Below are 72,089 nucleotides of genomic sequence, written 5' to 3' on the forward strand. Positions count from 1 at the left end.
TCCCAATAATTTATATTCTCTTTTGCTTTTCTTATTATTGGTGATGAATCCACATAGACATCCCTGATGACTGTTGTGGAGTGTTTTGTCTATGTTTTCTTCTATTTTATGGTTTCAGGTCTTACATCCAAATCTTTTATCCAATTTGAGTTAATTTTCATGACCTGCAAGAGATAGTGGTCTGAGTATCATTCTTTCACAAGTGACTGTCCGGTTTTTGCAACATTACTTATTGAAGAGGTTTCCTGTCTCCAATGTATATGCTTGGCTTCTTTGTCAAAGATTAACTGTCCATGCAGGTGTGGATTTATTTCTGCACACTCAATTCTATTCCATTTGTCTGGGTGTCTGCTTTGTTCCTACACCATACTAATTTGATTTTTATAGCTTTGTAGTATAGTTTGGAGCCCAGGAACATGATAACACTATTGTTTCTCTCTCTTTTATTTATTTATTTTTTTTTGAGGGTCAGGATAGCTTTGACTATTCAGGGTCTTTTGTGGTTCCATGTGAATTTCAGTAATGCTTGTGGTGTGATAACAATACTTGGGGGGGCAATCCTAAACCTCTAAATCATATGCAATATTGTAAAACAATATTACTTCAATAAAAACTAAACAAAAATAAAAGGCATTTAAGAGGAACTAAAAATACAGGATTAAAAATTTTCCAAATCTGGTAATAGATATTAGATATACATACTTCACTTTTTATAACTAGAGGTAATATGGTACCACTTCAGATAAAATGTAAAACCTTACAATCCTAAAGTTTCTTCACCTTCTCTGTCCTTGTGCTATCTATAGTTGTCACATATGTTATAAACATTGTAAGTCTCACACTACCACGTAATTTTTCTTTGCTTTGAACAGTCCCAAGTATTTTATAGAAACTAAGAGGCAAAAGTAATATTTGATATTTATTTAGACATTTTCAATTTCCATTTTTCTGTATTCTGGAAGACTTGAATTTCTATTTGACATAATTTTCCTTTAGCAGTTACTTTAAAATCCTTGTTTACTGATTCCAACCTCTCTAGCTTTGTAATGGAATCTAATAATGCAATGAGAAAGGAGTTCAAGTCAGCTACCATGATTTCCTTTAAAAAAAAAAAATTGAACCAGCTCTGAATGGAATTTTCCACAAACATATAGGGATACCTTCAGATTGTTGTTTTTCCTTTCTTTGGGGGTAAAATATAGTTACTTCCATTAAAAAAAAGGGAAATTAAAATGAAACTATAAATAAAAAAACGCATGTTACTAATCTTTTGAAATAGTCTATTCAAAATTTAACAGATATTAAATTCATGACTAGAAAAATTTAATTCAGTTTCTCTGATTTCTCTTTGTGTAGACATATTCAGACAACTTCTATTCTTAACTGTTACTTTTATATTCTGAATCCCCAGAGTTTTTCATGAAAATACACTTGAAGTTCTACAACTACTTGGCATATCTCTAGTATCTAGTGGAACTTGATGTTTGCTGAATAGAGCAAAGAAAGAAAATATTCTTTTACATAAAGGAGATCTCATTTCTTACATTTCAATTAGGAAAACAAGAAGTACCTTTAATCATATATAATGAGTAGTGGCAATACCTTAGAAGATTATTCTTTAGAGATAGAATAACTTATTTCATTGTACCGCATAATTCTCTCCTAAGTAAAAAAAGCCAAAAAACAAAGCAAAACAAACAACGAAAACAGTGCTTCCCTGAAGTTAGAGACAGGCAACAACATATTAAAAATACTTTATTGTCATTACTAAATGCACTAAATATACATTCAAAGTGGTATATACTTTACATTTTATGAAATACAAACAGAATTCATCCAGGCAAAAAAAAAAATACATAAAGAATGGAAAGCTCACATTTAAAAATGAACAATTCTTAAATACTGCAGTAAATTTTCAATGTATCATAAGTAATCTTTGCAATACAAAATGGAACTAAACATTATACCCAGTTTGAAGAGATCAAACATCAGCTATTGTACAGGAGAAAATATTAGCATCCTGGAATAATTTTCATTCCTGGCCCATTTTCTGCCCACTGAAAAAAATTACACTGCTTTTCCTTCCCAAGAGGACATGTAAAAAAATTCTTTCCATTATTAGGTCCAATCTTCAACACTGTCCTCATGATGGAGCGTTTGCCATGGTGGCAGAGAGGAAAGGACAAATCTGCCCACTGTGGGGAAAAAAAAAAAAAGGCCGTAGAGTTAATATGGACATTAGAGAGATGTTGAGGCTGAGCCAGGGCTCACTGATTAGTGTCATATTGTCATCACTGTTGTGATTATTACTTGATATTGTAAAACAGACACTTTTTCAGTAGTTGTCCTTAAGAAAAACTCTATCCTGAAAAAAGCATCGCCAACATATTTGATTGTATCACACAGAAAATTGCCAGAATTCTGAATTTCTTTGTCTAAGGACATATTTATAAAGTTCTTTGCCTTATTGAGAATAAACAAAAACTACCATAATCTTGTTATGAAGTAATGACCAATATTCTAGCTACAGGTGTGGTTTGGGTAAAACTTCAGATCAAAGATTTGTTAGGATTTTATGACTTAACATCCTTATTCTCTTAGAAAAAGAAAAAATCCAATACAGAAATTCCTAGAATAATTTAGGCAGATTTCATTGTATTAGTTTTTATTAATTTTGCCCTTAAGAGAAGCATAAAATAGACTGATATTATTAATTTTAATATTTTTCTCCATTACATCTATAAATGCTTCTCGAAGAAGAAATCTGTAAGTTTAATAGGATGGAGTCACATCTTATACAGGGGTAAAGATCTAAAATCATTATCCATTTTCCCCTGGGGAATTCCTTAGGAAACCACTACAAAGAAGACAGATAGTGTCTCTCTCAATAAACCCAACCAGTAACGTTTCGTTCCAGCACTGAAGCAGACCAATTATTTCCTTTCTTCAACTATGTACCAGATGAAGCAGTTGGAAAAATATGCACCTGTAAACACTGAAATCACATTCAGTGTAGTGAGATACTTAAGCTCTGAGGAATGTGGAAGGTGAGATGATTAAGGGGACCCAAGATTCTCATCTCCTAACTCACATGCACTTTCCGAGGTAGACTCATAGATTGGAAAGATGTAGGGAATCATTTTAATCTAAATTGTTATTGTACAATCAGCTGTTCTCTTCATCAGCATAGCTAGTAGGAGGTGCTAAATCTACTATGTCTGAGGCATACACACGATTCTCTCATATACCTCTAGGCAATGCAGACACCAAAGATTCTGATAGAGCATTCAAGTTTGGAAGAGCAAATTCTCATCTTATTAGTCACGTGAGTAAGTCACTTTCTTTTTTAACTATAGGCAACATTTCTTCTCTCGGGTTACAAATATCATATATGCTAATAATTTAATAGTGATTTTTTTCCAATTTTTTCATGAACCTTTTTGAACTTGAAGTTATTCAACTTTCAGTCTTTAGAGTGAATATCAATATGGCTACTTAAAATGTAAAGGTAAAATCAGAAAAGGATTGCTATTTATTGCAGTATAGTAACCCAAGTACTCAATGACACTGCAGTAAGCTTGATCAATCTCACACGTACCTGAAAAAATCCACATTGTGCTTCTCTGGGTAGAGAACACGCATAAAAATGCCTGCCCTTGTTTTCACCATCCTTCCTCACAACTCGGAGAATGCAGAGGCGGCCGTGTTTACTGCAGTGAGGACTGCCAGCATTTAATGTACAAGTACCATCTGTCGTATTAATTTGAAGTATACTGTAATGACAGGTTACAAAATAGCTACAGCACAATAGTGCTAAAGGGATCACCCACACCACCTCACCCTCAAGTTAAAATTCCCCTTGTCCAAAGAAATTGTACTACAGAATGTCCGTGGACATCAGGTGATTATGCAAACTGTTCAGTCTTTCACACTCCTGGTTTTCCCAGGTAATTTGAATTTACTTCCAAACTTACCTACATACCTAAACTATATCATTGAAATGTCTGCAAAATAAAAACACAGCTAAATTATGCATCTAATACATCCCACATCTTTGTTTTCATTTGTGATATCTGTCTCTTATCCAATGTTCCACGTGACCCCTTTTATTTCCTCTAAAATATTCCCCAGTCCAATTGTCCTCCACCCCTCAAAGTAATGAGTCACAATCATCTCTAATTATTTTCTCATCAGTAGCAAACTCTCATCAATGGGTCTGACAAGGCCGAAGAGATCACTCCTTCTACAGTCCACTTCAAAGGCAATTTTCTATGCTTTTCTTTGATCAAGGCCACTATAATAGTTGCAATCACATTTCAGCCAGGAACAGGCTGTCTGCAGTGCAGAAATGTGTATTTTGTAAAGCTAATAGGGAGCTTGATTCCTCCCACGAGGAATGAAGGGAAGCTTGATTTTCTCCTACGATTAAGATCAAGCAAATCCTGTGAACAAAGGTCAAAGGCTGGGCTTCCACTGTAGCTGTATCAGTGGGATTTTCTCTTTGAAAAGAAGCTTCATTATTATTTTTAATTTTTTATATTTTGCATATTTTAATAATGCCTTTATATGAGTTATTCTCTTTAATAAACCAGATGAAGAGAAAAAGTGCTCGCATTAATTAAACCAGAAGTCCTCCCCCTTAACTTCCCTATTTTTAACTTTTTAATGGTACAAAAGTTCATCCTTTTTCATTTTTTCATTAATTTCTAAAGAACAAATATCATTCTTCAGTAATTTCTTAAAAATCAGGGTAGTTTCTCTTTCCCTTGCTTCCTAAACTACATTCTTCACATATTTATTGCCACAATGATACCCTCAAGGCATCCTATCTAATTGAAATGTTTAGAGATCTTTCTTCCCCAGTTCTACTGAGATATAATTGACAGAGAAATTTGATCTTTTATTTGTGATGAAGTTGGTTAAAGCTCATTCGTAAAACAGATGCTTAAATATATTTTTTTAAATGGACTCAAACATCTTTATGTTTGGGATAAATGCAAATACTTTCAGGGTCCTTTCTGAAGCTGTTCAAAGAGCAAAGTGCTTGTAAAATCAAAGTGACAGTTATTATTGTGAAGGAAATCAGCACAATTAAATATTTTGCCTGCAACTACTTTACTGGTCTCTTTTTGAAGGTGGAGGACAGTAATTATATTTTTAAATGATGGGTAGTATCAAAACAGAAAGAGGGAGGAAAAGAATATCAGGCTTTTCTTTTCTATAAATCTCCCTCCATTTCATGCCCTCCCCACCCCAAGAGGAAATATTATAAACTCAGAGGTTAAGGAAAGCTAAATATCTAGATGGTTATAGAGAAGATAAGGGACCAAAATGTATGCAACTGGGTCACAAAGAGTGTCTTTAAAAAAAAAAAAGTTAAACGAGAAAAGAAAACAAGTTATGAATAGTAACAGCTTAGCTAACAATTGGCTAACATTTTTTTTTAAAGATTTATTTTTTATTTACACAAGAGCCGGGGTACAGACCAGATGCGTGGGAGGGTGAGAGGATTCACCAGAGACAGAGTGGGGAACAGAACAGGCAGACTGAGGAAACACACTGCTGAAGGGAGCAGCATGCGAGACAGGAGAGGTCTGCTTGCCATGTGGGTTGCTCTGAGGCAGGCAGGGATCGAACCGGTGCTGCAAGAGGCTGTAGACAGCTTCACAGTGCTGTGCTCAATCTCCTGCACCACCAGGGAGGCCCTGGTTAATATTTTCTAATCTACTTGTTTCAACCTAGAAATCTCCAGGGTTCCACAGAGCCAGGGAGAGGTTTACATTCTCATATTGGTAAAGTTTTTCTGGGGAAGAGGCGAGGTGGAAGGTAAGATCAAGATGCAAAGAAAAGGCCACAGGATCTCCCAACCAGTCCCTTTTTCTCTCTGTTCGAAACCATTTCTTCCTGTTATAAAGTTAAAAAGAAAAAATAGCCCTATGATCTCATATACGGTCAGTTGTCTGGAAGCCTGACCATCCCCTGGGGGCGCCTTAGAAATGCAGGGATTATCTAGCCTCACTACGAATCCTTGGCAGAATTAGAATCCACTTGTTAACAAGATTCCAGATGTTTCACATGCACACTGTGTTGCAAAGCTCCCAATTAATGTAACCAAGATACTGATGCCACCTGTGACCATATTAGCTCTAAATATGCACAGCTAATCTTAATTTTATGCTAGGAAACATTATCTAGAATAATTAATTGTCTTGATTAATTGAGGACATCTTGGTTCCTATTTGTTTTAATCATTGGAAAACTTCCTAAAATGTTGCAGGGCATTTTCTTTGGTAAATTTAGCATACAGAATAGTTTAACTAAATTTGATAATTAGGACCATTATTTGACTATGAATACTGAATCATGAATTGTCTACTAATATAACAGGTTAAGGGCTGGCAAATCTCTTCAGGTAGCTCATAATTTAGATTTGTGGTCTCTGTGATACCATAGTCTTTCAGTTTCTGTACAGGCTACTCCCCTGTGCTGTTACAGCATGAAAAGCAGTCATAGAAAATAGGTAAACCAGTGGCAATGGACATGTTTGATCCAACTTTACATACATTAACAGGTGGCAGGCAGGATTTGGTCCTGTTGGCCTCAGTTGCTGAGGAAGAGGTTATTAGCTCCGAGAACAATGTTGGATACCTAACAGGTTCACGATAAATACTAGTAAATAAATAACATTGAACAGAGATCATAAAAACTAGTGTCAAGGAGGATGTTACCAAGTATGGGCTTGTCATTTTAAAATGGATATTGGTTTTCCTATGACTGTTTTATCATGGTTGAAATTATTTTACAGATAGGATGATTCATTATTATAAAAACATTGTCTAAAGTTTTGAAACTAATTAGTCTCATAAATATAGATTTTGCAGTTCAGCAGTATTTCAAGGATTAAAACAAGCAGAGGTTAAATGACACATTGTGGAGGATGCCAGGTAGTTCTGAAATCCTTGGGGACTGAAAACTCTAGAAGTTTGTGTAAGGTGTTGGTACTGGTGCTGATGGCCAGGGGTAGATCTTTGGCACCCAGCATGAGAAAATGTGACTTTCTTAGTTTCATTTCCCTCCTCAGCTCAGGGATGATTTCAATCTAAAACACATGTATTAGAAAATAAATCACTGTTTTGCTCTGTGTTTACAATGATTGCATCAAAGTCTTAAAACTGTTTCTTGCAGTGACTCTTAAGTGCTTAAAAATTGGTTCAGCCATCTAATTTATAATCCAGTAGCTGAATAAAATTCAAGTATAGATATCGAAAGACCGATCTGAAAACATGCCTCCTCACCCTAGCATGTATATGTGGTGATGAGATCAGTAATTAAGAGAACAAAAGGCAAATTAATTACCACATAATTATTAATGAAAAAAATAAATGGGCTATGAATTCTCTGAGTGGACCACCTGCTTTAATCATATTATGTTGTGAGCTTCTTCCTGGCATCTTGTCCACAAGATGAACACTATTGCTGCCAGACAAGGAGAAAAATGAAATAAATGACAGTAATTTGCAACTTATTCCTTGTAAAGTAGCTGGGTGCAGAAAGGCTGCTGGGTGAATTTATTTCATCACTTGACATTTATTCTGCTAGTTGATCTTGATTGATTGTGGAGACTTAGTCCTGGAGTTCTTGTATTCCACACATACACATACTGCAGCATTTCTAAGTAATGCTGTGAGCTGTGATTAATCATCTGACCCTATTACTAATGGCTTATAAAGAAATCATTTAAATTTAAGGTTACATTAATGTTTTCTTAAATCCCTAATTCATTAGTTAAATTGTCTGAGATTTTCTATCAAGCACTAAGGAAATAAAAATACGTCAAGCTATTTCATCTGGGTACAACGAATGTCACAATATTTTTTAAATGATCGCATCTCCTCTCCTCTTCAGCTACAGAACAGAAAAGGCTGTTCAGAAGTGATTTTCTCTACAAGCTAGCCTCCTCCCTCAGACACCCCTAACTAGCTCTTTCATGTACTCTCATCATGAGATCTTAATTAGGGTTAAAGCGAAAAGGCGGTGTGCTAATCGAAACAGTTAAAAAGGGTCCCACAGCTTAATTCAAATGTTGATCATCTGTGGGGATACGAACCAAAGTTGAATTTGTTATTATAAATGAGTGCAAATAAAAGAAAAATCAGTCAAGGATAACCCATCCAGATTAACTATAGTAAATTTAGAGTCTGGATAGAAAATTGAGATAAAAGCGTCTACTAATCAAAAACTCTCTTGGAATTCTGTTATGAAAGAGACTTTAAGAAATCTCTGCTTGGACCTCCCTGGTGGTGCAGGGGTTAAAGTGTCAGTGCTCTCAAGCTATCAGCAGCCACTGCAGCATGAGTTCCATCCCGGATCAGGGAGCTGACCACAAGGCGCAGCAGACCTCTCCTGTCTCGCCCGCTGCTTCCCTCAGCAGTGTATTTCAGTCAGTCTGCCTGTTCTGTTTCCCGCTCTGTCTCTGGTGAATCCTCTCACCTCCAGCACCTCTGGCCTGCACCCTAGTTCTTGTATGCATAAATAAAGATAAATCTTTAAAAAAAAAAAAAAAAGAATTCTCAGTTTGATCTAGGAGAAGTGTCCACCCTATGTTTCCACATCTCACTGCCAAGAGGAAGAATCTTTCCATCAGCAGCGACATCGCTGAACAGGGAAAGCTGGCCACCAGTCCTCTTCAGATACTTTAGATGCTACCAAAAAATGATATACTTGGAAGGAAGAAGACCCTTCCCCTTCATTTTAGTTAAAAACACTAGCTATACAGGCTTTCTAAAGCAAACAAGACAGCTTGGAGAACAAAATTGTGGAGAGATGTCTCTGTGATGGAGATAGTTAGGAAGTGCAGGTACAAGGACAAATCCACGTGGAGGAGTTGCTGACCATTCATGAACTGCAAGGATGAGCTGGTTTATTAAAATTTCTGTATCCTGAGTGGCAGCAACTGGGGTCTGCTAGGATGTGTATTCTCAGAAACCATACTGACCTGGGGCCTCCCTGGTGGCGCAAGGGATTAAGATGCAGCACTGTGAAGCTATCTGTAGCCACTGCAGCATGAGTTCGATCCCTGGCCAAGGAGCTACCCACATGGTGCAGCAGACCTCTCCTGTCTTGCCTGCTGCTCCCCTCAGCAGTGTATTTCATCAGTCTACCTGTTCTGTTCCCCACTCTGTCTCTGGTAAATCCTCTCACCCCCCACACCTCTGGCTTGCACCCCAGTTTCTTGTATGTATAAATAAATAAATCTTAAAAAAAAAAAAAAAGGAAACCATACTGGCCTGGTCGTACTGATTAACTGGAATCACAGTGTTTTCATTTCAGACATAAAAATTGCATGTGAATACCTTGTCCCTTTTTGGTAGAAACAAAGACCATGCAACATGGCTGCTTGAGACGCAGCCCCCTTTTCTTAGCAGAAATCTCACTAAAATATCTGAGATTCCCTTTCTTTAGAAGACACCTTAGAAACTTCCACAAACACTAGTTTCCCTTTTAGAAGAACTATTTCATTGGAAGGAAATACTTTTTAAAATGTTTACAGATTGATAACCAGTAAGATTCTACGGAGGAGGGGTATTAAACATTTTTCATTATAATTTTCCACATTTTCCAAATATTTTCTTTTGGAAACGTACAACCAGTAAACAAAAACAAAAACTTCTTATAGATGTAGGAATTTCTTTTTTTCATTTCCATTCATTTCCCAGCATTAAGCTAGAGCAAAGGGAGCAAATTACTATACTAGCGTTTCATTTTGATTTACATTACCAAAATAAATTTAACTTCCTGAGCGACGGATGGTTTTTCTGTGTTCTTAATACTTCATGCAAACACCTTAAGATCAAGGTTACAAGCGTCATACCTGTTAGAAAATCCAGGGTTGCAACTCTTGAGATCTGGTGATGAGTAATGGGTTGTTTTCAATTTTTTATGTGCTGGGCTAAATAATTTAGACTCAGAGCAGACCACAGGTGATATGATTAGTTTGTTAGATTGCAGAGTTACGTTGTTTGTTTTCTCCTTGGAGGGGCGTGGACTATCACTAAAACACATGGTAGTGGAAGGCGAGTAGGGAAATTCTCCACCTCCTGTCTGGTCCAAGCTTTCTGTTTTTTCCAAAGGATTGGCAGTATTGCTAAAATTGGTCAACACAAGTGTTGTCGTACCAAATGCAGTTTTCCTGTTGATTTTCACTTCTGCACTTGGTTTTCCAAAGTTATTACAAGGGTATTTCACTAAGTTGTTAACAGCAACCAAATTTTCTTTATTGTTGAGTAATGACTCTGAAAGGAGAGAGACATAATTCAGTATTCCTATTCATATACTATAGTGATTATTTGAAACATCTCTTTATTCAATTAAATCATTTATTCATTTATCATAGTGCACTAACACAGAGAACTAAGACAAAGTAAGCATGGGTAATTCAGACTTAACCATCTTTTGATTAGGAAATGAAGTGTTATATAAAGAGTAAATTCTAACAACTTAAAGGGGACTCATGGGGTTTACAAAGATTTATATTTGCTTTGTCTTATGTTAAGTAATTAAAGGTTATTCAGCTATTAATTTTGCTATAATTAGGAAAGTGTTAAAAAGTGGTAATTAAGAGGTGACATCCCACAAAGCTTTAGATGAGCAATTGCAGGCCGGTATCGAGAATATCGGGTATATTTCTTGCAGAAGCAGACAAAGTGAGAGGCTTATTTAGACTAAGTCAAGATGAACTACAAAGACTTAAGATTTATTAAATATGTTTCCACAAGTATAAAATAGTTAATGAAGTGTGTAAAACCATCACAGATTGTTGAAATCAATGTGAAAACCTAAGGCTTGTTTCCCGCTGGCTCTGTTGAAGGATTCTGTAGCAGGACTGGGGGGTAAAAAACAGAAGCCCCAGGTCCCCTGCTACCCCTCAAAGCTGTGCAAGGGTGACGCCGTTTTCCTGGCCCAGAGAACAAAACACAGTATGACGGCGAACAAAATGTGGGGGTTCATAAGTTAAAAATGAACTTTCTCTTCTCTAATTGAAGAAAGAAAGAACACTTGGAGAACACAATGGAAGCCACATCAATGAGACAGCTCTTAATCACAGGTTTCCTCTGAGGTTTTACATTCTCTGAAAGCATGAAATTGTGAGCTCTAAAGAGTTATTTTGAAGGATTTCAATGAAATCAGTACAATTGTCTGAGTAAAGATTTTAATAACAAGGGGTAGGAAGGATAAAGAAGAGGAAAAAAAATCAGCATTTTCTTATTCCACCTGCAAAGATATTCTTACAGAAATCCTCCCTTTCAATTTATGAAACACTTGGACTGAATAACAAACTCAAAAGTTGCTGAAATCTGCATAAAACAAAGCTTTATTGAATAATTCATTAGAAACAGTAGAGAACAGATGTGATCATCTCAGTTTTTTGAGATACAAAGGCACATACTCTTTTAGCAAGCATGTTTTTCCTCCCGGTTTAAAAAAAAAAATTCAACAGGATATTAGCCTGGTTTACAAGCAAAGTCTGGTGATGCCTTTAAGCCTCTCAGAAAGAAAGTATTTTACTTGGTTATGAAATATCAAGTTGGAACAAGATACATACCTCACTTCCTGTAATTAACCTTCTTTACAATAGAACTCAAAATCAAAAGTCATCTTACCAGTTGGCCTTGATGTCAGGCAAGCCTCACATGTCTCAGAAGAAGGTTGATTTATCAATGTACAAGTCATACAAGCCCATTGCTCTTCAAAATTCCGCGCCACAGAGTCCATAATTCCATACCCCCTACTGGATGGCCAACTGAGTGGTGTGCTTCTAGCCGGCAGCTTGCTAGAAAATAAGTTTTAAAGTTCATCATTAAGCTGTTACTATTGCCTCATTTGTATATATTCTGGATCCTTTAGAAGCTATTAGAGACCCATTAATATCCAAATGTTGCATGTTTATTACTGCTCAGTTCTAGTCCAGAATAAAATGTGTTCACTTGGGCCCTGCTGATTGCTGCTAAAAGCAGAAAGAACCAATAAGTGGTTTTATTTCAAATTAAAATGTTGCACTTTTTTAAACTAAGTAAAAATATTTGCCATAACCACTAGGAAGTGTTTCTCAAGTAATGCTTTAATTAAGTGATACTCTTCCCAAGGCAAAGCTAAAATATGTTTATTTAACCAAACTAGGGGGAAAAGTGAGTTATACAGAAAGTAGAGTATTAAAAGTAAACTGAGGAAAGTCTGACATTTATTTCATGTACCTAGAAAAAGTCATGTGCCTCTGGAATTTATAGTATCTACCAAGCAGTATGTCGGTTTGTTGATAGACTGATGAAAATAACTTGGTATTATTTCCCTTCAGCTAAAAATGTTACTTGATGTGTTGATTATCTAGTTAGATATGTTGCCAATCTAATTAATAAATTAGTGAGCAAATATTCAAATCAACCCAGATTTTTGGTCACAAACATAAATCATGATCACCTACCTATAATGACCTTGTTACCCAAAGGCTGTAGAAAGATCTGACCTAGTCCTAGTCCGAGATGCGATAGGTCTGTCGTACTTGTCATGTGGTTGTGGTTAAATCACAGCGCCAATCCCAGCAATTCCTCTCATGATTGATATTGAATATTTGATATATATTTTTAAAAAGCTCTTTGAAATGATTACCTATTCCAAAATAATATCTGTAATTTCAAGCACTTACATGGGAACTTCAGAGGCATTTTTTCCCTTACCGCCTCCTTTCTAAATCACCCACTAGTAATTATTTCTAATCTCCACTTTTGATGTGTAATAAGGATTCAAACTTACTGTGTCTCTCATTGGTTGAATACTGGTCTCCCAAAGATAGTAGGTCAGAATACTAGGAATCTATAAACATTATTTTATTTATTTTTTATTTTTTTAAAGATGTATTTATTTATGCATGCAAGAGCTGGGGCACAGGCCAGAGGTGTTGAGGGCGGGGGGGGGGGGGAAGAGGATTCATAAACATTATTTTATAAAGAAAGAGGATCTTTGCATATGTAATTTACCTTGACACAGGCAAATCGCCCTGTTTCTTTAGTCCAATCACAAGTGTTCAAATAAGAGACATGGAGTTGGAAGAGAGAGCAGAGATGGGAGTAAAAGCGAAGTTATGGTGGCAGCTTCCAGCTGGCTAAGGCGACAGTGGATTCTCCCTCAGAACCTCTGTTGGGGGGGCAGCCCTGCCCACACCATCATTAGGACCAAAGCCACTGAAGTGGAGCTTCCAGGATCCAGAACCGGGAGAGAATACATTTCAGTTGCTGTACACTATCCAGCTTGTGGTGCTGTTCACTATCCAGCTTGTGGTGCTGTTATGGAAGCCACAAGAAACTAGGAAAATAAAATTCATGATCCTCTTTCCCCCTCAATCTGCAACTCTAATGGTTTGTTTCATGTCAGTAAATGACATCCACATGCACTCAATTGACCGGGTCTAAAACCTACGAGTTCGTCTCAACATTTCTTACCCACACATCCCACATCCAATTCATCAACACATCCTGCTCGGCTGCAGAGGGAAATTGACCGTAAAGCTAATGAAACTTAACCTTCCATGGCTTGGCGTGTTCTCCTCAATGGACTGGAGATGGAAGGCGTGGAGAATGAAAGCACTAATTCCAGCTGCACACTGGAAGCTGAGAGTGTCAGTCCTGGGATTCTAGAAGGGCAGCTAGTATCCTATAAATTGGATATCTCACCATATGTCAAGAAGCTGAGGATTTTCTTTTTGACAGTGAGGACAGAAATATGTCATTCTGCTATTCTCCCCTAAGCGACACACGGTGATTTTGCAGCCACACTGACCACAATTAGGACGCTTGTAAACTTTATAGTGTCTAGAGATAGCCGATCCTGCTTTATGGCACTGAAAAAAAAAAAAAAAATAATAAATAAATAAAAATGTTATCTACAAGATAGTGTCACTAACAAGTCATTTTTGAAAATTACTTTCTGAAAGTCATTTCTGAAAATCATTGGTTAAACATTTACATAAGTTTGTACATATGTCCACGTAATCTTTTCTTTCATCTGAGAAAAAGGTATTGACAATAGTAATATTGGTTAAATACAATTTATATGAAATAATTGATGTTATTTTATAACATTAGTATTCAAAACTCTTCTTTGCATAGCTTTACCCTCTTATCTAAAAGGGATATAAAAGTTCTATAATTTAAAATGTCTTTCATGCTTTTAAGATTTTTTAATTAAACATAATTATGTGGTTATAAGAAAAAGACTAGATTAGCTTTAAATCTGATTATTTTTAGAACACTGAAGCTGTTAGTTTCAAGGCCAAAAAAAATTTATTTCTAGGAGGAAAAGTTTAACAAGATCATCCTTTCTGTTGACCTAAGAAAGGACAGGTTTTTTTTTTTTTAATTTATAGATTCATTAAAAAAGAAAATAAAAATTCAAATGCAATCCTAGCTGAGAGCATGTTCTACTTTGGTATAAATTCTGTTTCAAGAAACGTTTTGATATTCTCTGTGACCATTTTATTCTGCTCAAATACATTTAAAGCTCTTACAAAGAACATATTGAGTTTAGATCAGCAATGTGAATTTAAAAGCCCAGAGTATGACTTTTCACAACCAAGCTGACAAATTAACTTACATTTGTTTAGCAAAATATTGAAATAGGCAGTTGACTATAATTATCTTTCTCTGGAAGAATAAGTGAGCATATACAATATTAAAACAGTCACAGATATTCCAAGCAGACGTGTAAAGCAAGAGTTCATTAACACTTCAGGCCAATTAGTGAAGAATCCCACAGTACATGCCTTTCTGATCACAGTAAAAGCATAAATTTTGAATATATAAAATGGGTTATGAAGGAAAATAACAGACATATTTATGTCTACTGATTTGATATGATGATACTTTGTTGGTAAGATTCATATATGTATAACTTTCAAAATATACAACTTATGAAAAATAATTTCATAAATTGTATATTTTGAAAGTTATACATATATGAATCTTACCAACAAAGTATCATCATATCAAATTTCACCCTTGTAATAGTTTTGAATGGGAGAGATATGTTACCAACCCATTTTACAGATGAAGAAATAAGCTTAAACAAGGTATATAAACTAAAACACACGGAGAGTAAGTGGCAAAATCTGATTGAGGAAATTTACTTACCTCAAAGTATAGAGTCTATTTCTGCAGACATCCTCTATTTTATTTTTTTAGGTGCAAAAGTAGAATTGGAGTCAAAGTAAAATGCCAACATAGTTGTTCCCCAACTTTGTGTGAAGATAGTTCAATATAGTTAGTTGAGTTTGGAATGAACTATGACCTATGATTTCAAGATGTTGATTATGCCCATAACAGACTGCCCTTCCTTAGTGTATCTCTATGCTCTCACCACTAGATGGCTCTAGACAGCTTTAACATTTTTGGTGCAATGGAAAAGCACCAAATTAATATTTTATGTAGAGGAAAATTTTGCTCTTACCCTGTAAAAAAGAATGCTGAAATCACGTGTCATTTTCACAAGGTGATGGATCTGTTTATCTGTTAACTGACAAACCTTAAAATAGAAAACAACAGAAAATAATTTCATAATTTGTTCATTACTGTAGAAAAATACCACTTGCCAATGCTGTCAAAGATAACTACAAATAGATTTTAAATATAAATATATCTAGGGCTCCATTTTTCATATGACAACTGTCATTAAAGAAGATTTATTTTTAAGAGATAGTGTAACCAGAAATATACCATTTTATTTTTTTACAAATTTTATTTCTAAATTCTGTGTCAGATGTCTTCAAAGTCAGCCAACTTGAAAGTCTTGCTGGATTTGAAATAAAAAAGCTAACAGAAAGGGGAATATAGGCATAGGAGTGGATGGCCATCAAGGTCACTATCAAGCTTTAAAAAGATATGAATTTATATATATGCATTAATATCGAAGTACTTGTTAACACATGGAAGAATTCAGAAACTGACCTTACCAAAGATTTTTGTGTGTGTGTGTGACAGAGTCAGGCATAAATCTCAGTGTCACCCTTGCAGACTTAATTATCATTTGGCATATGTGTTTTCAAGGGTAATGTTATGTTCAGTTCCACCTTGAAATGTTAAACTATACTTTTTCCAGTAATTGTGCATATGTGTTTAGGGGGATAACAGCAAAAAGTCAGAATGTCATTAATTTTTAAAACCCTTGGACATTATGGACAAACAGTGTTTCACTAGAAGAATGGCTGGCAGATGTACAGATGTATAGATTAAAAAGCTAAATTCTCAGTTTAACAGAGATAATAATAATAATATTTGGGGTAAGAATATTCTGGGTTCTTTTTTTCCCCAAAAAACAATTTTCATATAAAAACCTAAGTGACTTTAAAAAGCTCATCCTTGTTAAAATTCTGTTCATTATTCCTTCTTTACAGACATTCGTCAAAAAGCAGAATGAAATCTAGAAGTATCATTAACTGGTTTCTTCTTCTTCTAAAACTTATTTCCTACTGACTTGAATTTTATAAAACTTAAGAAATAGCTACATAAAATAAAAAGGTAGCTTTGGATTCCTGTGAAAAATGACTTAACTGATAGAGACTATTTGAATGTAGATAAAGGCCCAAAGGTAGATTTCGTCCCTGGAAACTAAAATATATGTAATCCTTCTACCTGGATTTGGGTTTTAACCTCTCTGACCTTCTCTGTTGTATTAATTTATCACCATTCTCCTTTCTACAATTTTAACCTCTTTCTACCAGTTTTCTCTTTCTTCGACCTATAAATTAGTTCAAGTCCTTGCAATTGAAAAGCAAGAACAACAATCACAAAACCCAGTTCTTTTCCTGACATCTTCATCTAAGAGTCTACTATTTCCCTCACTCTAAGCTAAGCTACATTAACAAGCATGCTAAGCTTGTTTCCATTTCCTGGCTGACCATGTATTCCCACTGCCCTGTTCCGACCCATTCTTGCCATTGCACTGAAACAGCAATCCATATTGTCTCCAGTAGACAAAAATAAGAACACGAGTGTGTGTAGAGTGTGAACTGAATTATGCCAGACACAAAAGGAAAGTTGTGGGCTCCTCTCAACAAACAAGTCTTTAACGCCTACCATGTGCCAGACACTATTCGAGAGATTTGGCTACGTCAGTGAGCAGAACAGACCCTATCCTCACAGAGGTCGCTTCCCTGTGTGAGGAGACAGATCCTAAACAAGAAATCTAGGGCCCTCTCTGGTGGCACAAGGGGTGAAGCACAGCATTATGAAACTATCTGCAGCCACTGCAGCACGAGTTTGATCCCTGGCCAGGGAGATACCCACATGGTGCAGCAGACCTCTCTTGCCTCACCCGCTGCTCCCCTCAACAGCATATTTCAGTCAGTCTACCTGTTCTGCTCCCCACTCTGTCTCTAGTGAATCCTCTCACTACCCACACCTCTGGCCTGTCCCCCAGTTCTTGTATGCATAAATTAATAAATCTTTAAAAAAAATAAATCTAACTAGTGAATATTAAGTTACATTTGAAAGTGATAAATAGCATGGAGAAAATAAAAAAGCAAAGCGAGTTTTCGAAGCTTAGGAGTAGGAAGAAGGGGGATGTGACTGACAGACATCTGAAGTAGAAGTCAGGGTGTCCCTCACCTAGGAGCTGACATGAGCCACGACTAGAAAGAGGGCCCACACAGTCTGGGGAGAATGATACCACCATAGAAATTTAAGTGTTCCATGTTGGTCCCTTCATAGTATTTAAAAATAGAGATTTATCATTAAAAAAATACCCATAACCTACTTTAACAGCCGGGTGGAGACCACTGTCCAAAAGAGCTTCATTTTTGATGATGTTTCCTACCCCAGGCAGCACTTTCTGATCTATTAACACATCACAGAGCATTCGTCCTTTCTGCTTTCGAACTTCATTTTCAGCTCTTGAGAAACTAAATTTAGGAGAACATACATCTAATTCTTCCATCATTCTTATTCTCTGTTGGCTTTCTGCTGAGTTTCTATAACACATTAATCATAAGTCTGGTTACAATTTCACAAAGTGTCATTTAAAGTGAGGTATGATAAAAATATACACACTTCATGTTAATCTGGAATAAGAGTTAGATAACCAAACAACAAAGACCTTAATAAACTATTTTATCTGAACTTTCTTTTAAAATGAGGTTTTAGCCCTTACAATACATTTATATATCCATCCATCCATCCATCCATCCATCCATCCATCAATATATCCATCCATCCATCCATCCATCCATCCATCCATCCATCCATCCATCCATCCATCCATCAATATATCCATCCATCCATCCATCCATCCATCCATCCATCCATCCATCCATCCATCCATCCTTCCTCTATTTATTGATCTACCCCTATGCAACATCCCAGACCAAATTGTTAAGAACCCTGGTTCTGCAGCTGAGGTCCATTTCTCTTATTTTTTACCTGAATTCCACTGATGAGTCAAAGAAACAAATCAAATCTTTGGTGAGCTGCACTTCAAAAACAGGAGAAACTCCATTTTTACTTTTATACTCAGGCGGATTAATCATGACGGAGCCTTTCATTCCAAAATGAATTCTGAAACAAAATCAAACCCATTTTGAATGATAGAGAGTGTATCATGTATCAAGCTCTTGTCTCCTCAATTTTTAGTTGATAAGCAAAGGTTCATCAGGATAGGTATTTGTAAAGGACAGAAAATGGTAACCAATATTACATATACTTTTTGTGTTAGAGCTTTATAGTCTCATAAAAACTAGATGACGTGACAACCAGTTTTCCTGCCCACATAGAAAAAAAAATTCCTAGAGAAATAATAAGGCCCTAACAATAAGCCCCTGAAACACCCTGTTCTTTTCTTGTCAGATGAAGGGACTTTTATTCAGGTAACAGTCTAGTGTGTCTCAGACTCAAAGTTTTAGGATGAGAGAAAGCTAAATTTAAATTGACTACAGTACGTGTTTTCATAAATTCTACAAAAGCCACTAACATTCAAGTTCCTTGTTTCTATCTCAATGGTTGGGAAAGGTTTAGCTCTTTCAAAAGAATATGTACAATTTAAGACACTGACTCTTCCTCCCCTGCTTTGGGTTACATCATGACACATTATCATTATTTTTTATTTGCAAAATCTTACATATCCCCCCAAAAATAAGTCAAATGCTATTGTCTCTGATTCTTGTAGTTTTATTCTACCTTTATATAGGTTGGAAAGGGGATTTATAAATATTTACAGCTAACTTGAAAGGCACAATGCTGCGATGAAAAATTCATAAACTTTCGGTTTTATAGGAATGATTAGCATGTCCAGTTTTTTTTTTTTTAAGTGATTTTGTGAAAACTCTTGATGATAAAGATCAAAAATGAATCTCAAGATGAAATACTGTGTTCTGGCTTTCAAATCCTCCTCCTTATAGCTTTGTTGAGTTAATAAATATGACTCTTTTGGCAGCAAATGTTACTTCTCTATGCTTCTAATTCTACAGTACCATGTTATAGTATTGTACAAGGTTAAACAGTCTAACTTTAAAAATGTGGGTTTTAAACACTGTGTATCTGACTATCAATCATAAATGCATTTTACACGGCCCGTGGTTCCTGACAGGAAAAATGTGTGCCTGTAAGTACTCCATAATTTAGCTTGTGGAGGTTCAACCCTAGCGAAAGGTGTACAACTGTCATGCCCAGAAGCCATCATATCTAAAATCTTTTCAGCTGCATGCCTCATAAAGTGGATTCTAAATCACTTTCTATAATGAAACTGCATCCACATAAAACAATCTCAAAGGTTAAGACCCAGATCAAATGCAGAAGTAGCCCCAATGAGAACCCTGAATCAAATAAACATGCCTTGTTGGGTCTTACTCATTTAAAAAATTTAGGGAAAATGTACATAAAGTGAATTTTTTCCATTTTAAATAAAATTAAAGAGCTAAATCTTATGATAACTGACTCCCAATAAACCAGTAAATTTTGTGTTTTATTGTTAAGTGCTTCTTATCATATATTAGGAAAAATATTATGATTATCTAGAATATTATGATTATTCTTGAGGTTCAGTAAGCACCTACACTATTATAACAACCACATGCTAATCTTTTTTTTTTTTTTTTAAGATTTATTTATTTATGCATACAAGAGCTGGGGCATAGGCCAGAGATGTGGGGGGTGAGAGGAGTCACCAAAGACAGAGTGGGGAACAGAACAGGCAGATTAACTGAAGTACACTGCTGAGGGGAGCAGCGAGCGTGGCAGGAGAGGTCTGCTGCGCCATGTGGGTTGCTCCCTGGCCAGCTGGGGATTGAACTCGTGCTGCAGAGGCTGCAGATTGCTTCATAGTGAAGTGCATAACTTCTTGCACCACCAGGGAGGCCCCACATACTGATCTTTTACAGGCCGGGATACAGAGGCCTACGTCGTATCAACATTCAAATGTTAGGCTTGTTTTTCAAGATTCTTCATCATAATTAACCTGTTTTAGTAAAATTATGTTAGATTCTATTTCTATCTCTTGGTCCTCTCAAGGTCCCTCTATCCCAATCCAACTGGCTCCCCAAGATCATCACTCTGCATAGTTTGGCTCTGCCTACCAGGGGTGGGGATTAGGTTCAACCTTGGGTGATTTCTGTCCTTCATCCCACACCTTTGACACACATGATTCAGGAATGGACACCTGAGTCAAACTGGATCCATCATTCTTCAAGTTAGATTTATCAGACTTTGATTTATGACTTGGGACCCAGGGAGGTCAGTTCCTGTTAGTTCTAGGAGATTTAACACGGAAGCTCTTTATGGGAATGTTTCCCAACAAGAGCACCAGGGAAGCCAAGAGAGGTCTCGCTGTGGAGGGGAAGACAGTGGCAGATTTCAGTGAGTGCAATTTAACAAAGAGAGTGCAATTTAACAAAACCTTACATAACCTACTTTCTCATAGAGTCATTTGATTCAGACTCAGTTCCCCATGTGGCTTTCTCTTCCAGAGCTGAGGAGGGCCAGGCCCTCTTGTGTAGGGAAGCTGGGAGTGTGAGGCACTTGTTCTTGAGGTGGCTTATCTTATCCAGAAGATGGTGTGAGGCAATAGAAAATAAAACCAGCCTACATAGAGCAGAAGACCATCACCGATCCCACCTGGTCCTAAGATCCAACTTTAACCCTGCAGTTATTGTCACATGACCAGATTCCAGCAGAAATGCTGTTCCCAAAAGACAGGTGGAGATGTTGGACGAACAGTAGGTATTTACTCTTCTAAAGTGTTTAATTTAGTTTAGAATCTTTATCTTGATAAAGATGATGATATATCCAGTTCAATGTTTTCTAACATGTTATGAACAGATTATAGAAACTATACATAGATGATAAAAATGATTTTGTGGAGATGGGGTAGGGGTGGGGAAAAATAAAAAGCTTTTATAAGTAGCATATGCTGGCTTTCATAGACTTTATAGCAAACTAAAAAGAACTGTTGTATTACCTCTGGCATATCTGTTTAACATGGGATCATATGACTTAAACTCCAATAAATTACAAAATCAATAATGTATTAAGCTTTTCTAAAATGGCAAAGACTCCAAAATATTTCAGATCTAGTTTCTGGGTCTCTGAGTATGTATGATAATTGCAAGCTATCAGAGTCATATAAATCACAAATTGGAAGAAGCAAAATGTTTTGGAAAGAGATAGTCATTAAAAATATATACCTTTTAAATGTTAGTCCAAGATGTAACAGCTGTTAACATTTTGATTGAAAATGGCAGCTTATAGGAAGGTGTGTCTAGGGGAACAGACTCAGAGATATATGTCCACTAAGTAGGAGCATATATGCATAAAAAGTTATTAGAGATTATATGCTGCAGAGGGCTTGGGAGGCTATAAATTTATTCTTGCTTGTTCATTATTGCTCAGTTTGCTCTAGCATTTGTTACACTGAAAACAAGAAATTTAAAAATGACTTGTTTTGTCACAGATAAAGAGCTTCTGTAAAGTGTTCAGAAATAGTTATGGGTATTAATGACACATAGCACCATAAATGTGCTGCTACAATAAATGGATATGGAATAATTTTTAGTATTTGATGGTACATTCTGATACATCTTTTAGGAACAGAAATAGTCACTGTCCAATTTTTATCTTTCTGAAGCATGACCTTTTCCATGGCAGATTTCCTTACGGAGGGCTCTGCCTGCATTTTACTCTCATAACAAATGAATCCCATAATCATTCATGGTCTGCCCTGTAAAATACACTAAAATAATGGGCAATCTTAATTGTGTATATCTGCCATTAAAGGAAAACTGCAAGTCATTATTAAGCACATATCTTGCGTTCTGCTTTCTAAAATGCAGACCAGTCCGGGGGGTTGAAAACTGAAATCACAGATGAAGGCTGTATTTCTAGTTCATGCTCACAGACCTGCAGACTCACAAAAGATCCCATTTCTTGACAGTCACCCATCCTCCACTCTTGAAAGTGTTTTGATTTTTGTTCTTTAAACTTATATTAAATGGTGAAAGGGATACAGTTGAGTTTAGCTTCCCTCTTTCATATTCACACAGCTGATCTGCCATTGACCTTGATCTTTTTTTATCAAATAGACATTAAGGTTGTAGGAAATTGAAGAAGCAAACCACTAATCCTCTCCCCACCCATATACTGAGATACACACTCTCCAGGGACAGCACTAGTTCCCTTTGTTCAAAAAAGCGATTGCCCTTGGTTAGAACTTCATGGAACACTTACTGACAGCCTGGCACTGAGAAATGATTTCCTCCTTATCACTCTGGTGGAGAACATTGATAAAATCCTCCCTCTCATCCTGCAGAAATAAATCAGCACCTAACACCAGAGAATCAATAACATGTCAATGTTTTCAACTATCTTACATGGATCCATTGTGTCTTACTCTTTTCAGAGCTAAGAGTTTTCAATCACTTCATTCTACTACACAGTAATGCAACCTGCAGTAGATCATTACAGCATGAACTGGTAGGCATATGCTGATGTTATCAATTCCACACTAAGAAAAACCATAAAGTGACAATGTTGTCCAAGGGTAGCCACAGCTGACAATGAAGAGAGAATACCAGAAAGGAAATGCAATCGCATCAACTCTGAAGACTCTAAGCCTGTAGTAGATGAGATGCAATAAATAATCACAGAGTCGCATTATCTCTCTATGACCATTATTCACCTTGAATTTGATGCACAGGGCTCAGTATTAGGACTTTTCTTTTAAGCAAGTGAAACTGTTCAATATCTTAAGGAAACATTTAAAAAGATTTAAGGAAGCAACACCAATCTTCAAATTTGCAATAGCTTAGTCTAAACTCAGAGAGTACTGAGAAGACTGAGATTTGATAGATATACGACTGCATAGGTGGTTTCAATTTCCTGCAAAAAATAAACAGATGACAGGGCAATGGCATATATTTTGACATTTTTTATCATTAAGAAAAAGAAGGTAGTAGACTGTTTGTCCTTCTTTGCCAATAGATTGGCAATGAATTTTCATAGGAACTGTAAAAATATGGAAGACCTGTTATTTTTATGGAAAGCTTTTGAAATCTGTAAATAACCTTCCAAATTCCATTCAAGGCTTCAGAGAAAGAAGGAAGACAAAAAATATATAGAAAAATCCATAGACACAGTTAATCCAAACTAGGAGCTGTCATAAATGTAAAGAACTCAATGTCACTAAATATAATACCTATCTGTTGAACACAAGTGGGGAGAAGAACAGTGTAGGGATTTTAGACAAAATAGATTTGTGTTGTTCTGATACCTCTCCAGATGCCCTGCCAGCCTATCCATTTTTAAAAAAGAAATTGACTAACCCTCCAAGTAACGATGACATCATAATTTATTCTTCTGCTTATTTCCTTCCATGATAGAATCTCAATCTCTTACGTTACAGCTCTTTTCAAAACAGAGTACTTTCTACATGATTAAATGTGACATTGACAAACTGCAAGTAAAGCCTTCTCCCCATCTTGAAAAAGAGAGAAGAAGTAAGATGTATGGTACAGGTTTATCTTACCGTAAGGCTTTTGGTCCAAAGTACATAAAGAGTTCCTTTCCCAAAGTTTCCACGCCACTGTAAATACAGTCATTAAGCAGCCTCAAGAAATTCTGGCTGGAATCATTATTATTCATTGCAGCAGTCTGGTAGAAAATACGTACATACATGTAAACACACGCATACTCTAAACAAAATTACAGTTTAATACTTAGATGTATTTATATTACTTCATGCCCAGGTGCATTCCAATGAGAAGAATAATCTTGAAGTCAAGTAATGTAATCAGCTGTTTACATACATTTTGTCAAATTACTATGCAGTTGTTTAAAAAGAGAGGGGCCAAAAAAATGAAGGAAAAAGTAATTGGCACACAACCAAAATGAGTGTCTTCCAGGGCCCTCCAGTTCTACACATGTGAAAAGAAAGCATACAAAGTGTGAATGCTTTCAAACCAGAAACTATTATAGAACACAACCTTCCATGTCCAAAAGTATAGCCAAGCTCCTCAAAAGAGAATTCAGTGAAAACAGCTAAAAATGGTGGGTAAAATAAATAAACTATTTTCAACTTTAACTGGAGAACTCATAACCAGGTAAAGGGTAATGAGGTCAAAGCCAAGTCAAAGAGAGAGAGAACCTCAAAATTTAAATGGCACCAGCTCTTAAATGGCACCAGGCATTTATGGAACTTAAGAAATATGAGCTTAAATATTCATGGTGTTTTCAGGAGGTGTAGGGGATCAGAGGTGAATGTACAGGTACCTATGTCACGTGTCCTCAGAACATTTATCTCTGATTTCTCTTTCTTGGATGAACTCTAGAGTCTATTGCGATTATCAAGCGTGGACAGGGCTGCCTTGAGTACTCAGGGTGGGAAAAACTTACTTTCACATTGACTTTGTTTTCATACATGAATCTGTTAAAGCCCTGAATTGAGATGCACCAAGAGTCTTATTTTTCTGCCTAACAAAAGACTTCAGCCAGTTATATGCACTCAAGTCAAGTGGAGATTAAGATAGATTTCAGTGTAGGTTTCCATGGCAACCAATTAGTAGATAAAAACTAGCCAGGACATTTTTAAGAGGATGATAAATAGGGCAGATATAGATTTGTTATGAACAAGCTTTCCCTCAACATCAATGAGGTTTCGTACTTTTAGGATCTCGGATTTAAGATCTTCATGACATTTTAAGCTTTGGCTTCTAAATGAATGGCTGCTTCCCTATCACCCCCAAAGCAACAATCTCTTATCTTCTTTGCAATAGTCTTTACTAGCAGCTGTTTTGGGCAATGCCCTCTGAAGTCCTCTGGCTTCTTAGGGTTCCCAGCAGAGTCTGGGTGATGAATTTCCTATCTATTGTATAACCCTAAAGACCATAGTGGGTGACTTCCTCTACTTCTGTGGGAAGGAATCAGTGACAAGTACTTTCAACAACCGCCATCCTTTAAGTCTCACAATGTCAACCTCCATCAATGTTGGGTGAAGTAATCTTGAGCAGAATCTCATATCCTCCCACCAGCCTTGGCTGCGTGGATGGGCCTTGGGCTGGAGGCAGAGTGCCCCAGAGCCCTGCTGGGTTTATTGCCTAGTAAGGGATCTAGACTTCTCATGGGGTCCTTTCTTTACTCAAGCATGTGAGGAGGGCAGTTGACCCTCAGGCACAACCCTGCTTTCTGTACTTCAGAATCCACTGGATACCTGCACTGCAGCACGCCATGGGGTGTGTGCACAGTCACCCTGCCCTTGCCAGCTTGGACATATCCAGTGAGCAGTAAGCACCGAGGCGTTTAGGGGGGCTGGATCTCGTGCATTCTCTCCTTTTGCTGGAAGCAAACACCGAGCCACCCGAGCCTGCTGTGTGGGTTGTCGTTTCTCGGTGACATGGAATGGGGCACTGGTTCTTTCCTGTGGCATTTTACCTGCCTTGAAACCCGGGCCACTCTCAAGTTCTACCTCCCCCCCTTTTGGCAAAGCCCAATCACTTAGTAAACAGTAAAACAGTCTCTGATTGGACAACTGAAAAAGTCTTGTCATTTGCCACATCACCGTTTCTCACTGGGTTACCCTAAACCTAACTGCCCTGCTTTTCTACTTTCCAAAATGGGAATCCACATGACTGACCTCTTTGTCCCCTATCCAGACATCTTTGCCTCGACTTAATTCTGACATTACAACATTTGATAATAGTTCCTGGCAAGGAGACAGACAATGTAACCTTGAACTAGGACATGCTATCACAATGCCAAATAAAACAGTAAAAGAGTCCCAACTGTCTCATGTGAAGCCTGCTCACCTTACTGAATTAAGAGCTTTGATAAGAACATACACCATTTAGTTTAAAATTCTGATAGTCAACCACTGTCATAGTTCATTTTATTCACAGGGCTTTGTCTACACCTTTGACATCCTCCGACAACAAAGGTGGTATGTGACACCTGGAAAGACATCCCTCTCCATGAAAAATGCACCAATGAATGACATTCATTCATTTTAGAAGACTTTATTGGCCCTTTACTATGTACCAGGGCTTGTTCTGGATGCCAGAATGTATCAATGATAAAATCAATACCTCCCGACCCTCTCTCAGCTTCATGGACTTTATATACTAGAGAAAGGCGAGAACAAGCAAGAAACATTAGGGTACACAAGAACATTTTGAAAGCAATCTGGAGGAGAATAAGAGGGTAAGACGAGGGGAGGGCATTGCAGGTTGTAATTTTAAATGGGTGGTAACAATATCATTGGGAAAATAATATTTTTTTTCCAACAGGAATGAAATAAAAGATATAATCTGTATTATTTTTTTAAATGCTCTCACTGGCTGCTGGAACATTCTAGCTAGAGGAATAAGGTGTGGTGAGAAGGGGACAGATTTCTGGATGTATTTTGAAGGTAGAACAAAGATTTGCTGGTGGTTTGTGGCCTGAACAATTGGAAAATAGTAGTATTATCAGCTGAGATGAAGAAGAATTGAATAGCGGGAGAGGAAGGTCAGGTGTTTGGTTTTAGATAAATTAAGGTTGAAACGTCTATTAAACACATAGGTAGAGTGTAGGGCAGCAGTTGGGCATGAGTTTGGAATTCAGAGAAGTCCATCTGGAAATGAATCTACTTAGCAATCAGCATTCCAACCACTTCTAAAGCTTTGAGACGGGGTAAGATCAGCAAGAGCTGAGTATAGATAAAGAGGAAAAGACCTAAGAACTGAGGTCTAGGACACTCCAGTGTTTTGATATTTGGTAAAAGTGGAGGGATCAGCAAATGGACAGTATGGTATCAGGGAGACGAGAAGGGGGAACGAGATAAGGAGACTGAAAAGACAGTTGGCAGCATTTGGAGCAAAACCAAGCAAGGGATGTCCAGGAAGCCAAGGCAAAATATGTTTCAAGGAAGAGACACTGTACAAGGAAGTACTGGCAGAATATCAAGATGGAGACCTGACCAATGGATTTAGCATGTGGGGGAGATTAGTCACAAGAGTTTTGGAGAAGTGATAGGAGGCGGCAGCCTGATTGGAGTGAGTTTAAGTGGTCAGGGGAGGAGCTAGAGGCAGTGAGCCAGCATGAAGACACAGAAGTAGGTGGTAACTGAGGGGGAACTGTTTTGTTTGTTTTAAGATGGAATATGTTTGTATGTTGCTGGAAATGGTGGAGTAGAGAGGAAAACATTACTCAGGCAGGAGAGAGAAAAGGACAGAACGATGTTCAGTAGCCAAGAAGGGATGTTTAAGGACACATTTTGGTCCCCATAGGAACATGAACAGTTCATCTATAGTGTCAGAAGGACAGCAGGTTATGTATATAGGTGTGGATGCGTAGATGGATGAGGTAGGTAGGTAGGGTAGGTAGATGGATGAGGTTGCATAATTTCTCTACAGATTAGTTCAATTTTCTCAGTAAAGTATGAATCAAGGTCATCAGCTAAGAGAAAGGTAGGGGCCAGCACCTTGGATCTTCTAAAGTTACATGTAGCATCAAACACTACTACTCTGTTTTGACAGATTCTGACAGTATTTCTCTAGTCTCATCATTCCCAGGTAGAGGCTAACGGCCTCACACAAATAGTGTCATTGGTTTTATCCTAGAAACATCTATGAAAATCTTTCATTGAAATCTCACTGTCGAGGACCACATAAGGTTCCCATAATTACTAACATTAATATCTGCTGATGTATTGAAAGGAATAATCTGTTTGTATTAGCCTGTCTACACATGTGCTTACTGGGATCATAACTTTGTGTGATTTTGAACTTTTACTCTATGTTTTCTGGAAACCCAGGGAATTACTGAGGAAGTTTTCCACTCTATTTCAACTAATGTTCACTATCTAATGATAAAAACTGGATGCTGCCTTCTAACGCCGTCCCATTATCCAAGCGCAGAGATTTCCTTTAGCAAAATACACCAGTGGGTCTTGTTACAATTGGTTAAGCAACATATTTAAGGCCACAATTCATATATATTTTTTTTCTTTTTTTAAAAAAGATTTATTTATTTATGCATAGAAGAACTGGGGTAGAGGCCAGAGGTGTGGAGGGGTGAGAAGATTCAGAGACAGAGTAGGGAGCAGAGACAGGCAGATGTATTGAAAGACATTGTTGAGGGGAGCAGCGGGCGAGTCAGTGCCATGTGGATAGCTCCCTGGCTGGGGCTCAAACTTGTGCTGCAGTGGCTGTGGACAGCTTCATAGGTTGCATCTTAACCCCTTGTACCACAAGGGAGGCCCCCATATCAATTTTTTTCTATCTCTTATTCTTAAGAATATCACTATATGATATACATTGCTGAAGACATCAATTAAGAGAAACAGTAAAAACCAGGTTAAAAAAATATGGGTTCTTAAAGGAAACCTCAACCTTTTCTTGACCCATTATTTAAATGCTCAGAACTAATAACATCTGTTAAAAAGAAATTCTAACCTAACTTATTTTGATTTTTATCCTAGATTTTTCTTGGGGGAATTTCTAATTACAAGTCAATGGGGTCTAGAAGGTCCTTTCTCAAGACTGTTAGAACCTATCCTGTGGGGAATTTGCTTGCACGTATAGTTTGTGGAGAGTTAAAATTTGTTCTAATTAATGCTGAAGGGTAGGTTAAAAATAAAAGTTTTTAATGCCCAGAAGAAATCCCTCAAGGCATCGAAGATTGTCCTGGAACAGACATCTATATGCTCTACAAGTTACTGTCAACTATGAGAGATTTTAGAAAATTTACCAGATCTAACCAGGGAAAAATGTGGCCATTCAAACAAAAGAAAATCTCAGTGGCCAGCCCTCCAATCACTTATTAACAGGATGAGGAAGACCGTGTGCCCTTGGAAAGAGAGTCTGTTGTGCATACAGGGATGAATCCAAAAATATAAATGGCAATAAGCTTAAAATGCATGAGACCATTAAATCCCTTCACACAGCTGTCAATGAAAAGTGAAATCTGTTGTCTGGGCTGACTTGGAGGACCTCAAAACAAGAGCAACCAAATCCTTAAAGGGCAACTCGTGTATAATTTTACTGGTGCTTGACCCTATTCTCCATGATTAAAAATAACCCATAATTCTTGTGACATCAAAAGAATTATGGAATCGGTTATGACATTAAAGGTGTTACAAATATTGAAAGAAATGTGAAATGTGTCTGCCCTGGGGTCCGCCTTGGTTAAACACACAACGCTATCAAGCTATTGTCAGCCACTGCAGCACGAGTTCGATCCCCGGCCAGGGATCTGACCCACATGGCACAGCAGACCTCTCCTGTCTCACCTGCTGCTCCCCTCAACAGTGTATTTCAGTAGATCCACCTGTTCTGCTCCCCACTTTGTCTCTGGTGAATCCTCTCACCCCCCGCACCTCTGGCCTAGACCTCAGTTCTTGTATGCATAAATAAATAAAATCTTGGAAAAAAAAAGTTTCTGCCTGTTGAAGGTGAATTTTACAACACTAGGGCCCACTAAGGGGTGGACATAGGTGGAAATGGTCACTGTAGATAAGTGCATACCACAGACATCAAACTGTCCCAGCCCCGAGGGGTAGCAGAGACTGTTCCACTCAGGGTGCTGTGAGGCCTTGGCTTGAATACGTTGAGGGATTTATTTTTTAATACTTGACGAGTCATTTGGGAATTAAAATGTCTTTCCTCACAAACATCCTTTGTGAGATTCTGTCTGGTACCAGAATTTCCCCACCTGGGAATCAGAATCATCTTGATGCTTTCTACCTGCCACACCTAGCAAGGTGTTTTCTGTACCTACTATCAGAGCATCCCATAGGCTTGTTGGTCTGTGACTATATTTCTCTTTCATTTGTCTACAAACTCCATGAATACTTTTTTTTTTTTAGATTTGTTTATTTTTTATTTATACAAAAACTGGGGTACAGGCCAGAGGCATGGGAGGGTGGGAGAATTCACCAGAGACAGAGTGGGGAGCAGAACAGGCAGAAAAGTGAAAACACTACCAAGGGGAACACAAGGCAAGAGAGGAGAGGTCTGCCATGCCATGTGGGTAGCTCCCTGGCCAGCTGGGAATCGAACCCACACTGCAGACAGCTTGACAGCACTGTGTTCAACCCGCTGAGCCACCAGGGATGCCCAATAACTGGTTTTTAACTAGTATCCCTCACAGCTTCACAGAAAGCCTGAAGTTCTGTTCCATTCAGATCTGTCTTTTTTTCCCCTCCTAAAACTGTGTAGCTTTAAAATATGGACCCACTGTCTCCCTACCCATCATTCCTATCTTGCTTTACCTTAACCAAGATTTCTTGGCAAAAACTTACTTTACCATCTGTTTTATCTCCCTTTAAAATTATCAATAATTGATCTCTTCTTTTTAATTATCTACAATGGCATGAGGTTTAAATGTAGGAATTTCTCATGAGGACCAAAAGCTCCATCAAAGCAAACTACCGTAGTTAGTATTTATAGAATTTCCCATAAGTAGGGGAAAAAATACCAAAATCAAACTTTATGGAAGATTAAGGAATGAATTTAGGAGGAGAACAAAATAGTTCAATAACCAGTCTTGATATATTTACAACAACCAGTCTCAAATATTTGAGATGTTTTAACATTTAAATGGCTGCTTTAATATCTATCCTAATATTTCATATTTCTTTTCTTTTTAAATAAATTTTATTTTTATATTCCCCATACAATCGCAACCACCTTATTTTGACGCCCCACCCCCCCATAGAGTGTCTCTGGTTCATAGTTTTTTGTTGATTTTGATTTTCACTTTCTTATATTCATTTTCCTGGTCCCTTATTTAAGTTTTCTAGATTCCTGCTATGAGTGAGACCATCCGGTATTTTTCTATTTCATATTTCTTTTCAAGGAAATGATACAAGAAGATATTTTTATTCGGTTGTCTTATCACCTGGACACGTGACTATGTCACCTGATTCCCTATATACTATTATTTCTAAAATAATCAGCTCCAGGACAAGACTAAATTTTCAATTCATGACTGACCACCACAAGCACCTGCATACATTTTTAACTGTTTTCTAAAAGTTCCAGTTTAGGGGGAAATTCTGGTCTACCGGCCATGGTTTATTCCACTTATTTTGAGAGCTATTGTGCATGAATTGGGAAGGCTTCTGCAGTAAACCTAAGATTTACAAGATATTCACGTGGCCTACTGTCAAATCAGGGTTATCACCTCTTTGTGTAAGCTTCAGCTGCCCAGACAAATTCAAAAATTAATTTCCACAAGCCTATTACCTTTGCTATAACGACACACAATTGCCCAATATACACTTGACTTTCTCATACTGACCCTTATAATCCTGTTACTGTATTATTTGAACATGTCATTTTTTTTCTCCCTGAAATAGAGACGAAAATCTCCTTTGCCACAATTTTAAGTATGATTGAGAAGGGTTCACCTTCCCATTTTCAAGTGGCTTAATAGTATGAAATTGTCAAAACAACATACATCTTCAGAGACAGCACATATTTATTGTGCTGATTTCCATTTATCCTGCCTCTCCATGGGTGAACAGGGTAGATGAACTTTTCAGAACAGAATAAGGCTTTCCCAAACATAAATGCTTCGACTCTTGTGCAATTACAATTTTTCTCATAAGGAAAAAACAATAGCATATTTACCTTTATTGTCTGTCCTCCTACCACCCCCCATATGCTTTTTTTCCATCCCTAATACAACACTTTCTTAATCAGAGGTCACTAATCTACCAAACTTAGAATCTACCATGAAAGAACTTAATTTTCAAATGGTCTCCAAGCACCAAAAGAGAGGTCTTTAGGTCCATACATCAAAACATAGTCTAATGTTATAAGAGCAGAACCTTCAAGCACTTACCCAGAGGCTAAACACTGTGTAGTTATTTGAGGGCACCACGTGATTACAAACCTTTCACAAGGGAATAGGTGTTCCTGATCTGAGAGAAAAAGGAACAATTACTGCAAAGTTTACTTTGCTAGACACTAAGTTAACCTAATCCTGACCACATCAGTGAAGATGTATCTTTATCTCCAGATGAGGAAGTGAAAAGGAGGTGGAATGCAAAATCAAGCTGATCAGATCGTCTTTTCTCTGCAGAACTGAATATTTCAGTGTTGGATTAAAAGTCATCATCATAGTAAATCTCCTCCCATTGTTTTCTCATCTGTAAGACTCCTCATCTGTTTTCTGTGGAGCTTGTGCTATGATACTGTATAATGCTGAATGCTGATATTAATGATCCTGAGTCATTAAGGTGAAACCATTATCAGTACCCATTTAAGAAGGTAAGGACGGAAATAATGGATGTCCTATAACATCTTAAAACCCCTTTGAGTATATAGGAATAAACTTCATTTAGCTGGAAAATGAAGCCCTGTGATTTAGTTTATTCCTTATATAATGACAATAAAATGAGCTATTATTTCCCCCAGTATGAAGGGAAAGGTAGGTGGAAAATTTTTATATTGCTTCGCTATTTTCTTGTAGTAGCAATTTTCATGTAACATATACAACAAAAATATAACTACTCATAATGAATGCTTCTGAACAGAATTCACTTTACATACTTAATCATTTTGGAGTATTAGAAGCTTTGCTTTTCTGCATCTATTCAAACATTTATTAAATGCCTACTTTGTCCTGAGACAGTGAAACACATATACAGATGAGTTAAGAGTAGCTAGCATTTTAAACATGTATAAAATCTTAAGGAGTGATGGAATACTGGAGGATCATGCTTTAAATGAAATGAATGTTTATAAATAAACTGCTTCTGATCCCATTTATGAAGGGAGATTAAAAACATATACAGATTACTTACTGATTTCACTAAAATATTTCACAAAAATATTGCATAACAATTAATACTGATTTCACTAAAATATTTCATTAAAATATTGCACCCAACAATTAAAATTGGAGGATTGACTTCATAGCTCATTAACCAGACATGTTCATTTATATTCCAATATTGTTTCTTACCAGAAGGTTCTACAAGCTCCAGCAGAGTTTTATGCAACATGCTTATACAGTTGTATAATTTTATGCTGACTAACAGTTGATCAAACTTCAGAGAAATAATACAGTGCATACATGACAAGCAGGTGCTAGAAACTTCTATGTCTTGGCTTCTTCAAAATGAGGATGAATAGTAACGAGCAAACATGCATTAGAGTGTGTTCCCTACAAACTTTAACTGGATCAAAGAGAGATGGTGTATGCAAAATAAGTAACCTGTTCATTACTGGAGAGCTACAAAGGAAGTTTTTTGGGGGGTTGGTTTTTTGGCATGATGATTATCTGAAGTTTAAATCCTTTATTTTAAATGCCTAATTAATGTTCTATTAACTGTCTTTTGTATTTCTTTTTCCTATTAAGTGCAAGGTAACTAGACTTTTGGTGAGGAGCATAATGTCGATATGGAGATATTAATATGTAAGTTTACACAACAATCTATCATATTCTAGACCAATGTTACTTCAATTAAAAAAATTTACTATGTAGTTATTAAATTATTTTTAAATCATGTCTTATGAAAATTAATGATTTTAAGCCAGTAGCACAAACATTTAAATAGTTTTAACTCTCAGGCATAAGTGCCTAAGAAATATGGGATCATCTGTTACAATAATGATTAGCCAGAAGTCTGTGACAACATAGGTTTTGATGAAGTTTACTATGGATCCAGTATCTTTCTCAAATGCAAAAGAACCTTTATAATTTTCAAGGGTTTTCTTTTCTATATAAAGGCCCAGAAAGTGAAACCAGGGCAAAATATTTGTCTTTAATAAATGTTTGCTAATATTTCTTTAAATATTTAGCAGAAATATTTAATATTTTGAAAAGGAAACTAATAGTTCTTGAGCACTGAGCAAGTGCTCTATATACTCTATTTCTTCTAATCATCATCACTGTCCTCATTTTACAGGTAAGAAAAAGGAGGTTGACAGTAAGCAGCAGAATCTAAATTTGAATTCAGGCATACAATAGTCCACTGATTTCCTGAGACGTCTATCATTTGTTCTCTGTACATTCTTTCTTCAAGATACTCATCTTTAAAAACTAAAATACACATTCCTCTAGTTTCTAGGTCCTCTCTCACACATCTGACATTGGTACCATTTGCCAAACTTACAACTAGTAAGTATCGGGATGCAATTTAAATACACACATGCTCCCTTCCTGGAAAAAGAGCTAGAACACACAGCTTTATAAATTCTATATTGATGTTCAAATTCAGTTTCCAAAGACCCAGATTCATGAACCTAATTACAAAGGCCTATTCCAATTTTTAGTATCTCTGTCAAGGTATCAAACATAATAGCTTTAAGTGCAGGGTTTTTTAATTTGTGGGGGAAGGCTCAGAGTATTGCTTATATGTGATGTTAATAATTGCATAACCATTAGCGAAGCATCTGTATTATATTACCAGCCTGCACTCTTTTGTACGATTTGAACTTGGGAATAATGGAAGCTGTTCATTAGAAGATAATTATCAAAAGTAGGTAAGAGAATTGACTGACTCGAGCAAAACTAAAAATGGTGGCAGACACAGCCCAAACTGAAAGTCTCATCTCTCAAGTCAACAAATAATCATGACTACATACTGAGCAATACCATTGTATTAGCCACTTTATTTCTGAATCTTTTAGCACCGAGAAGCTATAGCTCGGTTAAGAATGGAGGCTTTGGGGCTAAAAGCCTGCTTCAACCCCTTAATAGTTCTGTAATTTATTTAAACCCTCTCTGAGCCTCACATTCCTCATCTATAGACTCAGGCTAATCATTTATCATAAGCTCATTATTTCTCATAACTAAATGGAATGTAAAAGTTCTTCAAAAACTCTTTATGCCACGCCGTGAAAGCTGATCACAACAATTTAAAAGGAAATGTTCATGCTATTTTGGCCTAAATATCAGTGAGGTGAAATTATTTTAAAACATTTAGTTGGTTTCTCACAGCAGGAACTTTTATCTTATTCATCTTCATATCCCCAGGAGCTAGCATAAAGCCTAACACAAAAGACATTACTATTGAGTATTAGAATTATGATAACAATAAATATATTCATGTCCCATCTATCAGCATGCCCTGTTGCCCTTACTTCTGATGCTATCTCTTGATTCTTCCCACCATCACTTCTCCCCTGGATGACTAAAGTCATCTCCTAAATGAGGGTACACTATTGACTCTGGTTTTCTTCTAGGTTTTTTTTTTTTTTTTTCCTGTTCCAGGTTAAGGGAACATCTCAAATCATAAGTGGATCTCGTTACACTTCAAAGATCTCCTTTACCCCTAAAATAAAGTCTTATTTCAAATCACCTCCTGTCACATTCTCCCTTTTCCAGCCACATTTTTTCTTTCAACCCCTTCTGTGTTGGAAGCTCTTCCTTTGCGGAAAGTGCTCTGCCTGTCAACCCTCCATGCAGGCTGTATATCTCCTACCCACCTTTATACCTGCATTTCATTGTTATTCCCCCAGCGAAGCATCCCTCACCTTCTTATAAGTCCGTATTGAACCATGTATCTGTCCTTCAGGGAACTGTCAATTTATATTTCTTTATGTTATTCTCTAACAAATGTCTCTTGCATCTTCTCAATTAAAGAACAGACTGTACAAGGGCAAGCATTTGTTTTCACTCCTCCAGTGGCTTGAGAATTCAAAGTTTTGTTGAAAAGTGATTTTTATAAACATTAATTTTCTTAAGAAACCACTCAAAACCCACCTCTGTGTGGCCCTGAGATGATTCTGAGAAACACTTACAATAAAAGAATAGGTGCAGAGTACTTACTGACATATAAAGTCAAAGTAAATAAAATTTAAGGGCAATTAAATTGCCCTCCTTCTGGAAGGAGATGCAAAACTTGTTCTTTCTCCAAGTTTGAAATGTATTTTCTCAGACTTAGACCCTCATTTCTTTCATGCTATATGCATATGCTAATTTCACGGCAGGCAACTTTTTCTTCCAGGACCAAAGGCTATGAGGAAGCTTTGTAGGAGAAATTGAAGCACCGCACAATTTTACATGCATCCACGAAATACAATCTCCCACACATCTAAAAGCCTTTTAAAGCATGATGGCTTAATCAGAATATTTTTAGTACAAGTTCTAAATTCTTACCAAATGAATATCACACCATCTGCAATGAATGCCTGAGTGGCAAGAAGCTGTGTTACAATTTACTTTAAAAAGAAATAAACTGACTTTAGGCAATCAGAAGTGGGTTCCACTGCCCCTTCATTAGAAGGCAAGATTAAGTTGAGTGGGAAGTTTTGCGCGAAACTTTCTAGGTGCAATTTTAGAGTTACATGTTCGTTGTTAAGCATTTATCAGCTGCAAACTATTAAGCAAGCGAGCAGCTAGAATTTCATGCTAAAAATGTATTGTCTTAAAAATGAGAAGAAAACATATCAGAGGTTGCAGATAGCTGATAATATTAACAGCAAAAAAAAAAAAATGCACCTATATACATTGGTAACCATCTTTTGCTGGGTGTAAAGGCTTTAAGCAAGGTGGCACAGAATAAAACATCATTCCCATCTGGCCATCTCTCTCCCTTAGCCCAGCGCTCCAGAAGTATCCCCCCGCCCCACCCCACCCCCGACACCCCAAGTTGCCTGCCCTCCAGAAAAGTCCAGGTAAACTTTGGGAAAAGCTGGGATTAGGGAAGCTGGGGGATGGGACTGGAGAACATGGGCTCCAGCAAAGACATGAGTCTGGACCCAGGAGACCCCACGGGGCCTTTCTTCTGGTTCTCCCTGTGATGGGCGCAGCTCACCTGGGACGAGAGCACAGTGGCCGCGGCTGCAGGAGGCAACCCTGGGCTGCGCGGGCTCTGCAGAGACCTCGCCCGCACGGCTGTCACCGCCTGGCCCGGGAGCACCCGCGCCCGAATTTTCTCTCCATTTAGAGTACAGCCCGGTCCTTCCACCATATTGCACACGAGTGCTGGGTGCGGAGGGGAGCTCTAGCCTGCAGCAGAACTGCGCGCTGGACCGCGCGTCCTGGAGAGGAAGTTCAAATCTCCCGCGCGCGTCCGGCCCCGCCCAGGCCCCGCCCCTGCCCCGCCCATGTCCGCTCCGGCCCCGCCCAGGTCCCACAAGGGCCAACGTAGCCCCGCCCATGTCTCGGTCAGGCCCCGCCCAGGGCCAACGTAGCCCCGCCCCGGGCCCCACCCAGGTCCCCCTCGGGCGCAGCCAGACCCCGCCCCGTCGCTGCCGCGCAAGCGCAGTGGCTCCTCCCCCCCAAGGTTTGAACATGGAATTTTAAGTGACAAAACTCTGGTGCTGGTGAGTGGAGCCTGCCCCAAATGACTGAACTGTAGGAACAGAGGCAGTTGGGGCTTCCAACTTGATTTTCTTGGCGTTTGCCCTTGCCCTTGAGATACCCCATAGACGCACATTTCGCGCCCTCCCTCCTCTGCCCACACCCCAGGTGGAGCCTGACCCCCCCCAGGGCCTCTGGTTTTCCTGTGTCCTGGTGGGATGTGAGTGGGAGAAAGGGAGTCAGGGGAGGGTATTGAGGACCAGCACCTTTTATTTTTTCTGCTGTAAGTGTAGCATGTTTTTTAGGTCCAGTTTATTTTAGTGACTATGAAATACCCCTTCATGTTTTGGTGGCTGCAATTGCTGAACCCCAGTTCATGCACCCGTCTGTTATGGGGTGCCTGAGATGAAAGCTGCTAGAAGTTTCTGTGTAAGAGGCAGGACTCTGCGTTTGAGAGCAATGCATCGTTTTTCAAATTTACACAAAGATGCACACAGACAAATGCTGATAACCCTACAATGGTGCAAGTAATGAGGAAGAAGGAATTGCTTTTTTAAAATTAGAATTAGCACATTAAAACAGGACAGTTTTTTTAAAGATTTATTTATTTATGCATACAAGAGCTGGGGTACAGGCCAGAGGCGTCGGGGGTGAGGGGATTTACTAGAGACAGTGGGGAACAGAACAGGTGCATTGACTGAAATACACTGCTGAGGGGAGCAGCAGGTGAGACAGGAGAGGTCTGCTGCACCATGTATGTTGCTCCCTGGCCGGGGATCGAACTCATGCTGCAGAGGCTGCGGATTGCTTCATAGTGCAGTACTTAACCCCTTGTGCCACCAGGGAGGCCCTAAAACAGGACAATTTATAAGTGATTTAATAAACATATCACTGTGCTATAGTTAAACCAGTATACACACACACACACAGAGAGAGACTTAGAGTATACTAAAGATTTGAATTCAAAAATTTGAAAAGTATGAAATCTTTTTCTATGTGGGGAGAGATTAGTGGTCAAAGTGCCCTGATAGAATGAATGAGACCTGTTTGAAACAAAATGTAAGGATTTATTGAGGGTTTAATTAGGACCTGGGAAACAAATTCCAGAAGTCCTTAAATTGTTTTTCAGATTTCCTGGATGGGGAAGGTCTGATATTCACACAGCAAACGAAAGGACAGTTCTCGCTCTGGCCAGGTATAGAAATTAAGATTAGACTCCACCAAGAGAACAGGTGGTCCATTAGGACAATTGGACTAGAAGTCAGTTGAGTTTTGATTAGTCAAATAACATGCAAATCAGGTGAAAAATTAGCTGACCAGTGCCTGGTCAAGTTACAGCCCTGCTAAAGTCCAGCTGGCCAGCTTGCTTCCTTTCCTGTCGGCGGTGCGTCTACTGGACATGCCTGTGTTTGCCAGGACATGCCTGGGACCTGATTCTCAACGTTTTCCCCACTGTTTTAAGAATCTCTCTTTCAGTTACCCAGACTCAAAGACTCTAAAATGTATCTTATTTCTTGTCAAATGTTAACAGAATCCTATTTAGGATTCTTCATACTTGATACCCCCTTTTAATTGTTTACCATTCTAAGTCAAGTCACAAAATAGTTAAAGAATCTGTCTCTACAACCCAAATTCAGTAATAACCTCTGCCCTTTGATGGAAGAAAGTCCTTTAGGTCTATCCTATTATTTAGTGCTACATAGCCCATTGTCCCATTTGTTATTCCCAAAATTTCTATAGGTCAGGAATTTGGCAGTGCCTTGACTGGATGGTTCTGGCTCAGTATTTCTCAACATTGCGGATAGTGGTATTGGCCAGTGCTGCAGACATCAAATGGCCTGATTGTAGCTAGGAATCCACTTCTGAGATGGCTTATTTGCGTGGCTGGTGGCAGTAACATCGATTCCTCTTAGGCTTCTTGGCTGTTGTCATGACACGGCAGCTGGATTCTTTTAGAGCTTGTAATGGCAGAGAGAAGGAGAAAGCTATAATGTGCTTTATTACCTAGTGTCTAAGTCACATAACCACACCATCAGGACGTCCATTCATTAGAAGTCAGCCATTAAGTATATCCCATAGCAAGGAGGTGGATTAGGGAGTTAAGTTTTGTCTCCTGAAGGCAGTTTGTGAAGGCAGTTTGTGAATCAGATAGTTTGTGAATATATTTTAAAACCATCATCGTCTTCATTAATTTTATTTATGCCTCATGGATTTCTCATTTCTCTTTAGGTGTTACAGACTGGAGCACATTTGGCTTAAATATAATCTTTAATTAGAACTAGGCTTACTATCCCCTGGGGAGCTGAGTAGGAATTGAGAGTAACACTAAAGACATTTAGAGACTACATTGATGTGATCCAAAGGCCAAGCCAGATTTTGCTCATGTATAATAACTAGCCCGTGAGTCTTTTGGTACTTCTCTCGAATCCTTCTATCCAATTAAGAGCAAAGTCACATGCGTTGTGTAACTATATTGTCTATAAAAAGAATCCCTCTCCAGTGCAAGCAAACCTACCCTGGTATACACTTTGGGCATTGTCCTTTTTTTTTTTTAAGATTTATTTATTTATGCATACAAGAGCTGGGGTACAGGCCAGAGGTGCGGGGGGGGGGTGAGAGAATTCACCAGAGACAGGGTGGGGAATAGAACAGGCAGACCAACTGAAATACACTGCTGAGGGGAGCAGCCGGGAAAGAGGAGAGGTTGGCTGCGCCATGTGGGTTGCTCCCTGGCTGGTGGGGGATCGAAGTTGAGCTGCAGAGGTTGCAGATTGCTTCATAGTGTGGTGCTTTACTCCTTGCGCCACCAGGGAGGCCCCTAGACTCTTCTAACTACTGTTAGCAACTGTCATCTATTTCTAAATAAAAAATAAGCAAATAAGGCATCCTACTTACCATCCTCTCTAATTTTCCTTTCACAGAGTAATCTTTTAAAGTAAGATTACTTCTTAAGCACTATTTATTAATTGAGGACTTTATAAAAATCATTCATTTTCTCTACAACTAATTTTCCTCATATGTAAAATAAAATATACTTTTGCTATGAACCTTCACATGATCAACTTCCAAATAATATGATATATGAACACATTTTGAAGCTATAAGACACTCTACAAATTCAAGAAATTGAGATAAATTTTATTTGCTGTTACCAGAATATTCTCTATTTTGGTGTGTGTCTTACTCAGGCTGTTATTCTCGCTTTCTTTTTTCAGCATCCTCTTCATCTCAATTTACTGAAAATCTCTAACTTTTAAGTACCTTAATTGAAGGCATGTCCTACATAAAACCTTTCAGATATAGTGAGAATTAGTCTCATCTCTTCTGATGTTGGTTCTTCCACTGATTTTACCAAACTTACCTGGTATTAGTGCTCACTGGGTACGGACAGATCTCCTACTAACCATGCTCTCCCTTTTTGAAGACAGAAGAATAAGTGCCCTGTTCATCTTTATACTCCCATAGCACCCGGGAGGCTGTTTTGTGCTTAATAAGACATTCAACAAATACTTGAATTGAATTATGATTATTAACTTAAGATAAAAAAATTGGCACTTTCTTTTCCCAAATAACTTTTCTTATATCTTTAGTGCCATTTTTATGAATTGAGATTTTATGTGTTCAGAAATCCCTTCTAAATTCAATGATAACAAAGATAGGTAATGCTCTAAGTTACCCTGTGGCTTCCTTTATCAACAGGTCAGTAATCTTGATGCATTCCTAAGGAAATCAGACCAAGCATACATGCAGTCATTTGTGTACATTAATTCTTGTGCCTATCTTCACAGTACCTCTAGATGCTAGTCAGAATAAGCAACATCATTGCATTTTACAGATAAAGAAACAGAATTTCAGACCAGTTGTTATTTTTCATACTTAATATATAAAGCAACAAAACACACAAATGGAAACCAAATTTTCTCCTTCCTAGACACTGATATTTTCAATAATAACAGGCACGTGCAGATACAATAAAAATGTCTAAAACACTGGAAATAATAATTTCCTTCAGTACCTGAATTAGCCAGTATAGAGCATATAGGTTCGCGGTTTTCTTGGGGGGAAAAAGAATAAAAAGGGGAAAGAAATTGCTAAAAAGAGAGAGATGGGGCCTAAAAATAACATGAATTTTATGCCCAAAGATCTTCATTAATAAAAACATATGTAATGTTTGCTCTATGTGAGGCACAGAGCCAGGCTGTCGGGTACAAAGGGACACAGAGGAGCCTTTGCATACACACAAAGCTACAATGGAGTTAGAGACACTGGCATTAAAAATATATAATAAAAGGAAAAGAGTTCTCATGGTATGCACAAAAAAGGATATAGATACTATGGGAATTCGTTGAAGGAATACACAGTTGTCCCTTCTTATCTGTAGAGTCACTTTCCATGATTTCAGTTACCCATGGTCAATTATCACCTGAAAAAATGATATAAAAGATATTTTCAAAGAGAGAGACCACAGACACATCAATTTTATTGCAGCACATTGTTTTAATTGTTCCATTTTATTGTTATTGTTAAACTCTTACTGTGCCTAATTTATAAATTAAACTTTATTATAGGTGTGTATATAGAGGAAAATCATCTTTATATTGGGTTCAGTACTACCTGGGGCTTCAGACTTCCCTTGGGGGTCTTGAATCTTAACCTCCACAAGTTCAGAGGAAAGAAGTGAGCAGAGCTGATCCTTTAAGAAATGGGGAATGTAAGCAAGTAGAAAGGTCAATTAAGGGAAGTTAAGTAAGAAGAATAGTGGAAACTATGTGATACATTAGAAACACAGTGATTAAAGCAGAGAGCAGAGGCAAATAACATTGGAAAGATTTCTGGGGGACCTCATTGTGGAGAACCCAGAATAAGGAAAAGTAGAATTCAATCTTTTGGGTACGTGTAGGGAGCCTCAAGCCCACAAATTCACCTCTTATCACTGAAACTAAAATCTGGAACTCCAAAGTGTGGAGAGGAACCTGCTCTGCAGTTTGAATCCCATATTTGCTTATTCTTCCTTAACAGATCTAGCTCAGTTGCTGATAAGAGGTGGGTGGAGTGCCTTAGGCACCACTGAATTCATCGCTCTTTGAAAAGCCACTGTGTTTGCTAACAGCCCTCCAGATACTTATCTGATGCCTCTGTGTGCCAGGCAATGTTCAAGGTGTTTTACAAATACTTGTTTAATACTCAGAATAAGTCTCTGTGCTTGGTACTATTGTCATCCCCACTTTATGAAGGAGTGAACTGGGGCACAGAAAGCTTGAGTAATCCAGGTCACAGAGTGGGGATTCAACCAAGCCAGCCATTTAATTTAGCCAAATACTTCAGCAACATCAACTCTATCACTGCAGCCCACTACAAAATATTTTTTAACAATAATTTAAGATTTGGTGGTTTAGAGGAAGAGCAAACTTTGAGTCAGCGTCATAGGGGAATTACAGAGAATCTAAAAACCGTCCTTTAGCATATATGGTTCTGACATCTTTAGGATAATGAAACTATTTTTCAGCTCATTACAATTGTTGTTCTCATACCTTATAAGGTCTGCAGGCAGGGTTTAGCTGGGATGATGAAGATGTTACATGGGGAAAATGTCTTTAATTTCTGTGTTTTAAATAAATTACCTGGTTATATTTAACAAGTAGAGTGAAAACATCCATCCCCTCACAGCATCCTCTTAATTTGAGCTCTGAATAGAGGAGGTCCACATTACTGAGCATTCGTGCAGGTGTTTTGGTGGTATTTGCTAAAGAGTCTCCAGTTTCCAACCATTGAGAGAAACTTTTAGCATTAGACTACCGGAAGTATAATAAAATTCAGAGAACAGGAACCATTGTAATATTTTTATAGTTTGCAGCAGATAACTAATGTCGGATTTTGCAAAGCAGTTAACTTTGTTCCCTTGTAAAGGCTGGAAGTGTCCAGGTGACAGTTCTCTGCCTGCAAAGTCAAAATCCAAATTGTGAAATCAACCTTGACCTCCTCAGGGATACCCCAAATTGCCCCAACCTGCCTTGCCTTTCACAGTGTTGTGACATCTGTGACTGCAGTGTTTTCATTCTGTTTTGCCAAATTCTCTGTGGAAAGGAGTTTTCTAATTTCTTAAAAACTTTGAGTAGTTTCTGAGTATGAACTTAACTTAAAGAAAAAATAACTAACTAGATATTAAACATTCACAAAAGAACCCAATTAAAATTGCTATATGGTTTTCTCTTTATGACAGGATGGAAGAGTTCATTTATTTTCTGTTTTGAAATAGAAAAGCTACTTAGTTTTTGCTAATATCTTGGAGCAAAGGTCATCAGTCTCAGTCACTGGAGAGGGTATTTAGCTTGAAACGTGAAATCCACCATTTATCCTTTATTCACAGAATGAGTCCTGGACAACCAATCTGTTGCAGCAAGAAGACTAGATCCATTTATACAAAGATAGATCTAGGCAGCAACAGACTAGTGCAGGGGGGAAATAAACTAACACCAGCATCAAGATGTTCCTCTGAGGCTGTGAGCACACACCAGAAGGATACCTGGATGCCCATATTGCAGCAACAGCATTTCATCATTTCATCAACAGTTCATCACAGGAAGAAAGGGCTTTCCAAGGAGATAGAAAAGAAAACATTTACAAAGCCAGGAAGTTTGAATGAACTTCACATTCTGGGAATTCCAAGAATATCTAGTGGAACATATAGCCAGAGAAAGTGAGGGCAGGCAGGTCTAAGAGAAAAGGAAGCAAAATGAAATAAAGAAAAATCTAAGGTGACATGCCAAGAAGTATGGGTGTTCTTGTGAAAGTAATGAAAATGAGTAGAATGATGAGATGAGTTTGCCTTGTTGAGTGATCATCTGAGGATTGTGAAGCAGGGGTTGTCCACAGGGTGACCTTGTCCTGCAGGTGACATTGAGTCATGACTGGGAGATCAAGGTGGAGCTATTGGCATCTGATGGGCAGAGGACAGGTAAGTACTATATAGCTTACAAAGTGCATCACAAGGCACCACAAGAAAGAAACATCTAGCCAAAGATGTCAGTAGTGCCAAGGTTGAGAAACCCTTGTTAGTGATAGGATGAATAATGGTCCCCCCAATTATTCATGTGCTAATCCCTGAAGTTTGTCATTCTGTTACTTTACCAAGCAAAAGGACTTTGCAGATATGATTATATTAATTTTGTGTGAATGCTTAAACTTTCAAAGTATGTTTCATATTCTCAAAATTCTGCTGCATTGTTGATCAAAAATACATAGAATTGGGCCTCCCTGGTGGCGCAAGGGGTTAAGCACCGCACTATGAAGCAATCCACAACCTCTGCAGCACGAGTTCAATCCCTGGCTGGCTAGAGAGAAACCCATATGGTGAAGCAGACCTCTCCTGACTTGCCCACTGCTCCCCTCAACAGTGTATTTCAGTCAGTCTGCCTGTTCTGTTCCCCACTCTGTCTCTGGTGAATCCTTTCACCCCCCCTGCATCTCTGGCCTGTACCCCAGCTCTTGTATGCACAAATAAATAAATCTTTAAAAAATACATAGAATTTATAGATGAACTTATAAACAATTCTACAATATTAAAATGTTTTCCTTTATTAAGCTGTCATTGATTAAATTGAGAAATATTAGCTTTTCTGTAAAGATATTGTGCTTTCTTAACTGATTTAATTCCTAGTTATTTCAGTTTGGATTGATAATTTGAGGGACATACTATTTTGTGTTGTAATTTTGGTTGATTTTTGCTGTGTGAGGCTCTGGACTCCAATGTGAAGTGTTTATACCCAACTGGGGAAGAAAAGAAAATATTAGCCCCTTTAGATAGGCTTATTTTTTATTTTACTTTAACATTTTTATTTTTTAGACAAACAACACCTAATGTATTGATATTAGCTCTATGATTATAATAATAGATAAATTTTATGGAGCACCAACTCTGTGCAAGGGACAATGTTTTCCAGGTGTCAATTCACTCAATCCTAATAAATCCTAAGTGGGATTATTGTTATTTTATAGATAAGAAAAATGAGGCACTGTGTAGTTGCTTAACTTGGTAACTTGCCTAAATTCGCACAGATGGTAAGTGACAGAATCGGGATTTGAACTCAAGGAAATCTTGCTCTTTTCTCTATTCTGATGTATATAATTCCAGCTCATATATATATTTGAGGTCATAGTAGGTTCATAAATAAGTTGGCCTTTTTATAGATAAGGATTGTATGCGTTTTAAAGTTTTATTTATCCACTTGTAGAGGAGACATATTTTGTGAAGAGTGTTGTAGAAGAGCTGCTATTCATCTTGAAAGTTTATCTTATATCTGGCAATTTCACTTAATTCCTTTCTTGGATACACTAATTTGTTCATTCTCTTGGGTTTTCTGTAGAGATAATCTTATCAATTACAAATAATGACAGTTTTATCTCTTCCTTTCCAATTCTTATCATTACTAATTATTTTCCTTGTCTTATTGTGTTTTCTGGAGCTTTCAGTGCCATATTGAATAGTAGTAGGATAAGAGATAGCCTTGCCTTGTTGAGTTCAAAATATCTTCAATAAGCACTATCTTCTGAGTCTTTTAAGTAAATACTTTTATCAAGTTTCAGATATCATATTTGCTCTCAGTTACTCTTAACTTTTGTTTTATCATTAAGTGTAAAATGTGTTACATGTTTTTCCGTTATCTACTGAAGTCATAATTTATTTCTCTTTTTCAGTCCATTATTATGATGAATTACATATGTGGAGTTTTGATCAGGAACCCATTGTAGCTTTGCTTAGGTAATCCCTACCAATCCACACTGTTTACTTCTTAATAGATTTTGAATTTCTTTGGCTAATATTTTATTTAGCATTTTCTCCTCTGTGATCAGAAGTGAACCAAGACTAGTTGTTTTCCTTTTCCTTTTGCAGTGTCCTTATCCAATTTTAATATCAAGATATAAGGCTTATAAAATGACTTGACCTGTTTTTCTTTTTTTGGGGGGAGGGCTTTTATAACATAAAAATTACATGCTTTTTAAAGTTTCACTTATGAGCTCTTAAGGACTCTATTTCAGCTAACTAGATGGTATGTAGTTAGCAGAGAAAAAGGGGGCTATCAAAGCTGTCATAACATTTTCAAGAGGACGCTGATTTAGTTGGTTAAATATTTTCTGTAATTCATTATCAGTCAGCTTTAAAGCTTCACAGCTTTCATAATATTTGGCAATTTTGAAAAGGGTGAAAACCATTACTGTGGTGGTGCATTTGGCGCATGTGGCATTCTTATTTTGGTTGTGAACCATTTTAGAAGACAGACCCCTCCTACTCCCAACTCCCATCAGGCCATTAGTGCAAGGCCTTAAAACAACTGTATCAATGTAAACTGTGTTTTATTGGGCAAATAAAAAGACAAAAAGGAATCACGTCCTAGATGAAAGTAACAAAAAACATTAGATTTCTGGTGGGGTTCACGTTTGTTCCAGTGAGAAGATAATTCTAGATTATCATTTTTAAATATGTAGAATTCCCACTTGAGGTAGAGGAGAGACTATCGTCTGCCTTGGTTGGGTCAGAATGTGGTAGGAGGCTTTAGTGAGAAGCTCCCCTTAAGAAATAAAAGCTGAGACAGAAATCTTACTAGCTTGCAGCTAACATCTCAGACACGGATTTTGTCACTTTAAACCATAGACTAAGACGTTTGGGATTATCTAACCTGCACATTCATTGTTTTTATTTTAATGATTGCAGTTTTACCTGCGTAATAGAAAACTCTTTGGCCATTAACAACCTTTGTGCTTGTTTTTAGGGAAAGCAAAGCATTTGGAAATGTGAGAGCAAAAGATGGAGTGGGTGGTAGCAACTGACAAAGAGAGCAGAGGCAGTGGTAAGTCCTTGTTGTTTCTACACAGGGACAATCTTGGACCTGGAGTTGAAAAGAGAAATGCTTAAATCATGTCATTATGCCATAATTCTACTCTGTGGACATCCCAAGCTCAGCTTGGTTGTACGGAGGCATGGACTGAAACAAGGTAGCACTGAAATTAGTAGCAGTGAAATGACAGTGTCAGATGGACCTTCCTAGCATGAAGCAATCAAAGGTTTGTGAAGTTTAAGCAAAAATACTCTATCCTCAGCTTAACAGACCATGTAGAAGCAGATTATATCGTTAACTAAAGGTCAGATGTAATTATCGTGAGCTTGTTAAAGGATACTTAGGCATTCTGTAGCTTCTCAATCACATCTCTACAGCAGAGATAACTAGTCAGCTATGTGTAGCTATATAACCATCTCTATGTAACAAATCCAGTGGAAATTTCAGAAGATTGAGCCCAATCTATTGTATTTCTTTCTTAATGAGAACACAATGGTTATTATATAGTAAAATGGATTTATAATCTTAACAGAAGGATCAGTTTCACCCAACAAATACAAGATCACTTCTTTCCCAAACTTTTAGTATATCACTTTAATCAGTTGCCAAAGTCAACAGAAAAACTCAGTCATATAATTTGTGGATGTCTTAAAATCCATTAATAAAACAAGAATGCCATTTTGACACTGTTCATTTTATGAAGTAGGATTCAGAATTTACCTGTTAAGCCCCAAGAACGATTCTTTGGCATTTCTGGTCTAATTGTTATTGGCTTGGACCCAATTTGAACTAGTGATTAAGCCTCAGTGGTTTCTATTTTTCATTATTAATCTCTTGGACTTGAAAGGTTAATCAGACCCAAAGCTGTCAGATATTTAAATTTCTGGACTTTTTGCTTACTTGCTAAATGCTAAGGTCTGGGTTTGTTCTGTTCTGCTATTTTCATTTGAGAAGCAATTGGCAAATGCTAACAGGGGTGTGTGTGTGTGTGTGTGTGTACTTGCACATTCACACACTCACATGTGTATGCACATTATATATTTTATATCCTTCAACATAAGCACTTACATTAACAAAATATTCTAATTTAGGTAAGCAAAGTTAAGAAACAGTATATTGTCTTAATGTATTAGCTCTTAACTAGGGCAGCTAGAGTCATATCCTAAATGCGACTAGAATTGCTGCCTATTTGAGATGCAGAAGTTTGCTTCAGTAGACATTTATGTGATGGCTTGATTATAAATGATTTTGATTAATTCCTTAGCACATGCATGTTAGAACCTGCTTCTGAGGTTGAGTGCTAATCAGAAGGGATTAGCACTGCACATGGGGAATTCAAAACTCCACAAAAGCAAAAAGGGTTAAGTATAACATCAACTCAGACTGAAAAGGCTAAGGCAGTTACAGAAACACATTTGCAGAGAGTCCAGATATGAAAATAATTTTGTACAAATTTCACCTTGTAATGTCTTTCAAACTATGTATGAAGTTGAATTGTTTTACAGAAGGGCAGTCAACAATCTTCCACAGTATATTCTGGACTTAATATTTCATTTTAGAAAAGGTAGTGATATTTCAAAGAGAGAAAAACACTGCTTGGAGGACTTCTGATTACCAAAATGATGCATAATGGGGGAAAGTCCGCTGAGTCCTTCGTAGTATAACATAGAAAGTTTTAAAGTTTATTCTTTATAGAAACTCTTCTAGAAGAGTAGAAAATGTGGAAGTGTTAACTCTCAAGTAGAAGTGTGAATTTGATTTCTGAGAGAATCATGAGTTTCTTAAGATTTTTTTCTTTTGGTATTAGTTAGGATTATATTTAACTATATAGAACAGTTATTGTGCCCAATTATTGTGACTTAACCAAATAGGGGTTAATTTTTCTCATATGTTAAGTCTAATGTAGATAGGCAAAGTTGGTGCCATGACCTCATAATATCAACAACATCCTAGATTTATTTAGTCTTTTCATTCCTTTATACCCTGGTTACTTCTTGCTTGTAAGTTAGTATTCTCTACCTCTACCCTCCTTTTTTTATTCCAGAAAGGAAGAATAAAAAAACACGAGAAGGAAGGACTGTAGCCTATGTCAGGAAAGCAAAACTACATAGAATTTCTGGTAGGTTTCAGCTAATCTCATTGACCAAACCCTGTCATGCTATCAGTCTTTGCTGTAACAGAGTCTGAGAAACTCTCTGTGTGTGTGTGTGTGTGTGTGTGTGTGTGTGTTTGGCTACATTAATGATACAAATTAAATGATTGTCCTTTTAGTAAGAAGAAAGGAAAGAATAAATATGGGGTAAACAAGAAGCATGTCCCCACACATTGCCTGAAGATATTTACCCTTGTCCATTTGTATTTGGCAATGCCTATAATGTTCTGATTCTTATTTATACACTAGGCCTTTGGTTCTTATTTTTGCTTGATTAGACCAGATTTTGTTCAAAAGGGCTTTTGTGCACAGTTGATGTTCTCAAAGAATAATAATATCCTGAGAGATTGTTGCTGAAGAATTCATTCCTTTAGAGTGTTCTAAAACCATCTCCATCCCTCAATTATTGATAGGTGCAGAAAAACTAGGGAAGTATATAGGATTGGCAAGACTGGGTTAGAAATCAGAAGCAAATCTGACATTCTTCATATGGTGGTCCTGAGAGCTGAAACCTAAAGGATAAACTACGGATACAGGAAAACCCCAAAGCAAATACTTTAAGTATAAGAGATATAGATAAATCCAAAGGAGACACTAACATCTTTTACGAAGAGTACATATGTTGTGAAATGAAACACATTCAATAAGTTTCAAAGGCTAGATGTTTCAAAGTATGTTAGGTGATAATAATCAACTTAAATTAGAAATAATTACCATAAGATTAAGCAACCCCAAATGTGAAAATTCTCCCTTTCAAATACCTATGGGCTCAAAATAACCACAAAGAAAATAAAAGCATTTGAGTAAAATTATAATGAAAATATAACTTATGAGAAGTTGTGGGATGTTGCCAAAGAAGTACTTAATGGAAAATCCTTAAGTTAGGAAAAAGATTTAAGACTGCTCTAAATTTCTATCTTAAGAAGAGAGAAAAAGGGCCCTCCCCTGGTGGCACAGCGGTTGAGCTCTGGGCTGCGAAGCTGCCCGCAGCCTCTGCAGCGCCGGTTCTATCCCCAGTCACCGGCAAGGGTCACACATAGCGCAACGAACTCTCCTGCCACCCTCTGCTCCCCTCAGCAGTGTATTTCGTCAGTCTGCCTGTTCTGTCCCCACTCTGACTCTGGTGAATTCTCTCACCCTCCCACGCTTCTGACTGTACCCAGTGCTTGTATAAATAAATAAATAAATCTTTAAAAAGAAAAAAGAAGAGAGAAAAAAACAAGCAATTTAAATCCAAGTCATAAAGGGCCAAACATATTAAATAAAAGTGGAAATCAAGAAATGTAAAACAAACAATGGAGAAAACCTACCAAACTGAAGTAAGTTTTCTGAAAAGATTAATGAAATTGGTGAAACTGTTGGTAGATTATAAGGACAAAAAAGTCGAAAAAATCAAGACGACTACTTTCAGTAATAAATGAGGGTTTTTTCCCCTCCCATATTTTATAGATATTAAAAGGGGTCATAAGGGAATAATATTAACAACCTTATGCCAATGTATATAACAACTTTAGAATAAATAGACAAATATCTGGAAAAGCTCGTTATAAAACTGGCACAATAAAAAATGTGAGTAGCGCCATAAATATGGAGTTGAATTAATTATCAAAATATTCCCACAGCTAATTCTTGAATTTTAGAGAAAACACACATAGTCACTAGCAAACAGGTACATATGACCAAGGCTTATCTGCAAATTTCTGATCACATTTTAAGAGTAACGAAAGTCTCAAATGACTTTATCGGTAAATTCTAACAAACATTTAAGAGAAAATAATGCAAATCCTACAGATATTTTCACAAAAAAATAGAGGCGGTAACAGCTAATAAGACAGCTTGTTACTGTTTCATGGAGTCTGGCACCAGGCACGGGACTCTTGGATCAGAGTCAAATGACTTCATTACTCACAGACAGCAAGTGTGAGCATCACATTTGTGTCTGTTCCCTTGGCTCCGAGTACTGCAGATGTGACACAAAGTTCACCACACCTGGAGTGATCCTCATTACAAGAGAGGAATGCTGAGTCACGGGAAGCCTCTGACTTGTGTCTGCCTGGTCATGGAGAGGCCTGATGGAGGATCAGGAACGGTGCTGTGGGTTTAAGTTCAACTTTGATATATTCCCAGCACAGGACAGTCACCTATACCTGGGGATCTCCACTTAGTGACCCATAAAATCAGTGGTTTGAGACAAAGGAATTTCTCAGGTCCCTTCCAACACTTTACTTTTAAGTGACAATGACCATGAAATAAAGAGGTTTCAGAATGTTGCCTGATTTTATATATTAGGATTATATATTAGAAGTGGAAGACATGGTAGACTCCTTTCATCAACTTTTGGTCTGCAAATACCAGTACTCCCCCTCTATGATTCATTTCTATTTAAGTTTTCAGATTTGTCCTGTGCATAATACAGTGTTCTTGGGCCTCCCTAGTGGCACAAGGGGTTAAGCACCGCACTGTGAGGTAATCCACAGCCTCTGCAGTGCGAGTTCGATCCCCGGCCAAGCAGGGAGAAACCCACATGGCGAGGCAGACCTCTTCTGTCTCCCCCGCTGCTCCCCTCAGCAGTATATTTCAGTCAGTCTGCCTGTTCTGTTCCCCGCTCTGTCTCTGGTGGATCCTCTCATCCCCTGCATCTCGGGCCTATACCCCAGCTTCTGTATGCATAAATAAATAAATCTTTTAAAAAAAATAAAAATACAGTATTCTTTTGATATTCACTGAAAAATATCTCTTGATGGGGAGAGCAAACAAATATACATCTGTGTTTGTATGTGTATACAAGTACCTAGCGAACATTTAGATATGTGAACACAGAAACGCGTTTGCATACATATGCACATACATGTATGTGTACATGTGTATACACTGTAACGGTAGTATAACAATGATTTTTTAATAATCTTAGGTGTAGCCTCATTCCTTAAAAAGCTGATATTTTTTCTTTCTACTTTTGTTACTCTTAGACTATGATCACAAACATGCAGATGAACCTTGGTCATATGCACCTGTTTGCTAGTTACTATGTGTGTTTCCTCTAAAATTCGTATTTTTACCCTGGAATCTTCTAAACCATGAAAGTAAAGTGTGATATTTAACGATCAAGAATTAAATAGCATGGGCCTCCCCTGGTGGTGCAGCGGTTGAGTGCTGGGCTGCGAGGCTGCCTGCAGCCTCTGCAGTGCCGGTTCGTTTCCCAGCCGCCCGCAAGGGTCTCACAAAAAAAAAAAAAAATTTAAATAGCATGAAATACATACTTTGTGTTGAAACTTTGTTTTAAAGTGAAGTTTAAGGAAACAAGCTCCTCTTGGTTAATTCATGATTTTTTTTTAAAACTGGCTTTGGACTTCTAATCCAGTAGTTAAGACTTTTTATTGAATGTATTATAAAGTTAAATTATCTTGACACCTGCCTAAAATAAAGAGACATTCTCCTTGATTATTTAAAAGGTTTGATTTTATTGTTTAGGTTGCTTTTCTCTAATTGTATTCCATGGTCCGCTGTTTGAAAAAAATTTTTTTCCAAGAAAAATGAGGTTTTAGAAAATGTCAGGGTAAATAAAGAGAGGTGAAGGTGGTCTCTATTGTGTTGAGTCTAAGGTTCTTAATTGATCATTGTGGACCTTCAAGAGGGAGGTATGTTTCTCAAATCTATTGACCACTAAAAAATATTCAACAAATTGCGCCTTGAAAGTGCTGTTTTGGGTTCTTCAGCATTAAACCTTGAGATTATTTTACCGAGTTTACAGAAAGTCTGCCCAATTAAAAAAAAAATCTTAATTTGCAGTATCCCCTTATTTATCAGCTAAGAGATTTGTGTTGCCTTGACTCTCCTGTGCTTTCTTCTCATTCATCTAAATAAGATAAAGAGAGATTAACGCTGTGGATGAGAGGGCAATAGATCTACTTAATGAGGTTTTGAACAGAAATACAAACCCTAGTGCCACGCCAGGTTTAAGTTAGCAGGCAGGTAGACTCTTAGAAATGTCAAAAAAACTGGCCGAGTTGCGGCTAGTGGGTCGTGACAGCAGCCAGGGAAAAATTCCAGGCAAAATGAGTAGATGGGGTGGGATTGAGACTTGATCAGATAGAACTGGAATTACAGGTTATACAGTCTCTTAGAGCACTTGGGTCTTAGTACCTCCACCCCAGGGAGGAAGGAATCTTAACAGGGTACCTGGTAAAGAGGTTTATTTCTCTCCTCCTTTTATATTTCTGGCATTTCAATTTTTTTTTTCCAGTTAAGTCAGAAAAAACTTTTTGACTTTAAAAAACAGGGTTTTAAGGAAATCTGCATGACAGAGTGCAGAATGCAGCTATATCCTTGGTGGGTTTGAGTTCAGATAGAGTCACCTTGGCAGGGTCAGGCCTGATTCCTGGGATCCTTGAACTTCTCTTCATCTTTTTCATCCTGAACAATCTTCTTTTGCCACAATGTTGACAAAGTAGAAGCTCCGACTGGAACTTATCCAGTCCATTAAGTTTCCAAGTTTATGTTATAAAGTTAAAAACAATGCCCAATGACAAACGTCCACAAAGCATCATGATTGGTTTTGAGATAAAGAAAACTTGAAAAACAGTGGCTTAAACACAGGAAGATATTATTTTTATTTATAAAAAGGCATGGAGTTAATCCAGGAATGCTATAGCTGAAGCTCTGCAAGTTCATCAAGGATTCAATTCCTATATCCCTTTTCAGTTTGACTCATGTTTGCAAGGTGGCTGCCACCCCTCCAACCATCACATTACCATTCCAGATAGGAAGAAAAGGAACGATCCCAAAGTCTTTCCCATTAGATTCTGTATTGTTTTGAGAAGGAATGCTTTCCTAGATATGTCTACCAGTATTTTACTGGCCAGAACTGAGTAACATAGTCTCCCCTAACTGAAAGTTAGTTGAGGAAGTGAAGATATTTGCACATTAAGCTGGGAACACTGATTCCCACCTCCAACACAATTGGAGTTCTCTTAGCAAGGAAGGAGGAGAAAATAGATAATGACAAGTGACAAGCAGTTTCTGCCACATGCCTGCTTTAGAAAAAGCAGGGAAAAAATGAAGATTGCACAATCCTGTTGTTGCATTTATTTATTCATTTATTTACCCCTTTTCGCTCTTTCTCCTGATCATTACCTCATTTTAAAACAGACTTTCTTGGCCTTCCCTCAGAAAGTGCAATTTCCAAGCCTTGTTCTTAAGTTGATAGATTTTAGAAACATTTTTTTCCCCCCTCTGGGAGAATTTAGTATTCTTAAGATAGAACTTTTAAGAAAGAAATGTAAATAAGGTTTCAGGGCAGAAATTGAAAATGGTTTCATGACAAACTGTCAGCATTTTATTTGGGTCACAAAACAGGCCATTTCCTGTCTTCTCAAAGCCCTACACTTCTTAAATCACTGCCCTGTAACCCTGCACATGGCAGGGGACTCAGTCAAGGCCACAGAGACAGCCACCTCCCCCTCCCAAGCGCACAGCTTTTCGCTAATGGCTCCAGACACTGATTGTAGGGCCTGCTCCTGCTCGTCTTTGTCATAATCACCCTGGATTATATTTTTGAGTGCCTGCAGGGGGCATGGCACTGTGCTGTGCATAATGTTTACTGTTCTATTTCTGCTTCCCAATTGTTAGATGTTTTGTTCACACTGAACTTGGCTCTGATTGCAAGCAATACTGTCCACTGCTGTCAGCGACTAAAAGTTAAAGCTTTTCATACTGTGGACATTCCCTGAAGGAGTCTGATGAAAAAGTGACACTAACATTTTCTAGCTAAGTTTTTTTCATCATTAATGGATTTACTCAACATGCTTATTAGCGGATACTGTTTTACCATTATGGAACTCGGCAATGACATTGCTGAATTCAAGGTTTGCCGGGACATTCAGGATTTGGAGGAAAAGAACTAATGTTTCTCAGTCTCGGGAACAAGATTAAATACTCTATATTTCATTGTTAATTTAGCTTTCTGAAGGAATCGTTAATTTGTACACATATTTTGTAGTAGCAGGTGCTGAAAGAGTTTAGATTAGTTGTCCATAAACTGGTAAAAGATCAAAACTCAACTTGAACCTGGTTCCTAATTTAATTACCTTTCAACTGTCCTATATTACCCTTTCCAATGAGGCATCATATTTGACCCACAGGTCACAAAACCCAACCCTCATTGGTGAATTCCATTAAGTCTAAGGTATTTTAAAGTGTCCCCTCTTACTAACATCAGCGCTTATTTTCCATGAGGATGAATAGGTGCTTTCACAAGATAAGTAAAGGTACTTAAAAAAGTGAAGGCACTTAAAATTCTAACAATTCAGAAATAAGGTACGCGATTTTCTTCAAGGTCGATTATGTTCTATGTTCTTTTAATGTAGTGGAACTAAAATTACATTACATTCTTATTTAATGTGGTTTATTTCCCCTGTACATATTTGCTTCTATATTCAGCTTGCTTACTTTGTGAGTCTTCCATCATAATGATACTTTCTCTACTAGTTCATCCTTGCTCTTAACTCTTTGTTTTAGCAGCGATTTCTAGTATGATGCTATATTTGACACATGCTTTCTTACTTTTCTTCAAGGACTTTCATAATTTTCAAACTCATTCACATCAGTCTCATTCTCCTCTTGCATTATTTCTGAGTGGTACTAACTGCACATTTATTTCCTGAGTATGTTTTAGAAGCCGCCATCTCCCCTCTGCATTTTACAATTGCAGATGGCTTTTCTGTAGTATGCTTATTTTCTCCAAGTCTGTACTTGTTAAACCTTGATGCTTCTGCTCACTTAAATAACGATTCACTAAGAACCTGAAGGTTTGCAGGCTGTGATTGCTATTGAATCTAATTATGCCTTCTCTTTCAGAGGCGTCATGATTTTCCTGATTTCTAATAATGATCTTCTGTAATGATTTTTAAACTATTAATACCTTTAGAAAGCAATCTTGAAGATGTTTTAAGTACACTCCTTTCTTTACAGAATCTAGCGTAAAGGAGCTGCTCTTACATATAACTGTTTTCAGTCATGGAAAAGGTTTCCCTAGAAATGAAAGCCCAAGGATGTTGCATTAATTTCTCCTGCTTTTTATCCCACACTCTCTGGCCTTTCACCCACATTTGTCACCTGGTGACATGAGATCCACCACATGTTTGTAGCTTTTCAGAGCTTTTCATTAGCCTCATATTGTCTTGACATTCGTTGACTTTGGCAAGGACAACTATTTAATAGTGTGATGTTTTGGTCCTATAATTATATGGTTTGGAAGAAAAAGATTATTAGCTATATAGCATAATCTGAAGAGACTAAAATAAAATCTAAAAAAACAGATCTGAATGTTATTTAGAAATAAATAGACTGAGTAAAGGCAAAGAGGCCAGCATTAAATGGAAAGAGAAAGGAAAACATAGGACCAAATGTAAAGGAATGATAAGGAAGCCACCATAATCTGGCTATAACTATATGGAAATGAACGATCACGTGATATAATTTTTAACCATGGAGTCTTGATATAATTTTTTCCCCACTTGAAAGAAAACCACCAAGAATTAGTATGTTCTATAATAAAGAACTGATTAGAATCTGAACAAGATAACCTAGCAAATTCAGCTTGCCCATATCAAAATAATAACTTGAGATGGAGATCCAGATGCACAAGCCTAACTTGGGCCTGGAAGAAGACAGCCTGAGTGAAGGTATCTATTTATGTTTAAAAAAAAAAGGACACCAGGGCCTCTCTGGTGGCGCAAGGGTTTGAGACGCAACCTACGAAGCTATCTGCAGCCACTGCGGCATGAATTCGATCCCTGCCCAGGGAGCTGATCCACATGGCACAGCAGACCTCACTGCTCCCCTCAACAGTGTATTTCAGTCGGTCCACCTGTCTGTTTCCCACTGTCGCTGTTGAAACTTTCTGGCCTGTACCCCAGTTCTTATATGACTAAATAAATAAATCTTTAAAAAACAAAAGACACCAAAAAGGAGGAAGCTAAGATGCAAATCTGGGCATGATCGTTCAAGATGTTGTGGGCTAAAGCAGACCTATCCATTTACTGTGGATTCTGGTCATTAAATGTAATTAATAAAACATGTAGTTGAAAACTATACCATATCATATACTTCTTATCAGTCAACATGTATATAATCCATACACTAGCGGAGGGTTACAGAGAAGGTATTTTATGAATCAAACCAGGTAAGTACAGCCTATCGATCTGTATTCCTTCAGAATTTTGGAATTGCCTGCCTTGACATTTTTTCCCCTGTTTCCTTTCGATTTCTTCAATAATTTAAGCTGATTAATTTTTGAATTCTTTCCCCATTAGTATGAACATCTAGTTATTTTTTGTTCTACCACATTTAAACACCAATAACAATTAAACTCTCCACTCCTTTCACATATTGATTCTCTAAGCCCCCCTTTAGCATCTTCTAAGAAAAAAGAAACTCTCCCTATAGGCAAGGGTTTTTTATTTCAAATAGTGGCTATGTAAAGGGCTACTCCATGTTTCTAAACTCCCCATGTTTCTAAACAAGAAATACTCAAGGCAATGGAGCCCCTGTTCAGAAATGATATAGATACCTCACACACCCTACTGATTACACATCCCCCTGTGCATAAATATTCCCTTTTATAAGGAAAATAACTCTAGAAAGACTAAGTTGGTTTTGCACTTTCGTATAGATTGTTTTAATCAGAATAGTACTGGTTCTCCCCTTACACATCATTTTCTTCCTGTAGGTAGTTCTTCAGTCTTGACAGTAGGTGACCAGAAGCCATGTAGCGCCTCTGAAGCTAGCCCAAGTGGGATCGTTTCAGAAGTCAGTCTGAAAGAAGTAGCCTCAGCACCTCTCTTCCCCGAACCCCACTGCTGCCTCTGAGCAGCTTGCCTCGGCCATGCCGTTCGAATTGTTCCCTTTCATCCTCTTGATTGATGGCCCTTTATCATCTTTCCCTTAAATGTTGCCTCCATTGAGGCCTTTCCTTCTCAAACTTTGGGGACTAGTTGTTCACGGATCACTCGCTCCTAAATAGCTGTTTCTTAGGTCTTGGGGAAATTGCAGTGTGGTAGCTGTGGCCTCACCTGTGTAGCCTGAAAGCTTCCTTTACAGAGCAGAGCTGTTAGGACTAAGGAGCCAGTTCCTTCCTCTTCTGGGATCCCAAATCCTGCCTGCACAAAATGGTGTGAGCTTGATGATAGCTGAGCCCCTGGAAATAAGATTTGTGACAGATACAGGAAATAAGAAGGGGTATTTGAAGTTCAAGGAAAGGCTTTGGTGGGAAGGATGATCTTGGACAATGAATAAGTGGGTACACGAAAATGTGGGGTATCCTTAGAGGAATGTGGAGCTGGGGATGGGGGAAGATTGGCCAGTAACAGGTGAAGGGGTTTAGAAGGATGAAAAGTTCACAAAAACAGATTGTTTATAACCTGCAGCTTTACCTAAGCTTTTAGAGACACTGAAATGGGACTAGGAGTTGCTGTGTAGGTAAAGTAATCTAGCAGACAACTTTGGAAAAGGAAATTACATGAAATGAATATTTGTGCCCTTGAAATAGGGGCCAGCACACTTTTTCTATTAAGGATCAGTAATAAATATTTCAGACTTTGCAGGCCATCAAGCAAAATTGAGAATATTATGTAGGTAGTTACATGACAAGAAAGAAAACATTTTTTTTGGTGAAATCCAAAATAAAGTGATGATAATTAAGTTTATTTTAAAAATGCAGATCTACTAATGAGAAGAATGGAATACTCTTTTGAGGGGATAACATTTTGCCTAAATGAAGTTCAAAGTTAATTTTCACTATCTTCAAAACCATTTGCCGATCCATCTGTTAATGTTAATCCCTAATGAGATTTTATGTATTTCATCTTTGAAAATTTCACACAGCCAGGTACTAACAAATATTGATGTCAGTATAGAAGCATACGATTTTAATTGAGCATATTCATGGGTTGGAAGGCATATAGAATTCTATTATATTTCTCTCTTAATATTTGATTGTAGCATGTCATTATATTGCATATTAGTAACTTTCAAAGGAAGAGTAGGTGGAAGATCCCAATTGCACAGATAATTGGATTTTGAAGTATGGAGGGTTTTTTCTTGCATTTTGATTAAGATCTAAAAAATGCTGCTACAACCATACTGTTTGAATTTGGAGACTCTATCTACTGCAAATTTGTGTGGGAAAAGGATTTTGCTTTTTGTGTTGACTTTACTTTGCATGACTTGTCTTAAAGCACCTTTATAATACTGGTTTCAAATAACATTAGTTGTCATCAAAATGACTTTTATTGCAGTGTAAGTTTTGGATATAAACACTCTTTTTTACCTTGTAATTTTATCTTGCATTCATTAAGAAGATTTTCAAGTTGGCTGTAGAAGCTAATTTCTACCTGTTTAGTGATAATAGTAGTTGAAGGTAGTACTTCTAGCCACTTACACATGTTAAAATCACTTTGCTTGTGAACTGTACAGAAACAGACAGTGGAGTTAGGCTGAGTTAGACTGAGAACTTCTGGATCAGAAGTTCTGATACCCTAGGTTTGGATTCTTGTCATACTCATGAGACATAACTTTGGGCAAATTACCCTCTCCAGACCCTTTATGAGAAGATGCAAGTTTTCCTCCATATAGAGTTGAATATAAATACTTGATTAAATGCACTTCATAGTAAAATAAAAGCCAGCATAAGGCTGTAAATGGATCAAAATGTTCAACAATGTAAAATTATCAGGGGTTGGGGGGCAGTGGGTATGCATGGAAGTTGTTCTATCATGACAGTAATGATATGAACTTAGACATGCCATCACCAACACCTGCTCCCAGAACTCTTGTGTTGAGGGATCTGACTGTGTTAGAATTGCTATAAGTGTTTGCTAAGATGAGGCATATTTATAATGCACAGTAACTGCACTCAAACACCTATTAGAGACTTACTGCCAAGAATTCACACATTTTATGAGAGAGAATAATTTGTCAAAGGTTCATCATAGATGCTAATTGATCCTGTTCTTATTCAATAAAATATCACCAAAAAAGATAGAAATGTGGAGGCAGAGAGAGGAAGGAAAGATTATTTAAAAAGATGGTGACATTCTTTTTTTATTCTTCATGACCAACTTATGAAATAGGAATTCACTGTTGTAGTTCAGGAAATCAAGACAGCCATCCTTGAATTTACCCAATTCACTTTCTCCTCCCAGTCCATGATAAACTAATTCAGCTTCACCAGATCTGAGCAGTTTTCCAGTTAATCCCAGTTCTTTCTTTCTCCAGATTATCTACAGGTAGAGACTAAAGCATGATTCATGAATTTTGCTATCCTCAGACCTTCTAACTGGCTTTAAAGATATTAAAGCCCTTATCCTCTTTACATGAATCAACTTGGTGCCTATTTTTTCTACATTAGACAACCCTAAAAAAGTTTTGTATATGTCTTATTTATTTTCATACAACAATGAATATATAGTCATTATTCAGAAAAAGTAGTCAGGTAATGAATGAAGGAATAAGGATTGTTATATAAAATAAATACATTTTCCCTCACTAATGATAATGCTCTTCAGTAATTTATTTTGTTGTGCTATTTTCATATTCTTTTTATGTTGAGAACTAAAAGAAACCTTTTAAAAAAGGAACACAGAAGTTAACATGTCTTCCTATTTAAATACTAAGTTCATTATCAAACAAGCCATGTAAATTTATTTTACTTCTCTGTTCTTTTATATTCTTATCTAAATGTTGTCTTTGAGATCAAATTCAATTCTGAATTTTATGATAGTTTTTAAAGCCTAATGTTTATTTAATTGTTTTTATTGGGTACATTGGTTTACATGATTGTATGTGATTGAGGGGACTAGTTTCACACCTCCACAGATACATGTCCCCACACCACACCCACCACCAAAGCACCCACAGTCCTTGACCCTAGGCCACTGGGTCCCCTCACCCTTTTGTTTCCAACCCTATCACCCTCCCCCACTAATAGTCTCAATTCTGCTGTCAAATTTCTGGGATTTGCTTTGACTTAGGTTTTTTGTCTCTGTATTGCACATGTGTGTGAAATCATCCAGTATTAGTTTTTCTGTTCTGGCTCATTACCCTGAGCATAATCCCCTCCCATTCCATCCATGTTGTTGCAAATGGTAAGAATTCATCTTTTTTTATAGCCTAATATTCCATCATGTATATATAGCACATCTTTTTATTTGAAGATTTATTTTTATTTATTTATACAAGCTCTGGGTGAAGTCTGAAGCGCAGGAGGGTGAGAGAATTCACCAGAGCCAGAGCGGGGAGCAGAACAGGCAGACTGATGAAGTACACTGCTGAGGGGAGCAGCGGGTGCAGCAGGAGAGGTCTGCATGCCATCTGGGACCCATACCAGCAGCTGGGGATCGAACAAGTGCCACAGAGGCTGCGGGGAGCTTCGCAGCCCAGCACTCAACCGCTGCGCCACTGGGGAGGCCCATAGCACATCTTCTTAATCCACTGCTCTGTCAGTGGACATTTAGATTGTTGGGCTGTAGTCAGCAGTGCTACAATGACCATGGGAGGGCATATATCCTTTCTTGTTAGTGATTTCATATTATTTGGATAGAGACTTAGAAGTGGAATTGCTGGATCTTATGCTAGATCCATTTTTAACATGTTGAAGAACCTCCATGCTGTTTTCCATAGGGCCTGGGCCAGTGTACATTCTCACCAAAAAGTTTAGTTTTGATAAAGTGTTCTGTATTGTATTTTTAAAAAAATAATGTATAAGATTTAAATTAAGATTTGAGAATTTACTTTGCTTTAAGGGATGAACAGTGTTGCTTTATTATTTGGTAGGAATACTCCAGAAAAGCATTAGAAATGTGTTTTCTTTCACTGTTTCCTTTAGTATTTTTTTTGTATGTACCATCAGCAGTCTAATTTGATGCATGATTGAAATTCAACATTGTGCCTTTACAACCACATTCAAATTTCAATGACAAGATGACCGTTAACTGTGGCTTTATGCTGAGGCAGCCAGTAACCAAAACTGAAAAGGATTGATCCAAATCTGACAGAGGACCCAAGTTAAATTTTCTATTAACCTTCTAGAGATTTGCTTTACCTGAGGAAACTCCTATGTTAGAGAAAAGCTTTAACCTGGTATCTATGTGCACTTCTTTTTAACCAGTTCAGTGTTGAGTAATGATTTTTCTTATTTATTACCAGAAACGGGACTGGTCATTGCTACATAGTGGGAAACACGTCGTATTTCTCTTCTTATGACGTCACCAGCTTTAGCTTCCAAGCACTTGTACTTTCCTAAGACAGGATTCTGGCTGTCAGCTGTGGCCCCAGCCCCAATTATTTGAATCAACCCTGACACTTGATTCAATTAATTGCACCTGAATGAGTGCATGCATGAAAGCATAACAGTGTTTGACATTCACATTATCCCCATTGGACAGACAGGAAAGAAAGATCAGACCGGTTAACTAAGCAATGTTTTATAACATCACAGCTGAAATGTGATGATACTAAGACATTCTACAGCGATCTTTTGACTCAAGACCCAAATTTTTTCTGTGGCTCCAGGCTGTATCTACTGGCACATTCTTAAGACTATGCAAGTTCTTAGGAATAACCTATCAAGTCACACTTTTCCCCCAGAAGACTGTGTTATGAATACCTCCTAGTTTGTCTCTAGTACACTGAGGATGTGTAGATCAGTAGATCATAAAACAGACTTAAACTTCCTCAGCACAAAAGCTCCAGGAAGGCCAATTGAGAAACTTATCACAAACTTTTAATGTGCATCTGTGGAGGACTGGCATGTCCATAAACATCCCGGGGCACCCCCCAAGGAGTTCTGTGGAATACTGTTTCCCAAGGCTGTTCAGAAGTTCCTCAAAGTTCCGAGTGCTTTTGTGCTGTCCTGGCATGTGTGTTATCTGCAGGCTCTCATTTCTTCGGTCCTAGGAATGAAAGTGCTGGTGATGGAAACTTTCTCTGGGGGCTTCATCTATAGAAAGGAAGCTCACTTATCACAAACAAACCCTTTCTAAGAGAGCAACAATTTTGTTGACTACTTTTAAAGACAGAACACGCAGATCCCAAATGCAGTTTCAGTTTTCCAAGGGACAGCTTTATTCTTTTGTAGAAATGCCATGGTGATTATTTTTTTGTTGCTTTGTTTTGCTTGGAAGGATGCTTAGTGTGCCTCTTTAGTTAACATGAAAAAGAAAGAAAAGAACAAGCAACTGAATGATCGTCTGATGGCCTCAAGGCAGTGGATTGAGGATGTCTCAAATACAAACAGGTTCTCTGGGTGATACTGGTAAAGACTTTTAAAATCAGGCTGAATTACTCTTCAAACACTGACCCAGTGAGGTGGATTCACATTAAATGCTTTCTTTGTTCCTAGAGAATATCTATTTTCCATAGTGTTTTTTAAAAATCCCTTTAAAAGTACTGAAAGCTTGGTAATAAAATGTTAACCTCCTCCATGAAGAATTGGATTAAATTAATTTACTTACAGTGGCCAATCATGGTTTCTGTTGTTTTCTATGTGAATTTCTTTTCTTCTGACAACTGTTATCATTAAAATGACTTGACTGTGTACTTTAAAACTTGTGGTACTAGGTCTGCATGTGTGAGTATATATGTATGTGTGTGTGTGTGTGCATATGTATTTATTTACAGAGGAAGTTAATAGGAATATAGCACCAGGACCACACCAGCAATAGAATCCATATTTTATGACATTTGTATTCCTTATAGAAAGGAACATAACGTGTTTGCTCTTGATTCATTCTTGCTTCTCTGGGACCTAGTTTTGTGAGGACATTTCAGATTTCTGAAAGTCATCTATTGACCATGAAGACAAGACCAAAAAATGCATAGTGATGCCAACCTAACATTCCCTCACTGTTGGGCTGCTAAACTAACTTTAGAACTGCTGGCTTCCAGTCTTGTAATATGATAAGCATCAAGTCTTTATGATTTAGGTCATTGTCAATTGTGTATTCTGATACCTGCTGCTAAGCTACCCTCATGGATTCATTTGTGTTTTATATCTAATAGTATTGAGTTAGGTTAAGACATTAAACATTTTGTTTGGACTGACGATCTCTCTCAAATAACTTGGATTCATGAATGAAATTTTAGTGTCATCTAGACAGAGATTAATGTAAGCTGGTATTGCATAATCTTGGAAACGATCATTTGGGCTTGAATTTGTATAAGAAAGATAACCACTTGGAAATCCCAGTGGACTCAACCATGAAAATCGATTTAATTTTCTTATCTGATTAAAAAGTATGTATGTGTTCTGTGTGTGTTTATGTGCTTGTTTTGTATGAACTCAGAATTCACGCACCACACTTAATTAGGTATTGTTCAGAATATATAAGACTAGGAATTTAGGGGGAAAGTGCTTTTGACCTCTTAAATATGACATAAATCTTTGCTCTGAAGTTCATGCTCTTGAATTGCATTAAGAACTCACAAGTCCCTCCCTCAATGCTTGTTTCAGGATGGGTAAAAAATGCAATGTTATTGTGATATTATTTTACCCTATTTTTTTTTAATATCTCCACTTGATAAATTGCATTTTTTCTGCCAGATAGAAACTGTCCAGAATTCTCAAGTACAGAATAATACTCTTCAGACCTATTGAGTCAACATTACCCATGTTAACTACTGCCACCCTGCTACATGCTAGCATTCATTTATCCTGAGTGCCTGTTTTCTGAAACCTTTCAAGTAGTTGTGTGATTGATGCAATATTTTGCTCTTTGTGTGTATTTTGCTTGTCAACACATGGCACAAATAGCACTGCAGTGGACATTCGTATACTCATTCATCTCTGACTCGTGTTACCTTCGAATATTGTTTAGCTCATAAATTGTTTAGCTCTAACACCCCGTGTATTCTATTTCTGTCCTTTATTGTGAACTTTTCACTCCCTGGCAGGGGTCCACACTTCCTGCATTTGTGAAGAGACAATTCTTTGCCTCCCAAACTGCTTTTGAATAACAAATTAAAGAATAGAAAACATTTTTATTGATGGAAAAAAAAGAGAATGCATGTTCTATAGTGAAATTCTAACATGTATCTAGTGCTTTATAGTATAACTGCATTCATTTGTCCCATTTTATCCTTATAAAAACTTCATACAGTCAACAAAGTATTGTTTTCTAAAATAAAAAATCCATTTCAGGTTTGAAAATAGGTTCAGAATGTTCAAGAGTCCAGCCCAGGTCACACTTCTTTGAAGAAGCAGATTCTGCTTCTAAATCTTGGTCTCCTGATGTGAATTCTTTCCTGGAAGGGGGACATTTGAACTGGGTATTTGGTATTTTTTACCATCTATTTGAATGACTTTTGCAAATAATTTTTATTTTTTTAATTTTTTGAAAGATTTTTTTTTGTTTATGCATACAACAGCTGGGGTACAGGCCAGAGATGCGGGGTTGAGAGGATTTACCAGAGACAGAGTGGGGAACAGAACAGACAGACTGACCAAAACACACTGCTGAGGGGAACAGCGGGCAAGACAGGAGAGGTCTGCTGCGCCATGTGGGTCAGCTCTCTGGCTGGCCAGGGATGGAACTCATGCTGCAGAGGCTGCGGATTGCTCCATAATGCGGTGCTTAACCCCTTGCGCCACCAGGGAGGCCCATGCAAATAATTTTTAAAATGAATTTTTGTGTCCAGTTAATTAGGTTGGCTGACATCTGACATTTTCACTGAAATCAGTAAGCTTATATAAAAATGTTTTCATCAATTTAACTTTTAAGAATGGAAGGAGAATATCCACTGCCCATTAGGAAAGAATAGAAGTATTTTGGAAATGTCTGAATACTGTGCTTTAAGTGAGTGTGGCTTACATGTACAGAATCTTCTGTTAAGACTGGTCAGATGTCAATGTCAATTGAATATTGTGAGAAAAAGTCTAAACGTGAAAGGCCACAGTTAATTTAAATCACCAGAGGCCATTGTCAAGTCTCACACAAATAAGCATGGGCAATAGAAAATATAACAAACTACTGGTTTTTTTTTTATTTTTAAAGACTCCTATTTTTAAGGACTCATTTTGTTGAGTGGTGTGTTTAACTCTAGAAAGGACTTAGAGGCTATTTCTTTTTCTTTTTGTACACCCGCCTATCAATGTATATATTTTAGAATACATTCACGAAAATATGCCCTAAGGTAATATTTTTCATCTTCATATTATATGTGAAAAACTATTCTTGATTTATCCTCTAAGGGTAGTTAGGACTGGGAATTGGATTCACTACTACTCACATGCTGGCCTTGACAGAGAAAGGCCAGGATTATCTTCAGAATCAAGGCTTCATTATTAAGATAAAATGAAAGAGACTTTACTGCTTTTATATAATTAAATGCAATCATTATTCTAACAATTTTTATGCACAGCTGTTAGGTTGAAAAAAAATTATATTATCAGTAATCCCTTTATATCTTTGACGTTTCATAGCTCTTCATATATTCCCTTATCCAAAAATGAAATAGAATTTGAAGTCTTCTGTAAGTAAATATTATTTATGTGTTCCCTTAATATAAATTCTGTAGTTATTTTTTTTTTTTTTAATTCAGTGAACAATTCAAACGGTTAAAGTGACAATTTATCTACTGAGTGACTCCTAGGTAATGAACCCAATGACCAAACAGGTTATAAAATAGCTAATTCAGTTTAGTCTCAAACATTTAAGCAACTGAAGTAACAGCCTCCAGGGGGCTTGTTAATTAGGCCATGTTGCTTCCTGGATGTAAGTGTTAGAAGTTCTATGTGCTCCAAAATAGGGGCCTGGTTAGGTCTGTGGTTAGGGAACTGGGGTGATGTATTACCTAACCTGTTTAACCACACCTCACAAAAATCTCCCAATACCTTTATTAATGTTCACAATATGTTTTAATCACCTTCATCTACATCTCAAATGACCATGAACTCAGACAGGGAAGATAGAGATGCTCTATATTAAAACCCTAAAAACCTATGCATTAGCCCTGGCTCAGTAATCTCTGAAAAGTCTGGGAATTTCTTATTCCAACCCCACATACAGTGAGAGGCCTTACAGTTTTGGGAAAGATTAGAAAGCCATTTTTTCAATATCACAAGGTCCTATGCCAAGCAGATCTGTCTCACTCGTTATTGGAGGAACTCTTGTTCTTGAGAAATGATTTAGGTATAAGAATGGATCAGGTTGTCTTCTACCCCTTTATGATGTCAGAATCTTGTTTCTGCTCAAAACACTAGAGGTTTGTTTGTTTATTCAGATCAAATTGAACCCTAGCAGTCTGCCCAACTGTTTTAATCCAAGAGACACCATGGTTCATTAACAATATTAAAGAGCCCGTGGGCAAGTTTTTCTCATCATCATTCTATCTCTGTTACCTAGTTTTGTCATCACAATCACCTTGTTTCAGGCAGTGAAGGACTGTTGAGACCTTCCCTCTCTGGCCTCATCATCCTCACTGAAGCCACTGAGCCCATTTGGAGAGCAGCCCTCCCCCCCCACCTTCCTATGGAGCCTGCTGAAGATCAGTTTATAAAAATGTGTATTTAAAATATCTTATTTGGAAATAGCAAAGGGCCAAACTGGGTGTGCTGTCCACATGATATAATCTTGCTGCTAATAGAATCGCTACTTTGCTATATTTGTTGATTATCTTTGCTGATTCAAACCTATCTTACTTTTGTTCTTTGTTGTTTTTACCAGTAACTGCATTTTTAACTGAAGTAGAAATTCATTGGGAAAAAATGAAAAATATAACTCTAAGCTAATTGGCTTTGAAGCTTTGGGGGATTCACTTTATTATGGAAGATTCAACAGAAAGATAAATGCACATACACAGCATGAATACTATCGACCACATGGAAACCACAGGAGAAGGCGCAATTGGCTTGCAAGTCTGTCTGATCCCGAGATACAGCAACACACACTCTCTCTCGTGTTGGTTTTATTTGTATTTGTTTATCTCTTCTAAGAAAGGACTTACTCATTACTTGAAAAATAATTCAATGGAAGGATAAGGGAAGCTATTTTTAAAAATCATCTTTTTGATATCTTATTTAAAGGGTTACCTTTAGTGGTAAATTATTTTGTTACACTTTACATTTTAACTTATGCTTACCAACTTTTATTAGTCACTACATTGACCTTTGAAATTCCTGCTTACAAGTATTTATTCCCCAAGCTTTGTTGAAAAAAGAATCCCCTCCATTAGGGGTAATGAAAAAATAAGGTATCTACATATTAGAGTCAAGTTTTCAATTATTAGTTAGCCTTTTGTATAGAAATAGTTGTCTCCTAAGAATACCTTTTTAAGGCTGAGGCTTCTAACTTTTTTTAAGCAGCCAGCTCATGTTGGGGTGGGGAATACCACTGGTATCACAGAGCAAAGCTCTGATGGACTAGCTGGAGGATTCCATCACTCTGTTCTCCAATTTTCTCTGAATGATATTAATTAATCTTTGGATGAGATAACCTTAGTAGACATATGGCACACACTTTTAAACATTATTTCACATGGTATTTTGTAATTTAGTGAAAAGGGGTATTTCCAATGATATTACAAAAATCAGACTATGACCTCAACTACGGATATGGAATATGACACATCCAAATCATGATTGTAATGAACTAGAAGAAATATCTGATTTTTGTTGTAGAATTTAGAATGTGAGGAGTATATAAGTATTCAGTACAACTTTAGTGTGACAGAGTAGGACCAAAAGAATGAAATATCATCTTTGGCCATTGTCATTGGCAATAAAATAAATGCTTGAAGAAGTTAGTGCACTGGTTATGTTGAGTTGCATGTCTAGAAAGACCTCAGGTATCCATAGGAAATACGCCAGGTAAGGCTCTAATCAAGTTTCAAGATGGTAGAGTAGGAGAAAGAATCTCAGGCAATCATTAACCATAGTCAGGTCTGATATTTCCAGTCTTTCAGATCCTTTTCAGGCACAAAGAATGTGCTTCATGTTTGGCCATGAACCACCAATATATGAGGTACCGTGAGACTCTGAGCACAAGTTATCCTAGGAATTTTATAATCCTATATCATATAGCTAAAGCAGGCTGGGCAGCCATTCAAACCAAGTGCAGGCTATCCATCTGTGCTGTTTTACAAACACTAATTCAGATAGTGCATACTTTTTAGGGCTTATTATATGGTAGTCATTGGGTATGTCATAAAGAAGAAAATACAAGATAAGTGTGTTTATAATAATTACTATGGACCTTTTATAAGTGATTCTTGTACCTGTAGGAATAAGGTGTCTATGGCTAAAATATATTTATCTACATATACATACCTATACTTATTCAATCTTCACCATGCTTTACATATGAGAAAACCAAGACCACAAAGCTCATGATTGACAGAGCAGAGATCATACACCCCATTTGGCATTCCTTCGAAACCATGTTCTTCTGCAGTAAGCCAACAGTCCCTACTCCAACTTTACTGAAAATGAAAGAGCCATAATCACACAATGCCTGCCGCAAATTTGAAATTTGTAAGTGCTATGAAAGAGAGTATTTTAAAAGAACAGAATGTGTAATGGAAGGAGAGTCAGGGTAGGGGTAGGAGAAAATGACATTTAAGTGATACCTGAAAAGATAAGAGCAGTTTTCCAGGTAGAGAGTGGGGGAGGCATGCTAACTGAGTGGAACTGGGTACTGTGTGCAAGGGGCCAAGGCAGGGCAGGCATGGTGCTTGCTGTTCAGAGGACCGAGGGCAGTTCGTTGTGATGTGGGCTTTGGAGCTAGGAGGAGGGCCAGGAAATGGCTTGTAGAGCACAGGTAGAAGAGGCTACAAAGGGAGTGTTAGACTATATGAGGTTTTGCATGCCAGTTTGTTTCAGTGGGAAGTGGCCTTAAGAATTTCAGAGATGTGACACAGTATGTATGTTTTAATTAATGTCACTCATTCTGCTTTTTTGTTCTTTTTTAGTGATACATGGTCGTGATAATTATGGCACATTTTTACGAGAATATTTACTCCTTTTCACAGATGTTTTCTTAGTTATTTCACCTGGTTCACTGTATCACACATACCATGTAAAATTATTTTTGAATACAGAAACCATATTTAGAACTATTTTTAAGTTAAGGCATGTTGTAAGATAAATAAATGTGATGTTTACAAATTTAGGAGACTTTCCAAGTTACTATGAAATGAAGTAGATAGGTGGCAGAGATACTTTTAAGTATTTCATAGTAATTATCGATAAAAATTTCCAAAAGTGACTTTTATAAAGTTATGCAGTGGTCAATGTAGGTTATGTAATTTCAGTGACATTAGTATATGTAGATATTTAGACAGGATTTGCTATAAAGAGTACTGACGGAGTGAAAGGCAAAATATAAAGTATTATTATTAATACAAAATTTACGAGAGAATTAATAAGTTGATGCAGCTTTACTATTTCATCCATGTTTTAAATGTAATGAGTTAAAAGGCAGAAAATAAGCCAGTCTTTAAAAATTCAGTACAAGGAATGCTTTTACTGGTCTGTGTAATGAACAGATGCGAAGTCTAACAGGTTTGCACTGATAAGACATGTTATTTGCAAAATTCCACCTAGAAAAAGAACCTAGCTACCTTTCTGGTGCTCAATATTTGTATCTCATTCTTATAAGCAAGTTGTCTTTTGGAATCAGAACTAAAAACCATAGCCTGTAGCGCTGGTTAAATGCAGGAGCTGTTGCTCTAACAAAGAATATTTCTCATCCTGAGCTGGTTGGAGATTGGCAGGAACGCAGGTCTAGACAGCGATAGCAGGCGCACGGTCCAGCAGCGCCCCCTGGAGGGCGATGGCAAAATAGCAACCTGTCAGCCTGCAAGCGTGAGGGACCAGTTTCTAAGGCTTTGGTAAGGCAAGGAAAGACAGCAGCGAGCAAGAATGACAGGTGAGACAGCCGGAAAAATGGCATTATGCTGAGTCAGTTAATGATTCTGGAGGCTTCCAGTCGCTGTTGAAATTGGTAAGCGATGGTGGCACATGTGAATTTTCTCTTGATAACAGTCAGGAAAGTCCTTCAAAGATTTGAAAGTTTTTGCCCATCCACACGTGTGGCAATATTTAGATTGTGATACCAGTAATGTCAGTTTTAAAGGTGATGTTACTGTGTCAGCCACCTGTCAAATTTGAGAATACAAATTTAAAAAAAACTCTATGAGTATCACCTATAATTCTATTGTCATGGTGAAAGACTGCTATTGATTAATTTACCATTGATAAATTTTTGATGCAGCCAGATTATCATTGGGTTCTCACCAAATTATACAGATTCATTCGTATTTTAAGGTAACCTAAAGATAAATGATCAGCACGTG

At 37.4% G+C, this 72,089-nt stretch overlaps 1 protein-coding gene across 1 annotated transcript; it reads right to left on the reverse strand.

The window, feature by feature from the left end:
• Positions 1–2,012: 2,012 nt before the first annotated feature.
• Positions 2,013–37,425, reverse strand: NEIL3 (nei like DNA glycosylase 3; the record flags this gene model as incomplete). The annotated part of the gene is made up of 10 exons (XM_084232809.1): positions 2,013–2,195; positions 3,599–3,773; positions 9,872–10,292; positions 11,661–11,830; positions 13,725–13,891; positions 15,496–15,570; positions 17,800–18,013; positions 18,462–18,596; positions 24,052–24,176; positions 37,270–37,425. 10 exons carry the CDS (start codon positions 37,423–37,425, stop codon positions 2,013–2,015), a joined length of 1,821 nt encoding a protein of 606 aa, XP_084088935.1.
• Between the last annotated feature and the right edge of the window lie 34,664 nt (positions 37,426–72,089).

Source organism: Talpa europaea (genome assembly GCF_964194135.1).
Source record: "Talpa europaea genome assembly, chromosome: 4".
Lineage (NCBI taxonomy): Eukaryota > Metazoa > Chordata > Mammalia > Eulipotyphla > Talpidae > Talpa > Talpa europaea.